Source organism: Vicia villosa, unplaced genomic scaffold (genome assembly GCF_029867415.1).
Source record: "Vicia villosa cultivar HV-30 ecotype Madison, WI unplaced genomic scaffold, Vvil1.0 ctg.000077F_1_1, whole genome shotgun sequence".
Taxonomy (NCBI): Eukaryota; Viridiplantae; Streptophyta; class Magnoliopsida; order Fabales; family Fabaceae; genus Vicia; species Vicia villosa.
Genome location: NW_026705001.1, coordinates 495,175 through 567,263, shown reverse-complemented (window position 1 = coordinate 567,263; position 72,089 = coordinate 495,175). Strand labels below are relative to the sequence as shown.

The window sequence follows — 72,089 nt, the reverse complement described above, 5'->3', positions numbered from 1 at the left end:
TTCAACAAGAGAGTATTCCCAAAAACTATTTTTACAACAAGGCAGATGAAAGACAAGAAATTGACAAAGTACTGGAAGATATTTATGCCTTGTTCAATAAAATCAAGCTAAAATGGATTTGGCAGCAACATCATCAATACTTTAAGTTCATGGGATTGCTACCAAACAAAAGAAAGAAAAAAGATGATGTGTTCTTTGTGTCATATATGCCACCCTAACAAGGGGAATGGATCGTCGAGCCATGCGACGTTAAACGAAGCGCTTCGTGGGAGGCAACCCATGCTTTTAACAACTTAGTTTTCTTTTTGTGTTTGCTTGTTTTTTGTTTCAGGAAATAAAAAGGGGGACTTTCTGGTGAATGCTAGGAAGCTGCAGTTAGAGTTGCACTACCCTCTGTGAGTCACCCCTCTCGGGCTTGTTCTGAAACATTGGGGCCAATGTTTAGTTTAAGTTTGGGGGAGGATTTACTCTTGCATTTTTCTTTTTATGTTTTTGTTATGATTTTTAAAACCAAACATTGAGTTCTTCCTAAATTTTGTTGAAGAGTTTTGATCTTAAAGAGCGATCGGGAATAGTATATAGAGATGAAGGGAGGATTGTTTGAGGACATGACGTTCGGAATAATGTGATAAGAAGAGGTTTGTTTAAACACCCTTGGTTCCCTAAAAGAAATACGAGTCTAACGTGTAGATTTGCACCATAGTACTTGTCTCCAGAGAAGTACTCCTCGAGTAGTTTATTGATACAGTCTGACATAATTCAGATTCCCATGCATGATGACTGGTTGATAAAAAAATTGATAAAGTTGGTGTCGCACGCTCGCGAAAAATGAACAGAGTTGCCACCAATATATTTATCCCATAAGGGAAAGGAATATCAGAAAACCTAGCAAAGGAAGGAACAGGGTCTTGCGCCAGAGAATCTAGGTACGGGAGTCGGTTGCGCAAGGGGAAGGTGCTAGCACCCCTCACGCCCATCGTACTCGATGGTATCCACCTATGTTTGTTTCTATCTAAAGGGTGTGTACTATGTCTACCTATATGTGAATGCATGCAAAAAGAAATACGGGGAAAAGAAGGAATTATTTACAAGTGTGCTCGTTCAAGCCCCACGACTTGATGCCTACGTATCCTTTTCAGAAATCAGAGCGCCGTAGTTCGGCTCCATATTTTCTGTTTGTTTTTGTGTTTTTTAGTTGGGCGGCGTTAACGCTCGCGCTCTTGCATAAGGGACAGCCTAGGATGCAATGGAGCGGAGATAACAATGCCCTTAAGAAAGGAGAGAAGAGAGAGAGTTTGAGCGTTTCGAGGAAATCCCTTAAGCAAGGGAAACTCGAGTTACTCTTTGGTTTGTGTTTTTTAGAATGTGGGAACTTACGCCTGAATGGAACCCTTAAGCAAGGGAGCTCCAAGCACTCGAACATCCCTTAAGCAAGGGAAGTTACAAGCTTCCATTCCCTTTTTATTAGTCTAAGTATTTATTAGTCATTTTTTATGAGTTTTCTTGGTATTCTTTATGGGAGTTTATTCAAGTATTTTTAAATGGATTAAAGTTGAAAAGAAAAAGAAACTAGCCTAAGTATGAAGGGAATTTCTATCTAATGTTATCATGGTTTCTACCTAAGGTTAAGATTTAAAAGAAGCATGAAAAATAAAGCGCTAAATAGAATATTGAAAATAGTATAAAAGCATGAAAAAGAACAAGTTAAAATATAGCACCTAAGTGAATTAAAAGTACTATTATTTTTTATTGATTTTTTATGAAAGAAATGATTTCAAAGGATTAATGTCAAAATTAACCTAACATCTACTTATTTTTATATTGATTATAATATGAAAAATATCAATTAAAGTCTAAAAATGATAGGAAGAAAATTAGCATTTATCACCTAAAAGAAATTGGCAAAAGAAATTACTAAAATCTAAAATAAAATGTAAGCAGGGGGTGAGAATTGAATTAGTGGGGTGTCATAAGCAACAAGGCGTAGGCCCAAACAGGGAGGCCCGGAAGAGTTATTTTGTTATTACTCAACCTGCCAAAAACGGTACAGCATGGGCCAAATGGGGGTATAGTATAGCAATCCGGGCCCAGAGGATTGTTTATTGTTACAGAGAAACGGGCCAGTTGGGGGTGTGAACTAGCAGATAGGCCCAAGGTTTTGTGTTGTGATCCCAATTATCATCAATCTAAAATAATAATAATAATAAAATGAATAATAAAAGTAAAAGAGAAAGGAAGCAGAAATTGGAAAGGGAATGTTAGGGTTACCAGTGTGACGTATCAAATCCTCTGAACTTCTTCTCCTCCACTTGCGAGCGGCGGTGGCGCGATCTCCCTCTCACTATCTCCGGTGCGATTTCGTTCGATATCAACTTGATGCAATTCCGAGCGGACGACTAGCTTATGCGATGGAGATGGTGAACGTTGTTGTTGTAGGCGCAGATTCGCGGATGAATTCCATGGAGATTGTTAGATCGTATCTGCGATGAGAACGAAGACGCAGCGAAGGTATGCGATAAAGATGACGATATCGTCGTGACGAACTTCTCCGATTGCACAGGTCCTATCTTGCTAATCCCTTCCTTTCTACTTTCTTCCGCTTCTTCTTCTTCTTTCCGCTTTGTGCCTTTTTCGGATTTCTGATATTTTTGTGTGTTGTTGTTAGGAGTAAATTAATGGTAAATTCATGTGTTAATAGAAGTAATTTAGTCTCCAAATCAATGCAAATTGTGATAAATCCATAGGTTTTTATTAAGAATTGAACTGAACAAGTTTAGTTCGTGCGTAAAGCAAATCGAATCACTTGTGGGTGTTATTGTTGCAGGTTTAGAGCTGAATTGAAGCTTGAGAAAAACATGAGGAGTAAAGAGAGCTGGAAGTCTCAAAGGCAGAAGAAAAAGATGGAAATTGCAAAGGGCGCGCCGCGGAAGTCCTGTGAGGCGGCGCGAAAATATCTCTGTTTGTGAGCGCGCCGCGGGAGTTCTAGCCAGCGCCGCGCCAAAGTTTCTGTTTTGAAGCGCGCCGCGCCAATCCGATGCCGCGCCGCGGCGTTAAAAGCCCAAAACTTCTATTTAAAAGCCCTAGCTTCCAAGAGAAGGAGAACTTGTGTGGAGAGCGAAATTAGGGGAGGAATCTGAAGGGCAGCCACAATCATCAATAGAAGACCAATTCTCTATCAAGCGAAGACATTCCTTTGATGAAGATGAATTCTTCCATTAATCTTTGTGTGTTCTTCATGTCTATGGAGAGCTAAATCCCTCTTGTTGAGTCTAAGGTAGTAGTTAACCTATGAATATACAATACCATTGATTAATTCCTGTGAACAATTATTTGAATTCATTATCAATAAGAAACCTTGTTTTTATTCTTAAATTATCGTTGAATCTTTGATCGAAAGAAAGGATTTAACTTTTGCCCTAGGTTACTATATTGATTCAATTGCAATTTGCAGATATGGAATTGTAATTGGGTTTTCATAATTATCGTTCTTAATTACTATTATCGTTATTGATATTTGGAGAGATCGAATCTCATACCGGTAAAAGTTATCTAATTTGATTTGCAGACATGGAATCTTATTTGAGGATAAGTGAAGATAATGATTCAAAGGATTGTTCCATTGTGAATTAATTAATAATTGTATAGGATTAGGTTGATGAACCCTAAAGGCTCGACATTTTTCTTTAATTGTTAACACAAAGTCCTTTACTTGCTTTTATTTTATTATTTGCTTTTGATATTAGAAGTATAAAACAAACCAAACTCAATTTTCCTAACTCAAAATAAACAACTATAGAACGGCAGTGATATTAACCAATCCCTGTGGATACGATATATTACAGAAAATATTTACCCACAAATACTTTCAACAGTTGTCAAGTGGAAATGATGAAGATGCAGAAGCGTTGAAGATGCGTGTGGAAGTTGCAGGTTGGATGATTGAAGCCTGGTTCGAGGATGAACGTGGTGATGAGTTTGCAGAGAGTTGAAGATTGTGAAGAATGGTGGTTTGAAGGTGAAGAAGAAGAGGGAGGAAGATGAATTTGAAGATGGTGAAGAATGATTTGTGGGGTGAAGTGGCGTGTTTGAACTTTAGACTTAGCACCTCTTCTCTCAAAGTTTGCAAGCGAAACAATGACGAAGATGTGTGATCGTGCTTTCTAGGTCTCCTTCTGCAGGTGAGTGGAGCTGACTTTTTATATGGGCAATGATTGGGTAATGATGATGAATCCTTGAATGTGGGACCTAAAATATGATTGCAATGAGTTTTTTTTTGATTTCTTGAATGTGGGACTTGATTTTATTCTTCTGATTTTCTCTTCTTGCTGTATGGTTTCTTGTGTTTGATGCAGGGTGTTTTGGTTTTTGTTATGAACACTTCGATAGGACTTCACCCTTGTACCACAATTGTTAGTATCATTTGTTTTTCTGTATGTTGATTGCCCGAAACCTTGCTGCAGCGGGTTCGATAACTCTCCGTTTCCTTTTGTGTGCAGTGTGACTGAGATTTTTGCTTGAAGTGAATGCACAGGTTTGGAATTATGGACCTGCTTTGAACTTGCAGAATTATGGTTTGCATCGGTGGCGGCTGAGTTGTGATTCGAACGTGGTCAAAGGAAGGAAGCACTAAGTTCAAGCAAGGGCAGAATTGCATAGGCTGAAGGTTGTCTGAGCAGAACAGGTATGAACACAACGTTGCGGTTTTTCGAAGTAGGATAGATTGATTCAGTGAAACTAGGCTAAGTGTGAGATTGACTAGCTAAAGACTATGTTATGACTGGTTGTTGAATGTTTATTTATTTTTTGGAAATGAATTGACTGGCTATTGGAAATGAAATGAAATGAATCGAGACGGTACTGACAGTTAGTGGATGTTAGGAATGTATGCTTTAGCTAATGTGAGTATATATATAGTGTTCTTTTTCTCCGAATGCATGGCTTGCGGTTTCCTTTTGTGTGCTGATTCGGTATGTTGCAGGTCCTGTTATTCTGGGTTTTTTATGTTCATGCTGGATGTGTGTTTGAATTGATGTCAATGCGGAGCTCGGCACTTTGATTGGTTTAGTAGGTATAAATGCATGTTAATGTGGTTTTGAATGGATAGAAATGTGTAGGTTAATCATATGGCAGTCTTGGTTTGAAACTGTTTCATTGGGTTTTTCTGGATGGAATTACAGGGATGGAGTTTGGTTAATTGTACGGTTTGAGTCAAGTTAGGTAAGTGTATGTATGCTTGAATGGATTTAGTTCTGAATGGTTAGACATGAGGGAATGTTAGGTTTCTTTTTGTTGAGTTTAGAACATGGTTTTGTGATGTATGTGTGATTTTGGATGGTTAGAAGTGTTTGGTGTAGATATATTGAATCAATGGTGACTGGTTTGAGCTCTGGTATGTGCAGGATTGATGAACATTCTTGGAATTGTTTTTATGCAGGTTGATTACAAGACTAAAGCGTTAGCATTATTTGGCCATAAGGGATCAAGGAGCATTAAAGGATGAAAGAATGGCAATCACCAAATGGGGGTCAACATGAGGCTGACCTGGAAAAGGGCAGGTCCAGGAGACTACTGAGTCAGAAGTCGATGGTCAACAGTTGACTAAAAAGTCAACAGCTGACTAAAAAGTCAACTGTTGACAAAAGTCAACTATGGCCTTTTTCTTTTTCTTTTTTTCTCATGTTTTTTTTTTTAATGTGTGAAGAAGGATGATGATGTGAATGTTAAGTGTAAGACTCTATAATGGATTTGGCTATGGAATTTTGTAATAGATATTTGTATTGTATGATTTTTGTAAATGAAATTTGAGTGGGCTTTTGACATTTTGTATTTTGATGGAATGTACATGATTTGCTGACATGGTTTTTGTGAATGATATGGGAAAGACTTGAGGAGATTGTTCCTTGTAGTCTTTGTAATGGGACATGTAATGTAGCAGGATATTTATAATGAAACACTTTTACAAATGGTCTTGAAATATCTTTGTACTACTGCTAGCATATTAATTCCTTCCACCTGCTAGCTTTTGAATTCAAAGGGAATAGGCTCGAGTACTCAAAACAAATTTTCTTCCCCCAATTGCACATCTCATTTTCTTGATTTTGAAACGGCATTAACGGCATGATGATGGTGTAATGAAACCCGAAGCCATGATACTTTGCTTTGTAAGAAATCTTGATTCAATCTCCTCCCGCCTTTGCAAATTTGAGTAGAACCAACCAAGTGGAATGGCAACCAAAGGTATAGATGGCATTAGTATAGTTAAAAGGTCAATCACCTTGCCAATAATCTCCCCCCCTTTTTGTCGATATATCAATAACATCTCCGATTGAACCACTAAGCATTCTGAATCGTGATGAGACCACCAAATGCGTAGGGAAATAAACCCTAGATCAAAACATTCCCGATGAACAGAATCCCTCTGATCAAGTGCTTTTCAAGGCCTGAACCAATCATAGTCTCAATCATGTACAAGACGTCATCCTTGAGGAGATAAACAACCTTGCCAAGACCTAAGTGAAACCTCAGCTTGCTATATAACCCTTGACCCCGTGCTTTTATATGTTTTATTTAATGAATGCGAAGCTATGCAAATGCCCTAATGGAGGTATGTACATGAGACTATGAAATGCATGAGCCTAAGCCAGATAAAATTGAAAGGGTAGGACAAATTTGGGGTATGACAGCTGCCCCTATTTAATCGTCTTAAACCCGAAGGTGAGATTGACGCTAGTCTTTCGAACCTTCGAGGTAGAAGAAGATTAAATACCAAGACCAGAAATTTGTCCTGAAAAGACGGTGTAAGTGTTATCCTTATTTTTCCATTTTTGTTTTGATATCTGCTGGGGAAAGAAATTTTTTGTTTTTTCTGGTGGAAGAATTTACAATGAGTACTTGGATGAACGGTGATAGCTTGTAACGTGGTAATGGTGCCAATACAAGGTTCTCGATGGAAATGAGTCTGTTGTATGAAACTGTGGTTGGAAAATACGGGTTTGATGGAAAGGTAGGACCTACGATCTGTGACTCGAAACTAGGGTAAGGTCAACGGGCCTACGACCCACAAGAATTGAAAAAGATGAGGATAAGGTTGACAGACCTACGATCCACAAGGATTGAAAAAGACGAGGATAAGGTTGACAGACCTACGATCCACAAGAAATGAAAAAGACGAGGATAAGGTTGACAGACCTACGATCCACAAGAAATGAAAAAGACGAGGATAAGGTTGACAGACCTACGATCCACCAGAAATGAAAAAGATGAGGATAAGGTCAACGGACCTAGGATCCACAAGAATGCAAAGGATGAGGATAAGGTCAACGGACCTAGGATCCACAAGAATTGAAAAAGATGAGGATAAGGTCAACGGACCTAGGATCCACAAGAATGCACAGGATGAGGATAAGGTCAACGGACCTAGGATCCACAAGAATGCAAAGGATGAGGATAAGGTCAACGGACCTAGGATCCACAAGAATTGAAAAAGACGAGGATAAGGTCAACGGACCTAGGATCCACAAGAATTGAAAAAGACGAGGATAAGGTCAACGGACCTAGGATCCACAAGAATGCAAAGGATGAGGATAAGGTCAACGGACCTAGGATCCACAAGAATGCAAAGGATGAGGATAAGGTCAACGGACCTAGGATCCACAAGAATGCAAAGGATGAGGATAAGGTCAACGGACCTAGGATCCACAAGAATGCAAAGGATGAGGATAAGGTCAACGGACCTAGGATCCACAAGAATGCAAAGGATGAGGATAAGGTCAACGGACCTAGGATCCACAAGAATGCAAAGGATGAGGATAAGGTCAACGGACCTAGGATCCACAAGAATGCAAAGGATGAGGATAAGGTCAACGGACCTAGGATCCACAAGAATGCAAAGGATGAGGATAAGGTCAACTGACCTAGGATCCACAAGAATGAAAAGAATGGGGATAAGGTCAACTGACCTAGGATCCACAAGAATGAAAAGAATGGGGATAAAGGACGAGGCCGTAGCACGAGAAGATTATTGAAAACACTTAGGCTGGGGATTGAGAAAACCCAGTATCGGCACCGTGGGTGGAGGAGATTTGTGATGTAGTAGCAGATATCAATCGGAGTTGGTAAGGACAATTTTTTGTGTGGAGATATCATTGTCTTGATTGAATGTTGACTTGTATTATCTGGCTTATGCTTTGTATGCATGTTTGAATTTTTCTATGGCGTAATGCTCCATCTTGATGGATATGCTACGCTTTTGAGGATGTAATGTTATATGCAATGAGTACTATATGCAGAATGCCAAATAAAGGCATTAGTGATGTAAACCCCAGGGAGAATCCCCTTAGTGTTAAGGACCATGTGGAGGTGCCAATAGATATTGGAATTTGATTTGAAAGATGCACTTTTCTTTGACTTGAAGAATGATTTCTGACTTCTCACCATGTGCCACTGCCTGAAGGATTTTCAGCTTGAGGAGATCCCCTCGATTCACCATGTTGGGAATGAGAAATCCAGATAAGGAGCCTTGATTAGGGAAGTAGGACAACTTCTAGGAGAAATAAACTCCTATGCTTGAGGAATGGAACAAACTCTCGGGAGAAATAAACTCCATGCTTGGGGAGAGAGACCAAGGTTCCAGGAGAAATAAACTCCTATGATTAGGGAGAGGACAACAAAACTCAGAAGATCTTGCCCCAAGTTTCACGACCCATGAAGGAATTTTCCCTAAAGGATTCTTGGAGAGATTTGTCGAATCTTGACGTAACTGCCCCAGATTGGTTGAAACCAAGAGAGGTTCCTCGACATGATTGCCCCAGATTGATCAAAGCTTGAAGAGATTCATCGACATGATTTCTCCATATATGCTGAATTTGAGAGGTCAAACCTCGATTCAATTGCCCCTGATTAGGTACATATTGCCAGAATCCTCAAGCTTTCATTGTTTTGAAGTTAAACAAGCATGGGAACAACTTTACCACACTCAACGGAGTCTTCAAATTCTTTCCCTCAAAGTAATCAAAGAAAGCATTAACTGTTCGTGCCCGACGGACTTCTTTAGAGAACCTGCCCCTCGATAGTCAACATTTGAAATGATTAGCTTTTACTCCTCAGAGTTCTCAAGTCTCTTGTATTTTGACATGATCAAGTTATTTACTGATTCTCACCATGGTAATTTCCTTGATGTTAAGCACATATTTGTATGCAAAAGAATGTTAATTCTAAGAATGATGATTCTAATGCAAAGCCTATGTTAGTCTTGAAGTTTAAAGAAACTTTTTATTGAGATGAGGTTGCGACCTCTTGTGAACAGATCACCAGTTGACACAACCTCAATTTTTGCATATGGAAGATAAAGCAAACGTACGATACCAACATGGATATGAGTCTCGCTTCATTGGGAGTCAGTTAAACACTATCTCTTCGGAGTGCGCTTTCAAAAATAAACCCTACTTCAATTAGGACTTTTAAGGGTTGTAACTTGGCCAGGTTCACGGTTTTGGAAACAAAGGATTTTTAGGCTCAAAATTATTTGTACCCAACCCCTTCGTGATGTTCTCCATTCCTATGTTCAATTTAGCTTGATACAAGTGTTCATCCCTCACAAGGAATTTTGAAATGGTTGAGGAATCAATGAGGTTCTCTTGGTGTCATACCCCAAAATTTGCCCACAATATTCAAATATTCAAATTATTTTAAAATTGGATTTTTTTTATAAAATTTTGAGGTCATTCACATTGACGTCTTGAATTTTATAAATATTCAATTTAAAGTCTATTTTAAAATATAATAATTTACTCTTAAATTATTTATATTTTAATAAATAGAAAAATGCTTTCTCATGCTTCATACACTTCCAATTGACTTTTATTTCAAACAAATAATATAACATAGTTGGTAAGGAGGTAAGGCTTGCAAGTACAAAGTCTCGGGTTCAAATCCCACTTCTAACACTTTTTTTCTTTTTTTTCTAACTATAGTTTTAATTTTATTTTTATTAAAAAAATCACAAAAAATCATTTTTTTTATCATTTTATTTTTAATTTTCGCACTATTTAAATATGCATTTTTTAAAATAGTCAAATTTTCACTTTTATGTATTTTCTAGTCAAAAATCATCAAAAATCATAAAATATTCAAAAAAATCCAAAAAAAAAGTTTTTAATCTTATTTGTCCTATTTTTAGCACTTTTTATAACTTAGAGAACAAGTCAATCTTATTAAATTAGTTTGATTTAATTTTTTATTAAAATTAAAACAAATTGATTTTTGGGCTTTGATTTGGTCCATAGTTTTACTATAATTATTTTTTCTAACCTAATTCATGATATATAAATAAAACTAACAATTACAAATTTCTCAATTTACTCTCTCACAACTAAACCCTTATTTTTTTTAACACCTTCAACCTTATTCTTCATTCCTAATTCCTACCTACAAAACAATTCACCAAGTTTCTTCAATATCTTTTGTTCTTCTTTTGCTTAGTTCTTGGCCAATGATTTCGTATGAGGCCTCATCTTCTTCTTTTTTAAAGAAAAAATCTTTTTCTAAATCTTTTTATCAAAACTAAAAATAAACCTTTTGTTTTCAAAACCTTTTGGCCAATGATTATCATATGAGGCCCTTGATGTATGTTTTTATACTAACTTTAGTTTTTGGCTAATGATGATACTTGAGGCCACCTTTTATCAAAATTCTTATGTTTTTGACATCCTCTTTATGTTTCGAAACATTTTCTTTCAACTCTTTTTTTTAAAAAAACCTTTTTCAAATACTTTATCTAGAATTACAATTTTTTTGGCCAATGATGATACATGAGGCTTGTTTTTTTTTTTAATCATTGTTTTGGTCATTGTTGCTACATTTTAGTTTAAATTTATGTTTTTACAATCATAATTATTTTTTTTTTACTTTTGAGAATTTTTGCCCTTTTAGCCATAATCTAACTTTCTGAACCTTTCTTTATTTTTTGGGAAAATTTAGATTATATGAGGTCAAACCTATTTTATAATATTTTTTATTTTATTATTGTAACTATTATCATTACTAACCCTTATTATTATTATTATTATTATTATTATTCTTATTATTATTATCATTATTATTAACATTATTACTATCCTTGTTTGCAGGTACTTCCTTTGGCCATTAACCTTGTTTTGGCCAAACAATTTTGCTGGCCACTTTCTCACCATGTACTCTCAAGAGCGCACAACACCCAATCTGAGCTAAGTTTCTTTTTTTGTTTTTATTTTAATTGCATGAAATTTTTTATATATATTCCTTTCTTTTTTTATTATTAGTATAATTTTTTTTCTTTTATTTATTTTTATTTATTTAACCAAATTAGTTTTTATATATAATAATTTCATAGTTATTTATTTTAATCGAAAACTCGTTTTTTAATTTTATCAATAATTATTTTTAAAACAATAAAAAATTTTATTTTTGTATATATTTTTAATTAATTAATTAATTGAAAATTAATAATTAAAGTTTTTGTTAACCTTGATTCATTTATAAACCTTAAAATCTTCAGGCAGGTGTTCTCCACTAACGCATTGTTAGGCCTTATAAACCTTTTGGGTCACAATAAGTTTTCTTAAATAACCCTTTAGGGTTCGTAAACTTTTTAGGGTTTATAATCAATTAACGTTTAAATCAGTTAATGCACTAACATTTCTCTTCTTCATGTCAATTCTTTTCAGGGTTACCATCAGGGTTCGTCCGCCTACGCGCCACGCCAGATCAAAAGCTAAGTCCCTAATTTGATTATTATTTTAAATATTATTTTTGTCCTATAAAATAAATTATGATTTACTTTTAAATATCAATGAGTCAGCCATACACTCACTGCATCCTTTTTCTTTATGCCCATCTTTTAGGATTCATCACAATCTGGTCAGTGTCAATGCTTCATGCCTCAAGGCTAGCCTCTGCCCATCAACCTTCATCCATCAAAGATAAAAGTTTGTCAGACTGCCAAAGCTACGTTGGTAACCCTAAACTCTGTCTTTATTATTACTTATGTCAAACCCTATTAAGGGATCCGCTGGTTTCATTGTTCCCTTCCCCGTATTATTATGTAACTGTTCCCTGGTTGTATTGTTTGGCCTTGAAGGCACTTAAAACTGTTATATTATATTTACTGCGTGGTTAGTAATTTAGGGAGTGCAAACCATGAACTGAACATAGATCACCTAATTACAAGATAAATGTAATCGAAGTTAACCACGTGATTGCTGCACACACTCACCTTTAGGGTAACCTCTTCTGTTGCCTGTTGCCTTGCTGCCTCTAAGTGTACTAAATAGTCAAGTCCCTCGATTCCGAGGATACCTAAAGCAAAACAAATGTTGCCCTAAGTTCATTATCATCATCAAGTTTGTCCCTCGATGTTGCCTTATATGATGATTGTCCCAATTGCTAAGGTATCCTCGCATGATGCCTAAAAAGATTAATGACTATTATATCCTTCCCTTAGACTACCTGCCCTCTTTATGGCATGGGACAGTCTTATGGCGAACGATTACTCGATGACCCTTAAACATCCAATTGAAAGGCTTCCTGCCCTCTTATGGCATGGATAGATCCTTTCGCCTCGAAAAGCTAAAAGAACAAATTTTTAAACTTAGGGTAAGTTGCTAGTAATTGCTTGCTCCATTCAAATTCAAAATTCAAAATCAAACTATTTTCCCATTAATTTTCAAATACTTTTCAAAAAGACTACGCTTATTTACAAGCTAAAGTTCTTCTTCAAAGTTTACTTTTCACACCTCCTATTTCAAAATAATTTCAAACAAGGCTACGCTTATTTATAAGCTAAAGTCCTTAACGAAACCTTTTACTATTCGCACACCGCTTTTCAAACAAATCAAACAAACAAAGTGAGCTAAGCAATTAAGAGCCCATGGATAACCATGGATGCAAAGGGTGCCTTACACCTTCCCTTTGTATAACTTACCCCCCGAACTCAAAATCTTTCAAAAGGTCTTTCCTGTTCTTTTAGCCTTTCTTTAAATTGGATAAAATAAAAGTCGGTGGCGACTCTTGCTTACCGCGACATTATTAAAAAGTCAGTTCACCGTATTACAGAACTGGCGACTCTGCTGGGGATGCTTTCGAATAAAAGAGGGGTTACCTTAGAGTTTAGGATCACTTTATTGTTTGTTTGTTTGCTTTATTTTCCAAGATTGTTTTGGGTATTGAATGGAAGATAAATCCTATACCCGGATTCGAGTGCACCTTAAGATAGGAGCGGCATAGTCATGGAGACCTCCCTTGTGCATGCTTGGGATTGGTCAAAATGAAGTTCGCGCTTGAGTTAGGCCTCCATTGGTTATTGTGTACCTCTTTTGCATGAGAGAGGTTTACGCATGTATCTTTGGGTGCGTCGGAGCTCAGGGACCTTTAGTCACCTTCAACCCATCTTGGCCTTTAGGAACGTAGTGGGAGGACTACTCTTGATGCATGTTAAGGGCATAGTCGCTACCCGATACTACAACTCAGATAGGTTCTTTCTCAAAGTATCATTGCGTGGTATGCATGTACCATGTTCGAGGGTGCTTTAGAAGGGCTGACAATTCTGGGTCACCTGGTAGAACCCGTTGCTGATATCATCCTTATCCCTAGAAGTACCTTTGGGGGAAGGGTAGTCACCTGGTCATACTTCATGCAAGCCTTTAAACTTAAGGACTCTTGTGTGACTTGCTTGTTATCTAACCTTTTGGTTTCCTTGCAGGATTTGCTTGTAGGACATTTCGTCCTTATTACCATATGCTCTACCTTTCTATTTCCTTGCAAGATTTGCTTGTAGGACATCTCGTCCTCGTTACCTTATGCTCTAACCTTTTATTTCCTCGCAGGGTTTTCCTGTAGGACGTCTCGTCCTTATGACCTTATGCCTTACTTAATGCATTGCATCTGCATGACATCATAACATCATAACATCACCTGTAAACTAACCCTTTCAAGGATCTTAGGGATTCAAAGTGCACAATCTCTTATCAAGGACGGAATTCCTAACTAGGGGCAAGAAGATTTACTTTCCTTTGGCCACGTACCTTCCAATTCAAAGACACCGTACCCATCAAAGGGGCAAGAGGATTTATTTTCCTCTAGCCATGTATCCTGAATCAGAGGCGATGACCCACTCGATATGGTGAGCTTGATTCTCAAAGAAGGATGTTCAAAGACAAAAGTCGTAATTCTTCAAACAAATATGCGACCGAATCACTCTCCAATGCTGCTAACTAAATTCCTTAAAGATCCTTGAAAACATTTCATTTGCATTCATGACATTGCATATTTCTAACTTTGTTTTCAGGTTCCGCCTCGACAATCATTCGTCTCAAATATAATCGAGCTGGAGATTCATTCTGACAAGCCCTTTTACATTCCAAAACTTCGTCGAATAACTCATCGACTCTAACAAGCAAGCATTCTCTATCAGATATGGTCTAATGTACGACCCGTTCCGGTATTCTCTATCAGATATGGTCTAATGTTCGACTCGTTCTGACACCCTTCATCAGACATGGTCTAATGTATGGCTCGTTCTGATGTTCTCTTCAGATGTGGTTTAATGAATAACTCGTTCTGATTTCCAACTTCCAGATATGGTCTAATGTACGACCCGTTCCGGTATTCTCTATCAGATATGGTCTAATGTACGATTCGTTCTGACACCCTCCATCAGATATGGTCTAGTGTATGGCTCGTTCTGATGTTCTCTTCAGATATGGTTTAATGAATAACTCGTTCTGATTTCCTACTTCTAGATATGGTCTAATGTACGACCCGTTCTGGCATTCCTCTTCAGATATGGTTTCATGAATAACTCGTTCTGATGTCCTACACCAGTTCCACAACAACAACGCAAGCCAGATGCACCTAAGCGTCAATTCACCAAGATCAATATATCGTTGGCTCAAGCATTACAACATCTGTTGAAAATCAGATTGATTATTCTGAGGGATGCTCCTAAGAATTCTAACACCTACTATAAACCCAATGCGAGGTGCGCGTGCCATTCCAACAGTCTTGGACATTACATAAACGATTGCTGGACATTAAAGAATAAGATACAAGATCTGATCAATGACGGAGAAATCAAATCCAACCCTCTTGAAACCCCTGTGGTGATCACCGCTCCTATGCCTAGTCATGACAAGATTGATTGACATCTCGACGAACGAACTTTTGGATCATTAGATCTACTTTCATTTGCATGTTTCTTCTCTGTTTGTTTAAACATTCGAATTATGATAGACATTATCTGTTTTAATAATCATCATCAGTGCATTGCATATATTTGTCTTGAATAAATTATTTCGTTATCGCTCATTTTAAATTACGTCTTTACTTTGCATATGTTTTATGATACTCAACTCTGGCTAAAGCTGTATACCTTTTGAGGGAGGATGACGAAAACGATACCGCAACCTCATACAGTATGCTTTTGAGCGGACTATGCTGACGATGTACAGGCATTGTTTCAATTCCTAAACAGTGGAGATATAAGGATGTTAATCCCTCGTCAACCCCTTTGAGCCTAAGAAGTAGAAGTTTATTTCTTGTACTAATTAAAACCCTTGATCATAACCTGGGGCATGGTAGTTCTCAGTTAATTTGGCTGTGCATTCTAGTTTAAGAGAATCATTCAGTACACCTTTCAACAAAGGCTTCAATCACAAACGGTCATCCGCACACATCAAAGAAGTGTTGGAGATGTCAATCAAAAGACAATGATGGTTCGTCAATCATCAAACAAGACAGTCAATATCTTCAAAAGAAAAAATGAAAAATATATATACAAAGAAAAGCCTGCTAAGTCAAAAATCAAAAGACGACTTAGGCAAAATCAAGGCATCCCGCTGACTGTAAGCTCCGAAATAAACAGTTCAGGCAAAAGTTAGGGATATCAAAAAGATGAAAAAAGAGAAGTCAATATACAACACAATGTTGTGACTACCAAAGGAAGAAGCGACTGCCATCTCAAAAGCTTTCCTTGCTTGTGAACCATCATCATTATCAAAGGTGCAAATCCAAAAGTCTCTTGGAACCTGAATGCATAAGTTGAATTAACTGAGCTTAGGATCGAAGATCATCACGAAGAGGGGTGGGTACAATCAAATTTTGAGCCTTTATCCTTCGTTTCTTAAACCGTGAACCAAGCCACGTTACAACCCTTAAAAGTCCTAACTGAAGCATGGTTAGTTCGAAAGCATACTGTCACAAAAAAGGTATCCTGACTCCTTAAGGTTTACCACAAATGCTGAGTTGACACTTCGTTTTTTACAAACATCACGTTTTTATAAACATCATGCTTTTACATATCCAGTTTTAATGTTTTTCAACAAACTCAAGACAGACATATGCATTGCATCTCATGAATTCATTATTAAGCATATTCTGCTATATAATTTCAAATGTTAGCATCAGAAAGAACTTGCACAGGGTACAACTAATGACTGAAAGTTATCCCGACAGACAATATTACTCCAAGAAGCAATGTCTCTTACGTATACAAGGGGCATGATACGTTTTTTCCAATCAATCTGGGGCAATCAAGTCAAGATTCCAAGAATATCTCAAAAGCCAAACAATCAAAGGCATACACCTCAAGTGGGTTTCAAGCTATGTTCTTGATCAAACTGAGGCAATCAAGTCAAGATTCTGAGAATCTCTCAGGATGCCAAAATAATCAGGGGCATCATCCTGAGTTTACGATTACTAAGGGCATGTCGCCCGTAGCGCACATCTCATAAAGTCCTCGTGAGGCGAATCTTTCCAAAGCTCTTACTAGCGGGGGCAAACCTATGCAAGTCCAGTTTGACATCTTGATCAACATTCAGTGACATGTCCTAAATCCAGGAATAGCAGGTACTATAATGCTAGGGGCAACTTTCACCCATGTCTCCCCACAAAGCCGGGCTCACAAGATCATATCCCCACAGAGTAATCATTAAGAAGATATCTTCAAACGCTCCCGATAAAGACATGGCTGCCCAACAGAGTTTACATCTTCAACACTGTCGCTCTCCTCCAACATGATTTATCAATATCTTTATCACCAATCAGGGAACATCAAGTCACTGATCATCTCCAATCATAAATTCCCAGCTGAGCATCTTCAAGACAAGATCAGACAGTACAATTACAAGGACATAAAGATCTACTTTCTTAATCAAAGACAACATAAATCATATTCACATATCATATGTCATAAACATATTCATACACTGCATACATTACCTCATACATAACATGCAAAAGCTCTCATTTATTTTGAGGGATTCATTACATAACTCATGCATCATGACATTGCATAAAGATTAACCTTACCTTTTTCAGAATACAGGTACCGACAAATGAACGAAATCTCCAACTTTCCAAGATCTAATTCAGCTACTACGAATGGTACTGACACGATCAACGCTCGAAGATCTAATTCATTTACCACGAACGGTAATGACACGATCACTTTCAAAGTCTAATTCAGCTACTACGAACAGTACTGACACGACAAAAGATCTAATTCGGTTACTACGAACGGTACTGACACGGTCAACGCTCAGAGATCTAATTCTATCATCACGAACGGTGTAGACACGATCAATGACCAACTAAGTCTAATTCAGTTACTACGAACGGTGCTGACACGACAAGAGAATCTAATTCTACCATCACGAACGATGTAGACGCGATTATCTCCTCAAGATCTAATTCCATCATCACAAACGGTGTGGACACGATCAACTGCTTCTAAGATCTAATTCGGTTACTACGAACGGTACTGACACGATCAACTCTCAGAGATCTAATTCTATCATCACGAACGGTGTAGACACGATCACTGACTTTCCCAGTCTAATTCAGCTACTACGAACGGTACTGACACGACAAAATATCTAATTCGGTTACTACGAACAGTACCGACACGATCAACCTTTAAAGAGATCTAATTCCATCATCACGAACGATGTGGACACGATCAAATATTTCCTAAGTCTAATTCAGTTACTACGAACGGTGCTGACACGATCAAACTCTCAAAGATCTAATTCATCTACTACGAACGGTAATGACACGATCAAAACACAAACAACACTTCTCAAACACTTCAAACACCTGGATGGCATCTTCAAGCCCATCTCCGACAAAAGTCCCTACTTCAGCTAGGGCAAATTTCTTGGTATTCTAGTGTTCAATCATCTTCCACTTTCAGATACCGACTGGCACACAAACCACTCTATATCTTCAGGTTTAAGAAGATTGAACAGGGGCAGCTGTCATACCCCAAAATTTGCCCACAATATTCAAATATTCAAATTATTTTAAAATTGGATTTTTTTTATAAAATTTTGAGGTCATTCACATTGACGTCTTGAATTTTATAAATATTCAATTTAAAGTCTATTTTAAAATATAATAATTTACTCTTAAATTATTTATATTTTAATAAATAGAAAAATGCTTTCTCATGCTTCATACACTTCCAATTGACTTTTATTTCAAACAAATAATATAACATAGTTGGTAAGGAGGTAAGGCTTGCAAGTACAAAGTCTCGGGTTCAAATCCCACTTCTAACACTTTTTTTTCTTTTTTTTCTAACTATAGTTTTAATTTTATTTTTATTAAAAAAATCACAAAAAATCATTTTTTTTATCATTTTATTTTTAATTTTCGCACTATTTAAATATGCATTTTTTAAAATAGTCAAATTTTCACTTTTATGTATTTTCTAGTCAAAAATCATCAAAAATCATAAAATATTCAAAAAAATCCAAAAAAAAAGTTTTTAATCTTATTTGTCCTATTTTTAGCACTTTTTATAACTTAGAGAACAAGTCAATCTTATTAAATTAGTTTGATTTAATTTTTTATTAAAATTAAAACAAATTGATTTTTGGGCTTTGATTTGGTCCATAGTTTTACTATAATTATTTTTTCTAACCTAATTCATGATATATAAATAAAACTAACAATTACAAATTTCTCAATTTACTCTCTCACAACTAAACCCTTATTTTTTTTAACACCTTCAACCTTATTCTTCATTCCTAATTCCTACCTACAAAACAATTCACCAAGTTTCTTCAATATCTTTTGTTCTTCTTTTGCTTAGTTCTTGGCCAATGATTTCGTATGAGGCCTCATCTTCTTCTTTTTTAAAGAAAAAATCTTTTTCTAAATCTTTTTATCAAAACTAAAAATAAACCTTTTGTTTTCAAAACCTTTTGGCCAATGATTATCATATGAGGCCCTTGATGTATGTTTTTATACTAACTTTAGTTTTTGGCTAATGATGATACTTGAGGCCACCTTTTATCAAAATTCTTATGTTTTTGACATCCTCTTTATGTTTCGAAACATTTTCTTTCAACTCTTTTTTTTAAAAAAACCTTTTTCAAATACTTTATCTAGAATTACAATTTTTTTGGCCAATGATGATACATGAGGCTTGTTTTTTTTTTTAATCATTGTTTTGGTCATTGTTGCTACATTTTAGTTTAAATTTATGTTTTTACAATCATAATTATTTTTTTTTTACTTTTGAGAATTTTTGCCCTTTTAGCCATAATCTAACTTTCTGAACCTTTCTTTATTTTTTGGGAAAATTTAGATTATATGAGGTCAAACCTATTTTATAATATTTTTTATTTTATTATTGTAACTATTATCATTACTAACCCTTATTATTATTATTATTATTATTATTCTTATTATTATTATCATTATTATTAACATTATTACTATCCTTGTTTGCAGGTACTTCCTTTGGCCATTAACCTTGTTTTGGCCAAACAATTTTGCTGGCCACTTTCTCACCATGTACTCTCAAGAGCGCACAACACCCAATCTGAGCTAAGTTTCTTTTTTTGTTTTTATTTTAATTGCATGAAATTTTTTATATATATTCCTTTCTTTTTTTATTATTAGTATAATTTTTTTTCTTTTATTTATTTTTATTTATTTAACCAAATTAGTTTTTATATATAATAATTTCATAGTTATTTATTTTAATCGAAAACTCGTTTTTTAATTTTATCAATAATTATTTTTAAAACAATAAAAAATTTTATTTTTGTATATATTTTTAATTAATTAATTAATTGAAAATTAATAATTAAAGTTTTTGTTAACCTTGATTCATTTATAAACCTTAAAATCTTCAGGCAGGTGTTCTCCACTAACGCATTGTTAGGCCTTATAAACCTTTTGGGTCACAATAAGTTTTCTTAAATAACCCTTTAGGGTTCGTAAACTTTTTAGGGTTTATAATCAATTAACGTTTAAATCAGTTAATGCACTAACATTTCTCTTCTTCATGTCAATTCTTTTCAGGGTTACCATCAGGGTTCGTCCGCCTACGCGCCACGCCAGATCAAAAGCTAAGTCCCTAATTTGATTATTATTTTAAATATTATTTTTGTCCTATAAAATAAATTATGATTTACTTTTAAATATCAATGAGTCAGCCATACACTCACTGCATCCTTTTTCTTTATGCCCATCTTTTAGGATTCATCACAATCTGGTCAGTGTCAATGCTTCATGCCTCAAGGCTAGCCTCTGCCCATCAACCTTCATCCATCAAAGATAAAAGTTTGTCAGACTGCCAAAGCTACGTTGGTAACCCTAAACTCTGTCTTTATTATTACTTATGTCAAACCCTATTAAGGGATCCGCTGGTTTCATTGTTCCCTTCCCCGTATTATTATGTAACTGTTCCCTGGTTGTATTGTTTGGCCTTGAAGGCACTTAAAACTGTTATATTATATTTACTGCGTGGTTAGTAATTTAGGGAGTGCAAACCATGAACTGAACATAGATCACCTAATTACAAGATAAATGTAATCGAAGTTAACCACGTGATTGCTGCACACACTCACCTTTAGGGTAACCTCTTCTGTTGCCTGTTGCCTTGCTGCCTCTAAGTGTACTAAATAGTCAAGTCCCTCGATTCCGAGGATACCTAAAGCAAAACAAATGTTGCCCTAAGTTCATTATCATCATCAAGTTTGTCCCTCGATGTTGCCTTATATGATGATTGTCCCAATTGCTAAGGTATCCTCGCATGATGCCTAAAAAGATTAATGACTATTATATCCTTCCCTTAGACTACCTGCCCTCTTTATGGCATGTGACAGTCTTATGGCGAACGATTACTCGATGACCCTTAAACATCCAATTGAAAGGCTTCCTGCCCTCTTATGGCATGGATAGATCCTTTCGCCTCGAAAAGCTAAAAGAACAAATTTTTAAACTTAGGGTAAGTTGCTAGTAATTGCTTGCTCCATTCAAATTCAAAATTCAAAATCAAACTATTTTCCCATTAATTTTCAAATACTTTTCAAAAAGACTACGCTTATTTACAAGCTAAAGTTCTTCTTCAAAGTTTACTTTTCACACCTCCTATTTCAAAATAATTTCAAACAAGGCTACGCTTATTTATAAGCTAAAGTCCTTAACGAAACCTTTTACTATTCGCACACCGCTTTTCAAACAAATCAAACAAACAAAGTGAGCTAAGCAATTAAGAGCCCATGGATAACCATGGATGCAAAGGGTGCCTTACACCTTCCCTTTGTATAACTTACCCCCCGAACTCAAAATCTTTCAAAAGGTCTTTCCTGTTCTTTTAGCCTTTCTTTAAATTGGATAAAATAAAAGTCGGTGGCGACTCTTGCTTACCGCGACATTATTAAAAAGTCAGTTCACCGTATTACACTTGGACATGGCAGTCACTCACTTTCTTCTTTGGCGTCTGATCACACGACTTTGTTCTTTTGAGGAGGATCTTTGTTTTATAATCCTCGTTTTTCGTTTCTGCTTGGCATTTCCTCTCTTTTTTTTTTTTTTTTGTTTCCCTAACTTTTGCCTGGACAAATTCTTTTGAATTTTATTTTGGAGTCCAGCGGGATGCCCTAATTTTTGCCTAAGTCACTTGTTTTCAAGTTATTGACTTAGCGGGCTCTTCTTCTTTTCTTTTTCTTTTACTTTATTTTTTTGAACAAGTCGTGTGATCCTGAATCTCTGATTTGTTGGAGGTAATTGTGACTGCTTCATTCTTTGATTGATGAGGGATTACCATCGTGGTATTGACTTTCCTCAATCTTTTGAAAGATAACCTTTGTTGTATCCTTAGATGCACACTCCTTTTGGTGAGTTTTGAACACTCAATCAAGTTAAATGAACGCTACCCCGCCCCAAGGTTAAAATAAGGGTTTTTATGATTAGAAAAGAAACTCCTACTTCAAGGCTCAAAGGGGTTAACGAGGGTCTATCTCCCTTATATCTCCGGTGTTTGGGGGTTTTAAATAATGCCTGTACATCCTCAGTAGGGTTTTATTCACAAACACACAATTGGAGATTTTGCATTTTTATCTTTCGTCATTCTCCCTCCGCTCTTTGCCTAAGCAAGCGATTAGTAAAGTTGGTATCGTAATGCCACAAACATTTTATGAGTGAAAACGAATGGATTGCTTCAAGACGAACATAAACAATGTATTTTTATTTTCATTCAGAAATTAACAAGTTTTTACATGCTATCAATGCTTAAACAAACAAAGGGAAAATTGCAAATGAGAATGCAGTAAAGAAACTAAATGGCTGCCATTGTTGAGGAGACTCGTCTCCGTCTGGACTTGCTGATCTCGGATACTTTCTTCATTTCCTTCCAACCACTTCAGATTACTTTAAAAGAGAACTCCAACGAAGTCATCCATGAGTTGTAAACTTTTGCCTTACTTTAGGGATTCGAGCAATGCGAGTGATGCAATGCTCAAGATAAGAGTACGTCTTGCTTATCCCTCGTGCGGGAGCCCCAAGCATAGATGTTGTAGAAGTATTCATTATCAAAATTGGAGGAACCTTGCATGGTCATCAAACTGAGAACTTGTGGTGACGAAGACCTTGAGAATGAGGAGCATTGTGTAGAATACTCTTGATTACCACATGGAAGAAGATTCTGACAAGGTCACCCAAGAATTTGTAATGCTTTAGGGATTCGAGCAATGCAAATGATGCAATGCTCAAGATAAGAGTGCGTCTTGCTTATCCCTCGTGCGGGAGCCCCAAGCATATTCATTGAAGAATTATTTGCCGTCAAACATGGAGGAACTTTGCGTGATCACCAAACTTAGAGAAGTTACTTGTTGCAAGGAGAGTTCAAACACCAACTGAAACACCAACCTCCACGGATACAACTGAGCATAAGAACCTTGAGAATGAGAGATGCTTCTACAAAACATTCTTGATTACTTTTTGAAAAAGATTCTGACAGAGTTGCTCGAGAATTTGTGGTGCTTTCATTATTATCATACCGACGAATTCAAACAAGGAGGTAGCCTTCTACAAAACAGGGAGTACTGAAATGAGAATACGGAAATGCAATGATGATTGCCAATGTTGAGGAGCCTTGACTCCATTTGGGCTTATTCTTTTTTTTGTGATACTTTCTGGAATACGGACATTCACTTATGCGTGAACTCTTCGTTTTATGCGCAGGCCATTTGGAGTGAATGATATTACTTCGGAGTCAATGAGATCTTGGACTTTGTGTTTCAAAATATTACAATCCTCAGTTGAATGTCCAGATGTCCCAGAATGGTACTCACACCTTGCATTTACGTCATATCCTTGAGGAATTGGTGTTGGAGGGGGCTTAAACTCCCTTAGTTGGACCAAAGAATCCTTGAGCAAATGAGAAAGCAGCTGACTATAGGTCATAGAAATCGGGTCAATTCTTCTTGGTGGTCTCCTTGGCATTTGTGGACCCTGCTGATGGCAATGATTCCAGTACCCATTCTGTTCAGGTGTCTTCCTCTGTTGACCTGGCTGTGAAACAAATGGAGACTGATGAGGTGGGAAACCCGGAACCCAAGATGGTGCATTATGCTTCTGATTTGAAGTAGATCTGACATAGAAGTATGAATCAACCTTTTCTTCCACCGCAGTTGGAACCCCATTTCCTTGAACAAACATACCCTCGGGGGTGAACAAAATCACTTTTGAATCAATGAGATCTTGAACTTGATGTTTCAGCGCCCTACAATGCTCAACATCATGACCAGGTGCCCCAGAATGGAACTCACATCGAGCATTGGCATCAAAGTTGGGGGGAAGCTTTTCAGGCGTAGCCAATTATCGTAGCTCAACCAACTGAAGCTCCAACAAACGAGGAAGTAACTGAGCATAAGGCATCGGGATAGGATTGATAACTCTATGAGGTATCTTAGGCTTTTTTCCACACATTTGGCCTCCTTGAAGAACAGATTGGCATGGAGGTAATGTCACATGGAGTTGAGAAGGAACTTCCTGAGGTATTCCATGAGTGGGAAGGGATCCTACTGAAGAGAAGGGATCAACAACTTCTGTTGCAGCAGTAGGAACAACATCCCCTTCCTTCCTTAATACCGTCTTCAGAACTTCCATGACCAAGCTCAATTGAGTCTTCAACTGACTATTCTCTTCTTTTAGTGCATCCTGATTATGGACCAAGTCTTGCATCTCCAACATAAGATGACCCATTTGTTCCCTCATCTCATCCATTTCCTCACGGAGTTGTTCCATAGTTGATTTTGGAGTCGTGGCAGTGTGAAGTCAAATTTGTTGTTGATCTGGAAATCTGAAGAGAAAGGGTCCCATAAGTATCTGAGAGAACCATGAAATGCATGATAGTATGAATGCATGTTTCGTTTATGAGAGATCCTAAAGTCTTTTCACACTTTTTTGTTCTCTTTTGGAATCAAAGCTTTTTTGTTTTCTGTTTTTTTTGTATAGAATATCTTTTTCTTTTCTTTTCTTTTTTTTTTGCTTTTCTATTTCGTTTTTTTCTTTTCATTCCTTTTTTGGAAATAGACTTTAGGATCCCTCACAAATGAAGTGGATGAAACAATGATGGTATGCAATGCAAAGGCATGGGATCAAGGTCCATATAATCTTAGTAACCACTGTACAATCCTCTGAATAACTGATATGAAACCTCTGTACAGGCCAAATGTCACAGGATCAAAGGTTCGACGCCTTTTTGGAATACCAGAATATCAAGAGCCATGAGAACAGACCAAATAAAGGTCCGACCTCAGATATGATGAGCCAAAGGTATGTAGGAGTCAAGGTTTCCTGTCCCACCCCAATCTTACGGGTATGAAGTCTAGACACGGACAGGTGGTCCCTAATGGTCATTAGGGTCAACAGTTCCCCTGGGGTACAAAGTGTTTGAGGCAACAAGCGTGCCAGACACAGTGTTCCATGAAAGAACCTCGCCCAACTATGGTACCCCATATTGAACTCATCCATAGCAAGCGCTACGGTAGTCAACATGAGCATCCACGCTAATCCTATGTGTCACTTGGCCTGGGTAGTGGGCCTTTTACCTCATACAAACCCCCACCTGCAAAACAGAACAGAAGACCCCAGGGAACACAAAATATAATCCATATGCATGATGTGCAAACAGAAATAAACATGATATGCAAGCAGAAAATAAACATGCAAACATATATACAAGATATAGACATAAAAAAAACAAATAAACACCCAATAAAATAAAACAAACAAAGGCTAGGATCGACTTGCTTAGGTAATCCCCAGCAGAGTCGCCAGCTGTCGCACGCTCGCGAAAAATGAACAGAGTCGCCACCAATATATTTATCCCATAAGGGAAAGGAATATCAGAAAACCTAGCAAAGGAAGGAACAGGGTCTTGCGACCAGAGAATCTAGGTACGGGAGTCGGTTGCGCAAGGGGAAGGTGCTAGCACCCCTCACGCCCATCGTACTCGATGGTATCCACCTACGTTTGTTTCTATCTAAAGGGTGTGTACTATGTCTACCTATATGTGAATGCATGCAAAAAGAAATACGGGGAAAAGAAGGAATTATTTACAAGTGTGCTCGTTCAAGCCCCGCGACTTGATGCCTACATATCCTTTTCAGGAATCAGAGCGCCGTAGTTCGGCTCCATATTTTCTGTTTGTTTTTGTGTTTTTTAGTTGGGCGGCGTTAACGCTCGCGCTCTTGCATAAGGGACAGCCTAGGATGCAATGGAGCGGAGATAACAATGCCCTTAAGAAAGGAGAGAAGAGAGAGAGTTTGAGCGTTTCGAGGAAATCCCTTAAGCAAGGGAAACTCGAGTTACTCTTTGGTTTGTGTTTTTTAGAATGTGGGAACTTACGCCTGAATGGAACCCTTAAGCAAGGGAGCTCCAAGCACTCGAACATCCCTTAAGCAAGGGAAGTTACAAGCTTCCATTCCCTTTTTATTAGTCTAAGTATTTATTAGTCATTTTTTATGAGTTTTCTTGGTATTCTTTATGGGAGTTTATTCAAGTATTTTTAAATGGATTAAAGTTGAAAAGAAAAAGAAACTAGCCTAAGTATGAAGGGAATTTCTATCTAATGTTATCATGGTTTCTACCTAAGGTTAAGATTTAAAAGAAGCATGAAAAATAAAGCGCTAAATAGAATATTGAAAATAGTATAAAAGCATGAAAAAGAACAAGTTAAAATATAGCACCTAAGTGAATTAAAAGTACTATTATTTTTTATGGATTTTTTATGAAAGAAATGATTTCAAAGGATTAATGTCAAAATTAACCTAACATCTACTTATTTTTATATTGATTATAATATGAAAAATATCAATTAAAGTCTAAAAATGATAGGAAGAAAATTAGCATTTATCACCTAAAAGAAATTGGCAAAAGAAATTACTAAAATCTAAAATAAAATGTAAGCAGGGGGTGAGAATTGAATTAGTGGGGTGTCATAAGCAACAAGGCGTAGGCCCAAACAGGGAGGCCCGGAAGAGTTATTTTGTTATTACTCAGCCTGCCAAAAACGGTACAGCATGGGCCAAATGGGGGATTAGTATAGCAATTCGGGCCCAGAGGATTGTTTATTGTTACAGAGAAACGGGCCAGTTGGGGGTGTGAACTAGCAGATAGGCCCAAGGTTTTGTGTTGTGATCCCAATTATTATCAATCTAAAATAATAATAATAAAATGAATAATAAAAGTAAAAGAGAAAGGAAGCAGAAATTGGAAAGGGAATGTTAGGGTTATGACCGGTAAAATAGCAAGTGTACTACTTTTACCGATGTAGTAATAAGTGGATTAATTTTCCCAAGTATCGAACTCGCGGACTGCGTAGGAATTATACGTTTAAGAATAGTGCAATGGAATAAAAAGTCATTGGGGTGTTTGAATTTGGTTATTTAATTGAAACAACAGCTTAAATAGAATAAAGTGCTTAAATGTTTTGACTAATGAAAGAGTATGAAACTAGTTAGGATGGATGTATGAATTGCTCTGTAATGAAATAACTACCGATTAACAGATTTACTTTAGAAATTCTCAACTATCGACACCGAACATTGATTTCCCTAATTCCTTAGTGAAAACCTCTTGAGACAAAAACCCTCTCTTAATTCCTTAACAAGATAATTATATCTCAAGATTCTAAAAGACATAATCCGGATAATTTGATCGCTACGCATCAAACCCTTATTCCTAAGTGATTCTTAATTATAGCGTTATGATTAAAAATGCCTTGAGGTAGTTTTCCGACAAAACCCCAACCGTAAATCAACACATATATTTTCCAATATATTGAAGCAATAAGAACTTTTAATCATAAACTGAATTTCATAAAGATAATCCGAAAATTAACGGTAAATAATATTCATTACATCACATGATTCAGGGACATCAATCCTAACAAGTAAAGAGCTTAGCTACTCATGGCAATTATCAAGATAACAATGATTAAAGATGAAGACATTACAATTGGTTGAATCGGAATTGATCTTCAATCGCGGATGCTCTTGAGGATTTCTTCGCTCCAAGCCCTAGTGCTCTCAATCTCTATTTTCACGTTCTCCGACCGTCAAAAAGTGCTTTTCTTCTTTCCAAACAGTGACTAAATACCTCACAACAAATATTCTCATACGAAAAGTCCATCATACCCTTACTTAAGTGACAGATTTCATAAGTTAAAAATCAGAATTTTTCTGCGCACATGTCTGACACGGCCGTGTCATGGGACACGGGTGGCCGTGTCAGACCCCTGACTTCTTGGTTCCAAGATTTCTCAACTTTTTCTCTTCAGCATGTCTGACACGGCCGTGTCCCATGACACGGGTGGCAGTGTCACAACTCTGTCTTCTTGGTTTTCATATTTTCAAGTTCTTCTCTTCAGCAAGTCTGACACGGCCGTGTCCCATGACACGGGTGGCCGTGTCACAGCTCTGTCTCACCAAAATTCACTTTTTCTTGTCTCGAATCATGCCCTGTATCTGCATAACTTAAAACACTACCAACACAAGATCAAAAGCAATGGAAAAACAACAAAAACTAGAAAAAGTAACACACCAAATTCAAATACAAAGGTAAACAAAACTAATTAAGAACTAGACTAAAACGACTTAAAATACCACCGAATGAAGTGCTTTCCCATTGATTCGAACATAGGAACAAGGTGAAATTGGTGGCCGATCACAACCCCAAACTTAGCTCATTACTTGTCCTCAAGTGATGGACGAGAAAAACAAGTGGGCACCTATGAATCTTTCTTATTCTCCACAACACAACTGATGCTTCCACACTTGATAATTGCTTCGTGTCAAAGTGTTCGATCCCCCTCCCCGAACTTTTCCGTTGTACTTCAATTTTGACTCATTCTTTTACCTGCAAGCTCAATCACACTCTCACAACTTCTCTCGGGGTTAAGTGTTTCACTCGCTCATCAAAGCATACATATCTACTCTTTGTTTTGTAAACATTCTAACATAATTCCACAATATCAACAACACACACGTTTAGAGGGCTTAAGGGGTGTAACGGGGCTTAGGGTAGGTAGGATAAACAAAGAAAAAGGGTACTATGGTTTATGGATCGGTATTAACTAATTAGTCCGATATCATTTTGCACATTACATCGTGTTTGGGGTGTTTAGCGATTTTTCCGCTTTCCGGACTCTTAACTTCTTTACATGATGGCAAGTGTGTATCGAAATCATTTTTTTCTCTTTTTTTTTTCACAACACATCTCTTTTCATGTGTTCTTTTTTTTTTCTTTTCTTTTTCACACTTGCCTCATTATGTTGTCACCGGACTTGGTTACCCCAAACTTAACTTTTTCTATCGGACTTGGACTTATAGTTAACACCAAAAATAAAGGAAACAAAAGGGATTGTGAATACGAAAAAGAAAACATGGATGATGGTTTAAGATGGTTACAAAGGATGATAAAAAACAAGGTTGGGTGTGAAAGGCTCAGGGTTAAAGAGAAAAAAAAATAAATGCCTCAGTGTGTGTGATCGATGTGTGTACTATATGAAGAACAAATGCAAAATTAGAGTGATTATGCCATACCCGATGCTCTCTCATGATGAATTGAAGTGTTTGGCTTTATATATCCTCACAGGTTTGGCATTGCATACAGGTTCAAAAATGGTCTCCATTTTGTACAACTTCATGTCCGGTTCGGGTTGCTCTAAACTCATTCACTTGGCACCATCAAGTTGCGTCTAGCATTTTTCTCCAGTTGTGCCAACTTTCACAGGTGTCCCGGATGCCAATTTAAGATGCGTCTTTTCCCTTTTTCACCTAAATTCCCATGATACTTTCCTCTGGAATCACATTCATCCTGGTGCACAGAAAACTCAAAACACACATAAAATAAGGAAATAACAAAAACGGAAATAACATAAAATAACTTAAAACGAAAGAACCTCCCCCACACTTGGACTTAGCATTGTCCTCAATGTATAAGCAAGCATAAAGGAGACTTACAGTGCTCACTGAGGCGGATGTGGAGGGTTGATAGGGGACCCACCACAACGAAAACGAAATTTCACCAAAAATCAGCGCCCCTGCCTGACACGGCCGTGTCACGTGACACGGGTGGTCGTGTCAGGACTCTGCCTTCCTTCCAAAAATGAGTTTCAAAAATAAAATCCTCCAGGGTTTGTGACACGGCCATGTCACAGGACACGGGTGCCCGTGTCAGACCCCTGAATTCCTCCAAATTGAATTGTTTTCTCAACTCGCTTCTCGTTTCGCAAGAGACACACTGTTTGTACCTACATAATAAAATGCAAAAACACATAAAACTTATTAAAAAGAAATCCCGTGGGTTGCCTCCCACGAAGCGCTTCGTTTAACGTCGCATGGCTCGACGGTCCATTATCCTTTATTAGGGAGGGTACTTCCTCCTCCAAACCTGGTTGCTTGTCACCTCCGCAACCACGAACTCTGGAAGACGAAAAGCATGGACCACTTTTCTCTTCAAATCATTACCCACCTTCATCTCCTCACCTTGACTTTCCTCTTTCTTCTTCTTCTTAACTTTTTGAATGAACTTAGGAATTATGACAGATGCATGCGATAAAGTCACCTCACAGACTGTGCTTGAGACTTTTTCTAGGAGAGGTTTTGGACCTTTGCTCTCTCCTTCAGTTTTAATTGTGCCAACCGAAAGTTTATTATTTCCATCTGCACTATGCTTATTGACTTCCAACACCTTCAATGTTACCTCTTCATCAAATGACTTTACCGTCAGTGTTCCTTTCTCAATATCAAAATTGCAGCGACTAGTAAGCAAAAATGGTCGACCGAGAAGGATAGGAGTTTCTTCATCTTCGAGAATGTCCATGATGTGGAAATCAACTGGAAAGATAAACTTACCGATCTCTACTAATACATCTTCAGCTATACCATATGACTGCTTAATGGTGTGATCAGCAAATTTCAATTTTGTCTCACTCTCGCTTATCTTTCCAATGTCAAGCTTTTTGAAAATAGACAATGGCATTAAACTTACACTAGAACCAGAATCAATTAGCACCTTCTTGAACGTTCTATCATTGATAGTGCAAGGAATTGCCATTGCTCCAGGGTCTTTCTTCTTGGTTGGAATCCTCCTTTCTGGCGAGACTCTACCACACTTTTCGATTCTAACTTTCAGCTCATCTCCCACTTGTTTCTTCTTAGAAATTACCTCTTTCATAAATTTCTTGTACAAAGGCATATTCTCAAGTGCTTCAAAGAAAGGTAAGTTAATCTCTAACTTCTTGAAAATTGCAGCAAACTTCTCAAAATCCTTCTCTTTCGAATCCTTCTTGGCCACTCTAGAAGGGAATGGTAATTTTACCACCGGTTTAGTTTCTTTCTTATTTTTCTCTTCCAACGGCTTAACTGGTGATATCACTACTTCAGGCTCTTTCGGATTTTCTCTCACTTCTAGATCTACCTCTATGACTAAGTTGTCATCTATTTCCTCTTCTTCTTCAGGCTCTGGCGCTTTCTGAGTTCTTGTTGTAACAACATTAATTTTTTCTTGGTTTTTCGGATTTGCCACAGTTGAGCTTGGAAGAGTACCTTGTGCCTGTAGAGTGAGATGTTGTGCTATCTGACCCACTTGAACTTCCAGATTTTTGATTGAAGCTGTTGTGTTCCTATGGTTGTTTCTTGTTTCTTCTTGAAACTGAGAACATTGTCCGGCTAGTCTCTCAATAGCTACTTCCCATTCTGCCTTCTGAGGAACTTGTTGTTGATCTTTCCATGAGAAGTTTGGGTGATTCTTCCATCCCGGATTATAGGTATTAGAATAAGGACTGTTCTGCTTCAAGAACTTGATTTCTTCAATTTGTTGAGGAGTTGCAAAACAATACACAGTTTGATGAGGGCCATTACAAATCTCACAACTGACCGTTTGAGCCGGTTGAACTTGAGCCACAGTTTGAGTCTCAACAGTCATCTTTTTCAATCTTCGCTCAACTTCCGCAGCTACCTGATCTTCTATTTTCACAACTTGCATTGACAATTTCATATCCACTAATCCTTCAGGTTGGATAACACTACGGTCATATAACTCCAAGTGTTCATTGGCCGCAATAGCTTCTATGATTTTTTTAACACCAGTGGCTGTTGAAAAGTTAGATGAGCCACCAGCAGCTGTGTCAATCAATTGCTTAGTCTTCATTTTAAGACCATTCAGAAAATTCTGCATTTGTTCAGTGACATCCATGTTGTGAGTTGGGCATGCCACCAACAACCTCTTGAATCTCTTATAAGCATCTCCAAGTGATTCTCCTTCCTTCTGTTTAAAATTAACAATATCATACCTCTTACGAATATAAACAGCAGCGGGAAAATACTCATTCAGAAAGGTTGAATCCATTTGTTGCCATGTGGTAATACTCCCAGCAGGTAATGAGTAGAACCACTCTTCAGCGTCATCCGCTAACGTGAATGGAAACATAACCAACTTCTTGGCTTCTTCAGAGTGTCCCTCTATCTTCAGAGATGTTGTCATAGTAAGAAACCTTTGTAAATGCTTATTAGCATCTTCATTTATTCTTCCCGAAAATGGTTTCTTCTCCAGCTGTCGAATTGTTGCTTGGTGTAGCTGAAAGTGAGCAACATCGACCGGTTGATTTACAATTGTCATCCGGCCAGCTGGTGCATTTGCTCCACCATAATCACCTAATAGCCTTTCTACGGGAGCTGCCATCGTTTCAGCCTCCGAATCTGAATGCTCAGAATGAATAGAGAGAATTTCCTCGTTATCAGATTCCGAAGCTGTCAGAATGTCTTCTAACGCTTCCAGTTGTTCTTGCTTTGCTTTTCGAAGCCTAGCTCGCAATGATCGTTCTGGCTCTGCGTCAAAAATAAATTCTGCTGAGGCCTTACCTCGCATACAAAGGTTAGACGATTGTTAGTAATAAGCAAATGAATGACAGAAAAATAAAATAACAGAAAAATAATTTTAGTTGCAAAGCAACAAAAATTCAATTGATCTATTCTTCAACTTATAATTTGGCAGTCCCCGGCAACGGCGCCAAAAACTTGATCGGTAAAATAGCAAGTGTACTATTTTTACCGATGTAGTAATAAGTGGATTAATTTTCCCAAGTATCGAACTCGCGGACTGCGTAGGAATTATACGTTTAAGAATAGTGCAATGGAATAAAAAGTCATTGGGGTGTTTGAATTTGGTTATTTAATTGAAACAACAACTTAAATAGAATAAAGTGCTTAAATGTTTTGACTAATGAAAGAGTATGAAACTAGTTAGGATGGATGTATGAATTGCTCTGTAATGAAATAACTACCGATTAACAGATTTACTTTAGAAATTCTCAACTATCGACACCGAACATTGATTTCCCTAATTCCTTAGTGAAAACCTCTTGAGACAAAAACCCTCTCTTAATTCCTTAACAAGATAATTATATCTCAAGATTCTAAAAGACATAATCCGGATAATTTGATCGCTACGCATCAAACCCTTATTCCTAAGTGATTCTTAATTATAGCGTTATGATTAAAAATGCCTTGAGGTAGTTTTCCGACAAAACCCCAACCGTAAATCAACACATATATTTTCCAATATATTGAAGCAATAAGAACTTTTAATCATAAACTGAATTTCATAAAGATAATCCGAAAATTAACGGTAAATAATATTCATTACATCACATGATTCAGGGACATCAATCCTAACAAGTAAAGAGCTTAGCTACTCATGGCAATTATCAAGATAACAATGATTAAAGATGAAGACATTACAATTGGTTGAATCGGAATTGATCTTCAATCGCGGATGCTTTTGAGGATTTCTTCGCTCCAAGCCCTAGTGCTCTCAATCTCTATTTTCACGTTCTCCGACCGTCAAAAAGTGCTTTTCTTCTTTCCAAACAGTGACTAAATACCTCACAACAAATATTCTCATACGAAAAGTCCATCATACCCTTACTTAAGTGACAGATTTCATAAGTTAAAAATCAGAATTTTTCTGCGCACATGTCTGACACGGCCGTGTCATGGGACACGGGTGGCCGTGTCAGACCCCTGACTTCTTGGTTCCAAGATTTCTCAACTTTTTCTCTTCAGCATGTCTGACACGGCCGTGTCCCATGACACGGGTGGCAGTGTCACAACTCTGTCTTCTTGGTTTTCATATTTTCAAGTTCTTCTCTTCAGCAAGTCTGACATGGCCGTGTCCCATGACACGGGTGGCTGTGTCACAGCTCTGTCTCACCAAAATTCACTTTTTCTTGTCTCGAATCATGCCCTGTATCTGCATAACTTAAAACACTACCAACACAAGATCAAAAGCAATGGAAAAACAACAAAAACTAGAAAAAGTAACACACCAAATTCAAATACAAAGGTAAACAAAACTAATTAAGAACTAGACTAAAACGACTTAAAATACCACCGAATGAAGTGCTTTCCCATTGATTCGAACATAGGAACAAGGTGAAATTGGTGGCCGATCAGGTTACCAGTGTGACGTATCAAATCCTCTGAACTTCTTCTCCTCCACTTGCGAGCGGCGGTTGCGCGATCTCCCTCTCACTATCTCCGGTGCGATTTCGTTCGATATCAACTTGATGCAATTCCGAGCGGACGACTAGCTTATGCGATGGAGATGGTGAACGTTGTTGTTGTAGGCGCAGATTCGCGGATGAATTCCATGGAGATTGTTAGATCGTATCTGCGATGAGAACGAAGACGCGGCGAAGGTATGCGATAAAGATGACGATATCGTCGTGACGAACTTCTCCGATTGCACAGGTCCTATCTTGCTAATCCCTTCCTTTATACTTTCTTCCGCTTCTTCTTCTTCTTTCCGCTTTGTGCCTTTTTCGGATTTCTGATATTTTTGTGTGTTGTCAAGTGGAAATGATGAAGATGCAGAAGCGTTGAAGATGCGTGTGGAAGTTGCAGGTTGGATGATTGAAGCCTGGTTCGAGGATGAACGTGGTGATGAGTTTGCAGAGAGTTGAAGATTGTGAAGAATGGTGGTTTGAAGGTGAAGAAGAAGAGGGAGGAAGATGAATTTGAAGATGGTGAAGAATGATTTGTGGGGTGAAGTGGCGTGTTTGAACTTTAGACTTAGCACCTCTTCTCTCAAAGTTTGCAAGCGAAACAATGACGAAGATGTGTGATCGTGCTTTCTAGGTCTCCTTCTGCAGGTGAGTGGAGCTGACTTTTCATATGGGCAATGATTGGGTAATGATGATGAATCCTTGAATGTGAGACCTAAAATATGATTGCAATGAGTTTTTTTTGATTTCTTGAATGTGGGACTTGATTTTATTCTTCTGATTTTCTCTTCTTGCTGTATGGTTTCTTGTGTTTGATGCAGGGTGTTTTGGTTTTTGTTATGAACACTCCGATAGGACTTCACCCTTGTACCACAATTGTTAGTATCATTTGTTTTTCTGTATGTTGATTGCCCGAAACCTTGCTGCAGCGGGTTCGATAACTCTCCGTTTCCTTTTGTGTGCAGTGTGACTGAGATTTTTGCTTGAAGTGAATGCACAGGTTTGGAATTATGGACCTGCTTTGAACTTGCAGAATTATGGTTTGCATCGGTGGCGGCTGAGTTGTGATTCGAACGTGGTCAAAGGAAGGAAGCACTAAGTTCAAGCAAGGGCAGAATTGCATAGGCTGAAGGTTGTCTGAGCAGAACAGGTATGAACACAACGCTGCGGTTTTTCGAAGTAGGATAGATTGATTCAGTGAAACTAGGCTAAGTGTGAGATTGACTAGCTAAAGACTATGTTATGACTGGTCGTTGAATGTTTATTTATTTTTTGGAAATGAATTGACTGGCTATTGGAAATGAAATGAAATGAATCGAGACGGTACTGACAGTTAGTGGATGTTAGGAATGTATGCTTCAGCTAATGTGAGTATATATATAGTGTTCTTTTTCTCCGAATGCATGGCTTGCGGTTTCTTTTTGTGTGCTGATTCGGTATGTTGCAGGTCCTGTTATTCTGGGTTTTTTATGTTCATGCTGGATGTGTGTTTGAATTGATGTCAATGCGGAGCTCGGCACTTTGATTGGTTTAGTAGGTATAAATGCATGTTAATGTGGTTTTGAATGGATAGAAATGTGTAGGTTAATCATATGGCAGTCTTGGTTTGAAACTGTTTCATTGGGTTTTTCTGGATGGAATTACAGGGATGGAGTTTGGTTAACTGTACGGTTTGAGTCAAGTTAGGTAAGTGTATGTATGCTTGAATGGATTTAGTTCTGAATGGTTAGACATGAGGGAATGTTAGGTTTCTTTTTGTTGAGTTTAGAACATGGTTTTGTGATGTATGTGTGATTTTGGATGGTTAGAAGTGTTTGGTGTAGATATATTGAATCAATGGTGACTGGTTTGAGCTCTGGTATGTGCAGGATTGATGAACATTCTTGGAATTGTTTTTATGCAGGTTGATTACAAGACTAAAGCAGTAGCATTATTTGGCCATAAGGGATCAGGGAGCATTAAAGGATGAAAGAATGGCAATCACCAAATGGGGGTCAACATGAGGCTGACCTGGAAAAGGGCAGGTCCAGGAGACTACTGAGTCAGAAGTCGATGGTCAACAGTTGACTAAAAAGTCAACAGCTGACTAAAAAGTCAACTGTTGACAAAAGTCAACTATGGCCTTTTTCTTTTTCTTTTTTTCTCATGTTTTTGTTTTTTTTTAATGTGTGAAGAAGGATGATGATGTGAATGTTAAGTGTAAGACTCTATAATGGATTTGGCTATGGAATTTTGTAGTAGATATTTGTATTGTATGATTTTTGTAAATGAAATTTGAGTGGGCTTTTGACATTTTGTATTTTGATGGAATGTACATGATTTGCTGACATGGTTTTTGTGAATGATATGGGAAAGACTTGAGGAGATTGTTCCTTGTAGTCTTTGTAATGGGACATGTAATGTAGCAGGATATTTATAATGAAACACTTTTACAAATGGTCTTGAAATATCTTTGTACTACTGCTAGCATATTAATTCCTTCCACCTGCTAGCTTTTGAATTCAAAGGGAATAGGCTCGAGTACTCAAAACAAATTTTCTTCCCCCAATTGCACATCTCATTTTCTTGATTTTGAAACGGCATTAACGGCATGATGATGGTGTAATGAAACCCGAAGCCATGATACTTTGACTTTGTAAGAAATCTTGATTCAATCTTCTCCCGCCTTTGCAAATTTGAGTAGAACCAACCAAGTGGAATGGCAACCAAAGGTATAGATGGCATTAGTATAGTTAAAAGGTCAATCACCTTGCCAATAATCTCCCCCCCTTTTTGTCGATATATCAATAACATCTCCGATTGAACCACTAAGCATTCTGAATCGTGATGAGACCACCAAATGCGTAGGGAAATAAACCCTAGATCAAAACATTCCCGATGAACAGAATCCCTCTGATCAAGTGCTTTTCAAGGCCTGAACCAATCATAGTCTCAATCATGTACAAGACGTCATCCTTGAGGAGATAAACAACCTTGCCAAGACCTAAGTGAAACCTCAGCTTGCTATATAACCCTTGACCCCGTGCTTTTATATGTTTTATTTAATGAATGCGAAGCTATGCAAATGCCCTAATGGAGGTATGTACATGAGACTATGAAATGCATGAGCCTAAGCCAGATAAAATTGAAAGGGTAGGACAAATTTGGGGTATGACAGTTGGCACCAGATGATGAAAAGGCGGTAAAAGGCAACCGACTCGCTAAGTTGGGTAATCCTCACCCGGTTATTCAGCCCAAAGGAGGTTGATCCCCAAACGTCGTCCAAAAAGGACAATATATAACTGCAAAGTTTGAAATTTTCCACGGTAATTAAAAGTAGCAAATGTTGCTTGTTTGGTCCCAGAAAAAGAAAATAAAAAGCCTTGATTCGTCTCATGCATGTGATGATCATTATAAGAAATGCAGTGAAAGAGACTTAAGTGCAAAGCATAGTTGGAGAGGTATCCGAAAGGGGAGCTTAAGGTTTAATGTTCTAGCAGAAACTCGTTGCGTCATGTGAATACCGGACCAACTGTTTCTTGATCAATACAAACAGATATCTCACGTATGAACACCGGTATGCCTGGAAGGTCATTTTCTCTTGTAATTGTCGCTTGAGGTCAAGCAACAGTTTAAGTTTGGGGGAGTTTGATCAGTGGTTCTTACACGTTTATTTACCGTTGAATTTAGTTGTCTTTGCTTTATATTGTCAAGTGTTTTACTTCATTCTTCTACATTTTATGCTTTGGTTGTGTATTTTACTGTTTGCAGGCTCAAAGGAATAAATCGAGACAAATCAATGCGAAAAAGTACAAAAACGGGAGTTTCGAAGGAAGTGAAAAATCAAGCTACATGAGGTCTGACACGACCACCTGTGTCACCTGAAATTGGCCATGTTAGGATGAAGCGTGGCCAAGAAAATGCAAAAGAGATGAAAGTTACGGGGCTGACACGGCTCGTGTTAGCAAGTGTGAGATCTGGAAATTTTCAGCATGTTTCTCATCGTGACAGGCGTGTATTATTTTGATCATAACTAGAGCTTCGTAACTCGGAATGACACGGTTCCGATGGCAAAATTTCGCTAACAAAAAGGGCTACAACTTTACTGAAGAACTCAAAGCCAAATTCTGAAGTTAAGGGCTGACACGGCCCGTGTTACCTAACACAGGTACCCGTGTCAGCAGTGCTGGGAGTGATTTCGAGAATTTAAGTTCAGAGGGCCAACACGGCCACCCGTGTTGCCTGACACGGGCAGTGTTGGCTAAAACGTTGAATTTGCTGATTTTTGTGATTTTTTATTAAGTGTTGACCCAAGGAGCATTTTGGGTACTTCCAACCAACCTAAGTGAGTCTTTACTATTTAGAAGAGTTTTAACGATGAATTAGAGGACTTTTTGGCCAAGAGAAGACACTATTGAAGATTGGAGAAAGCAAGGGCTTGGGAGAGAAGAAGGTTTTCATGAACGGAAGCGATTGAAGATCAACTTTCATCTCAATTCTTGTAATGTATCTATTTTATATTTTGTTTTCTTTGAACAATATGAGTAACTAAACCCTAATGCTAGGGGGTGTCCCTGATTGGATCATGTAATGACTTTGAATTCCCAATTTCCTCAATTGCATGTTTTATTATTCAATTTGATTGTACCATGTTTTTATGCTTTCTTTGTCGGACAAACAAGGATTGATTTACGGTTAACGATTTGCTAGACCGCGGTTGTTAAGGTTTTTGTACGATTAGATTATAGTAGATATCACCTAGGACTAGGGATACCCTATAGTTACCGGTTAACTCTTGATAAAACAATTGCTTGATTTCATAATAAATCTCTAAGGAATTAGGATTTAGGTTGAATGTTCAAAGGTTTTCCCGCTAAGGAATTAGGGGAAAATATCCTAAAGGGCTGGTAATTGAATAATATGAACTTGTTGAGGAGATCTAAAATCCAAGATTATTATAGGGACAGTCACACACTTTACCCTAGCATAATAATCATATTTGTCAAAAAGCCAATTTACTTTTCTACTTATTTTAATTATTGTTTAGTGACAATTTGCAAACAAAACCCCAACATTAATTTTTGTTTAATTGAACTACAATTTGAACTCGATATTACTACGCAGTCCTTGAGATCGACATTCGGGGAATTTCTCCGTTATTACTACAGAGGCATAATAGTACACTTGCTATTTTACCGATCATCCCCAAACGACACATTGTTGGAGTATTCCAGGGCTAGGTGAAGTTATTGGCACTATAATTGCGCATGAGAGTGATGTGAAGTCGATACTTCATGACATTTGTCGGATGGAGGATATGAGGGTTACAGGTAGAGTGGCGGTTATTGTATGGGTGTTGTGGAATGATAGGAATAATTGGATATGGAATAATGAGAATAAAAATCCAATCCAGTTGGACATGCAGGGGTACCATGTTTGGAAGAACTGGGACAAGGCTCCGAATATCTAGGAGTCAAGCACTATGGAAGATTACCATCATATCACCTGGAAGCCTCCCCGTTTTGGGAAGGTCAAATGCAATGTGGATGCAGGTTTTAATAATCAGTCAGACACTACTAATAGATGGTGGTGCTTCAGAGACTGTTTTGGTCGTTTTATTTTGGCAGGTACTTCGTGGGACTTTGGCAACCATACGGTTGCGGAAGCGGAAGCGTTGACACTTAAGGAAGCAATTCAAGGAGCTATTCATATGCACTTGGAGCGTATTATCTTTGAAAGTGATTCTCAAACGGTGGTACAAGTTGTTAACAATAATTCCTTTGGTCACTCTGAATTTTGTGTTATTATTTCTAGTATTAAGCAACTTTTAGTTTTACATCCCGATTTCAAGGTAAAATTTATTAAATGCCAAGCGAATTCGGTTGCTCACTTATTAGCAAGGGCGGCTAATTCTTGATCTAGACGTATGTCTCTTTATTCGATTCCTTTTAGTATTGAACAATAATTATGTTATGAAATGATATGGGTTTGTTACGGTAAAAAAAAAAAAACTCCCACTCTTACTACTCAATTTTAAAATTTAAAATTTAATAATCAAATTTCAAACTTCTCCTATATACTTCTTATAACACTCATTTTCTTTATAAAAGCAAAGTCTCTCTCTTGATTTATTTCCAAATTCTTTTCTCTTGATTTCTTCCTGTCACTTTTTTTATGCATAATTTTTCTTTCTTTCTCTTTTCTCTCATTTTCATATTTCACTCTACATTCTCTAATAATTATATTCATTTACAAAAAAAAGTTAAAAATTATTCTTCATTTTCTCCTATAACATAAAATTTTCCCACTATTTTTATGATATGGTTGATAATAATAATCAAAGTTGATTTTTCCACTTCATATCATCTCTAAAGAACTATCATATATTTTGTTAATTTAAAATTTCAAAAAAAAAAAAAAAAAACCATTTTTGTATTTCAATATTTTTTCCCTTTAGCTCAGCTATAACAAATATTTTGAGTGAATCTTTATTTTTGATAAATGTTAAAAAATATTAAATAAATTTATTTTATTAATTATTAAATAAGTTATAAAAAATCTTAAATTAATTTATAAAAATACATAATTTTTTTCTTATATTAATGGTAAATAATATAAATAATTATAAGTCTATGTTATTCTTATATTACCTTAAGGAATTTGAAGTTTATATTCACGTGTTAATGCATTTTTCATTATTCTCGAGTCAGACGAATCCTTCCCATCCCGCGAGCACATAAATGAACTTTAAATCAAAAGTACATGCTGTTAAAATATTTTACGTCAGGTAGTTTTTCCTACCTCAGTATCTAGGAGCACCTTTTGCAGATACTTTGACACGTATATGTGTTCCATCTATTGCATCGATACAATCCTAACCCCATATTATATTTCTTTATCAATAAAATCTATGACTACTAGAAATTTTAGTATTTTTGTGCAGGGAATATAATTGATTAATAATATATTTTACCTTAAAATACGGATCGAATCTATAACTATTAGAAATTTAAGGAGGGCCTGTTGAGCCATCAGGTTGGACAAGAAAATTTTCTTCTAATTCAAGAATAACTCTTAAAATTTGATGAAGATGATGACTAATAGTCTCGCCAAAACGACATAATTATCAAGTAGTTTTGTAATCCCCCTTATCTTTCTAACATGGGGTGAATTACAAGCTGTGGGATGTGTAACATGGGGTGGCATGGAAAGTTGTGGGATGTTGGCTGTTTGTTATGAAAAGGGACCAAAGAAGTGTGAGTAAGAAGGAAAGATAGGAAGCTATTGATAGGGGAAAATTTAGGGTAGTGATACGGGGTGGGTTAGTGTGAGGTGAGGGTGATTGGTTGATAAGGTTTGGGGTCAGCTGGGCAGGCGCGTTGAGAAGGTACAATGCAACTAGGGGTGATAAAACGGGTTCGACCTTTCTGACATGTCTATTTTTCCTGCATTTTTTATAGGGAGAGTCAAGGTTTTAGTTCCTCACCCTTTAATATGCACTCTATCCATTATAGTGGGCTTTTACGGATGTAGACATTAACAATAATTTTTTCTCCAATTTTTAGCCTTTAGAGGTGCAAGGCTCGCATTCCCACCCCGCCATGCCTTCATTTTTATGGGACAAACCAACATCGTAGGCGCGCACCCTCACTTATACTCGCTCTGTCCTACTGCATTTCTTGTGAGTTTTCATAGGACGTGTCTAAGCAGGGTGGACATGCGCGTTTGCCACTTCTAGGTGCAATATATGGGTTGGAGAGATAAACAGGTATAATATTTTGAATTAAATAATATACTTTTAGAATTGGTGTTGATAAGGAAAGAGAAAAGTGGACCAATTTTGATTTTTGGAAAATCGTGGGAAACCCACATGTATCACGAGGACGATTGGAATGTATGGTGTGACGTCGCATGGGATTAACGATGAAGGGTTGAGACTTGTATTTGATAGAAGTAGGTGAGGTCTGTGGTTGTGATGGAATGTTCGGAGTTTAAAAATGATCTCTACTTGTTTGTTAAAAAAGATGGGGTATGTCTTGTTGTTTGTCAATTTAGTATTTTGTTGATTTGTTAAAATTGAGTCTTCTCACATAGTTGCACATTCCATAGTTAAGTGCTTAATCAATTTTATGCATGCATAAATCAAACCATTTAGTTATAGTCAACACAATATGTTTTTATTCAAATAGTTGAAAGCTTCAATCAAGAATCACATAATAGCATGGTTCAAGTCACAACAAGTTTCAATTTAGAATAACACTTCACTTTTGATAAAATTTGAAAAATATTAAAGTGTGATTCAAATAAAAAATTTGGCTTACTCAAGCCAAACTAATTGTGAAAAATTAGGATTTTGATTTTGTCCACTTGATCCGGATCACAAGGTCCCTGATTCGAATCACAAAAAAGGGTTGACTCGAATCAAACCATGGCTGAAATTCTAGATTTTGATTCTATCAATGTGATTCGAATCACAAAATTGTGTCTCAAATCACATGACTCGAATCATAACAATCCTAATTTGAATCAACCAGATCAACTTCATGGGTTTTTAAGTCTTGATTCAAATCATCACTCTCTTGACTCAAGTCATAACCTTTACTGGTGACTCGAATCAAAGTAGGCGTTTTCTCTCATTCTTGTGTCTTATCTCTAACACATATATAAATTGTTTTTAAAAAATTCCTCTTATAACACTTCCATAAAATTATTTGATTTATAACTCACAATACCCATATTATCCCAAACTTTAAAAAGGGTTTTGTATATTGTTTTAAGCTTTTCAGCATAATTTTTTTCATCTTCATCCTCTTACACGTTCCATTCTCGTTGGGATTAAGTTCTCATATTAGGGTGTAATATTCATGTTAGAAGGATCATTCTTGTGTGTGGATGTGATGCAACACAATGTTGTGTGTCATGCAGAGTTCCCAGGTATTGATTTCATACAACATATTTAGGCGTTTACTGGGTGGAAAGATTTGGTTAACGTCTACCGAGCAATTCCCCTCACAAGTTAGCTCTAAGGGTTTTGGATAAAACAATTCCTAGAGTCACTGACCTCGTTTGACAATAGTATCAATGTAGCAAATACTTGCCGACCAATAATACCGTCAAGGAGTTCTACTTCAGGTGAGGTCTTTGTGCCAACCAAGCGAGACATACATCCAGAAGCTTAACACTACACAACCATCGACCCTGGTTTATACAGAGGAGGTCATAACAACAATTTAAGGGTTCTAATCACCAGGTCCATAGAGTCATTGACCCATAATGAAAATGTTATCGACACAACAAATACTTGTAAGCCAATAGCACTTCCAAATGATCTACTCTAGGTGGGGATTTTATGCCAACCAAACAAGACATGCGTTTAGAAGGTCGAACACTACACAACCACCATCTTAACTTATGTATTTTCTCAGACTCGGGTATGAAGCCTCTCTCAAAGTATCACTGAATCACCCAGAAAAAATTCCCAGCACAGCATAATATACCAACAGTAGGAATATGATAGGAAAGAAAACATTTGACAAATAAGAGATAAAAACACAAAGAAGAAAGCAAATAAACAATCAAAATACTCAGCAGTAAGATAACTAAACTAGGGTGGACTCGCTTAGGAGGTACATTCCGTAGCAGAGTCTTCAGATGTCGCGACGCAAAAAATACCCGAGCATAAGGAACACTCGAAATACAACATAGTCGCCACCGAAATTTATTTATTCCAAAAGGAAAAGGAAAATATCGATAAAACCCATGAAAGAAAAGAAAATAGTCGTCACAAAAAAAAGAGAGTTCGAGAGTTAGTTATGCAAGGGGAAAGTATTAACATCCCTCACATCCGTTGTACTCTCGATTCTATGGGTAGAATGATGGCGATATGCGTCACCTGCCGACCATAATTTTTTCTGTACGAACTGGACTTATTGCCGTTTACCAATCTGCCGTATATGGTATTCAATGTATGGCGTGTTGCACTCTGTCCCTATTCTCCCTGTACACTCCGAGCCCTCTTGGTTGAAGGGGTTCTTCCTTGGAATTCCTTCTATGGAGATCTTTTTCTCTCTGCGTCTCGACCTCCCTTTTGTATGTATTTCTGCAGGTGATCTATCTAGATCAATTTCATAATCTCCTGTTTCAATTGGTGAAATTTGTCAGTATGGTGATCCCACAATCTATGGTATTCAAACCATTTGTCAATATTCATCTCCATTATATTGTCCTTGTGCGGGTTTGGCTCGGGAAGGATCTTTGCATGGAAGAGCTCTTGCAAAATTCTCTTCCGCTTTGTATTCAGCTGGGTGAAATATTTATATGGCTTTTGATTGGGTTTGAGCGTTGCTTTATCCTTCACATCCATTGTCCTTTTTTCTGCATTACTCTCCTTCCCTTTAATATAACACTTTGCTCGTGCCATTATCTCTTTCATCGTCATCGTCGACATCTGGGCTAAGGTCTCATTGCAATGCCTAGCTTTAAGGTTGTTGTGGAAAGACCCTACGAACACCTCTTGATTAGGAAGGGTGACTTTGATTGTCTCTTTGTTAACACAAACCAGGTATTCTCACAGCCACTCGGTGTGCCCTTAGCAGACATTGAAGAGACTTGTGGTCTACACCTTTTTGCGCTTTCTGGCAGAAAAATGATGCATCATTTTCCTAGACAAATCTTGATAACGGGTTATGGAGAACATTGAGAGGCTCATGTACCAGCATAAGGCAACATCCTTCAATGTGCCCGCCATCAACTTGCATTTCAATGAGTCAGTAGCACAAATGATGGCCATCTGACTGTTGAATGTAATGATATGCATATGAGGGTCATTATCCTAGACAAATCATGATAATTGGCTATGGAGAACATTGAGAGACTCATGTACCATAATAAGGAAACATCCTTCAATGTGCCCGCCATCAACTTGCATTTCAACGAGTCTGTACCACCAATAGTTCGTTCTGATGACACAGGTGTTTCACGAGATTAGAATCATTAGATTGGGTCTGGCCGTCTGACTATATGCCATTAAATTATGGAAGACAGAAACTTTGAGAAAATGAACGGGGATTGGGAAAATTCTAAGACAGAAATTAAAAGAAGATATGAGTGTGATATGGTTCTCGGTTTAAATAAGAGAGTCACTACGCCGTACAAGGGCTTTCACAGCGCTTTTTTTGGCCTTTAACAGCGCTTTAAAGCGCTGCCAAAGCCAGCGCTGGCGTAGGCTACGAAAGCGCTTTTAAAAGCGCTCTGGTAGACCCCCCCTTTAAGAGCGCTTTCCTGGAAAAAGCGCTCTGGTAGGACCCCCTATAAGAGCGCTTTCCTGGAAAAAGCGCTCTGGTAGACCCCCCTTTAAGAGCGCTTCTTAGTAAAAGCGCTGGCAAAGACCAGTAAAAAAGCAAAAAAAATTAAAAAATTACGCAGCATACAAAAGCGCTTTTGGAAAAGCGCTCTGGTAGGCCCCCCTATGAGAGCGCTTTTTCCAGACAAAGCGCTCTCATAGGGGGGCCTACCAGAGCGCTTTTCCCAAAGCGCTTTTGTATGCTGCGTAATTTTTTAGTTTTTTTTGCTTTTTTACTGGTCTTTGCCAGCGCTTTTACTAAGAAGCGCTCTAGTATGTGGACCTTTAAGAGCGCTTTTTAGAAGCGCTGTAGTTGCTAAATGAGGTATTTTTATGTGCAGCCTATAATTTAATCCTCCCAGTCGACCTGTAATGTTTTCGACCTGTAATATTTTCGACCTGTAATATATTTTCGACCTGTAATATATTTTCGACTATATTATTTCAGCCATCAGTAAGACAATATATATACTAATATATACCATTATAATATCCAAAATTATATATATACATCATTACAAAATTATATATATACATCATTACAAAATCAACAATATTATAGTTCAAATCTGCATGAAAAATTGCTTAATATAAAATTGACACAATTCCTCTTTGATTTCTTCTAACTTTAGCTTCGAGTACCCAGCAGCACGGAATTCGTCAAGGTACTATAAAACAAAAACATAATATGAATAATATATTTAGGTAAATGTAATAAATTATATGAAATTATCTTAAGTTATAACTTTATACCGTGGGAGGAATCTCTAATTGATTCGCCTGAATGATTTCTTTCATAAACCTCAATACAAAGTATCCGCAGTCTGAACTGTTACGCTGTATCGGACACTACATAGAAAAACAAATAAGATTCTATATAAGTTGTCTTGTTTTACCAAGTAGCATAAATATTATAAGCAAATTTGTGAAAAGTAATGTACCTGCACTTCGATCCAGGTGATGTTGTTTGATTTAGTCCGGGATACCTGTGCGTCCCGTTGACTACGGAATACTTGTATTGATCTAATTAACAAATATATAAAAGCATATGTTTAGATCAATCCCACAAATAAGTAAATATATAAATATACACGAATATATATTTAGAACGATCCCACTTACAAATCAACGATTTCCTTCATGGCCGGATAATTGGTCCATTCACCCTTTACCGAATTCAGATAATACACGACTTCCCTTATCGGGTTGATAGCAAGCAGCAACCAGTGTGCTCTATAAATTAAAACAATAGGTTATATGAAAATATTGCTATACACTAAAGAAACAGAGATTAGATGAATAAAGAATGAGAAACTAACCCTACTGGTCGGGTATTATACGCCCAAAGATGCAGACATTCTGTATTGCCGGTGGACATGAATCTATCGACTAAGCGCTGTCTAACAGATTCCGGATCCGAAACAATTTCCATTCCGCTGCAATGGGCGGAAGACACGAACCGGAATCTGTTAGACAATGCAGTCCCGCGCAACACTCTGTCATACAACAACCTTAAATAAAAACATAATAAACATTAGATTCTTTTTATTGAAAAGTGTAAATAAATTATATTGTGGGACTAATTAAATAATATATCGGATGAGTGAATATTACCGGATGTATGCGAGATAACATCATGTACTTACGCTTCATACATAGCCACGGAGGTAAGTTATAAATCATAAGAATCACAGGCCATGTGCTATGCGAGATACTTTGAATACCATGCGGGTTCATTCCATCAGTAGACAATGACAACCGAAGGTTTCTTGCTTCTTTTCCAAATTCAGGATATTCAGTATCAACTTTACTCCATTGTGGTGAGTCTGCCGGATGTCGCAACTTTCCATCAATAATTCTTTCATCTGCATGCCAAGTCAAGTATCTTGAATCGGTCTCACTACGATACATGCGTCTAAATCTCGGAATTATAGGAAAATACCATAAGACTTTAGCAGGAGACAACTTTTTCTTATATCGAGGGGCACCACATTTAGGACACTCATTCAACGCTGCATACTCGTTTCGAAACAAAACGCAATCGTTTGGACATGCGTGTATCTTATCATAGCTCATTCCAATAGAAGACAACATCTTTTTGGCTTCATACGTTCGATTGGGAAGAACATTATCCTCTGGTAGCATATCTTTCATAAGGGCTAATAACTCTGTGAAACTTTTATCCGACCATCCATTGTCCGCCTTTAAGTTGTACAACTTTAACACCGCAGACAATCTTGTGAATTTTGAACAACCATCATACAACGGTTTCTCTGCATCGCTTACCAACCTCTCAAACATTTTGGGACAATCCGCTAGATCTTCTTCCAGCGCTTCTGCAATCTCTTCGACACGATCACAATCGTATGTGTCTGTGCAATCGTCGTTTGAAGCATACTTCCTATTACACCTCGACCCAGCATTCCCGGTACTTTTCTCACCATGCATTGTCCAACATGTATAACTTCTATCAATTCCAAACCGTAGTAAATGAGATCCCAACTGATTCCCGTTAACCTTACCCCCGGCATAACAGCAACCCAAGCAAGGACACGGCATTCGAAGCGGGTCTTTGGAGTTCGCAACCGCAAACTCAACAAATTCCCATACCCCTTTCTCGTACTCTTTCGACAATCGGTTTGAATTCATCCATGTCTTATCCATGTCTTAATTAAGCTAAACAACAACGGTCAAACTTCCACTCTTCACAAGTAACCCCTATGGCGAATTCAATTCACAAAGTTAGTAAGTACCTCCTATATTAACTCTCTAAACACATAAAACTAATGTGTTTCTGTCAAAACGCAAAGTATAAACGGAATGAATCCGAAGCAATAAAACGTAACATATATAATCACACAATTTCAGACAAATTCATCATAATACCAGTAATTTGAGAAAGAAATTTACCTCGGATGTTACCGAACTCAAGAAAACGCCAAACGTCGAACTAGGCTGGGAAACGATCAAACTTTCACTATACACAAGTTACCCCTATAGCAAATTCACAAAGTTAGTAACCACCAAGACAAAATCGATTGAACAAAGGAAATCAACAATAGTTTGATGTGTGTACATACTCCTAAATATGTAGTACCAGAGTCAATGATACGAGCTCCAAAGAGATCCAAAGTTATCAATCCAGTCAGACCTATACAAGAAATTCAATTCAATGTATGATTATAATAAGAATGGGTGAATAGCTCATGATGCAGTTAAATAAAAGTATATAATATATATTTTATCAAATTCCAAAATCTATATAGCTATGTATGTACTAGCTAGGGTTATTGTTGTTGTTATTATATATAAATAAAAGTATATAATATATAATATATATTATATATTATATAGTTTATATATATGCATAATACTGTTTGGTGCAGTATTGTCCATCTCAAACTTCCAGATATGTATTCATCAAATAGTTCGTAGTAACAGTTAGAAACTGCGCTATTTCTTAGAAACTTCGTAGTAACTACCTTTTCACTAAATTAAGAAATATTGTAGGATAACTTCATGTGAATTCTAATGAATGAAAAACTGTCTGTAATGTGAGTTTTATGGCATATGGAGGGAATGGTATGATTTTAGTGCTGGTCTCTGTTTCATGAGATGTTTCATTTTTAATTATGTTCATACTGATACTATTATATATTCATTTTTATATCATTTAATTTATATTCAGTTTTATGCCCAAATATATGATGGGCATCGGTTATGCCACTAGCTAGTTATATAACTTTACACGTATGTATATACCGACATGCCTCAAAATCCACTACATATATCATCATTGGTAGAGAAATATTGCACCTCCTCCACTATCTTATACAACAGTCAAGAAACTTTACTCACAATTTCAATTCTACTAAGATAATAAGAGACTCACAATTTCAATTGTACTAAGATAAGAAGAGGCTAAGGACATAAATGGAGACCACAAATTAAGAATAAGAGCCTCTCTATGGAACAGAACTCAAAAGATAAGAAGAGGTTAAATTTATATTTTGTGAAAACCATACAAGCAGACCCCAAACAATCCAACAGCCACCATTTCACAGTTCAACAGAACTCAAAACCCTATCACTTAGAAGTTTCTGGAACAAACCCTATCACCTAAAATCACACGTTTCTGGAACTAGGCAATTGCTAACAGAAATATTATGTATATATATATATATCAAAGGCCTTAAGAAAAGAGCATTCCATCAAATTCAGAATCACAAGGATACATTGATACATCTAGGGTTTTGTTAAAAGCTATGAGAAGTGTGATACCTGGGTGGCGCAAAGCAAGTTGCTACCAGAGGAGAAGAGACGGAGACGAAACGATGGTGGTGGACGGAGGAGAAGAAGTTCGCGCGATGGTGGTGGACGGAGGACCGATAAGGTTGACGGAGGACCGATAAGGTTGACGGAGGACCGACGACGGTGAGGGGTGGGGTTTCTGGTTCGCGTGCAGAGAGAAAAAGAAAGAGAGAAAGTGAGAAACAGTAGAAGCGTGTTTTTGGTTTTAATTTTAGTAATAAGGCTACTAAAGCGCTTCTGGAAAGCGCTCTCATAGCCTGGGCTATACCAGCGCTTTTGACAAAAAGCGCTCTCATTAAACACCCCTACCAGAGCGCTTTTGAAAAGCGCTTTCGTTCCCCCCACGTTCCCCCCACCTACCAGAGCGCTTTTGTAAAGCGCTTTCGTACCCCCCCCTACCAGAGCGCTTTTGAAAAGCGCTCTCATAACCCCCCCCTACCAGAGCGCTTCTTAAAAGCGCTTTCATACCCCCCACTATTAGAGCGCTTTTTTAGCGTGTTTTTTAATTTTGTCTTTAGCGAAGCCTATGCCAGCGCTTTTCCTAAAAGCGCTTTCGTAGGGGTGCTGCTAAAAGCCAAATTTGGCGTAGTGAGTGTGACATTTTCTAAGAGAGAGTTCATGTCCATGTAAGTGGGGAGTTTACATAAAAAAGATAAAAAGACATATCCATGTAAGTCGTGAAATCACATTTAATGCAGAAAAATACAGCTTTTATTCTTGTCCGCAATGTGGTCGATAGAATGCTTTAATCAATTTTTCACTTCTTTTCGTTTCAATTCTTTCACTTCATGATGTTGAATTATTGTTGTTGTTGATGGTTGTTATTGTTGAAGGTTGTGGTTTATGAATCAGTATCGAATTGTTGTCAATGTGAATTTACGGTCTTAAAATTTTTGCATCAAATTGTTGTCGATGTGAATTTATGATCTTAAAATTTTTGCCCAGGCTTCATAATTTTTATGGCTCCTGGCCCGACCTGGTTGTATCTATTACTTGGCCCGACTTTATTTTTCCATGATGTACAATACATAAGACGGAAGATAATATCGAGAGAGTACATTTAACAAAACAATTAAGAGAACAATTGATTCACTATTACTCAAACAATAAATATCTTGTGCCTATGTGACGATATACAATCGACTGACCCATATGCACTCTTTAGCAAGAACAATTGAGCACATCCATATAATATAACATCCTATGTATACACTGGTTTATTTTAATGATATGTTTCAAAAATCAAATTGATAATAAAAAATAAAATTCATAAAGAACTTGGTGTCAAATGGGGAATCAACGTAGGTGTCCATGAAACATTAGAACAAAAAAAAAAAAACAACAAAAATAAGCATATATAACACATTACACTTTGACTTCAGTATTCATAATGAGCTTCATGCATATTTGGATGTCCACCTTGCTTCATGCATCTCTAGTCATTATTTCATTTTCCTTTTAACCACTACCCCTTCTACTTTTCCCTTCTTTGCCGGGACAGTCATTGAGATCTCGTGCACTGCAACAAACCTCACTCCCTTACAATTACTTCACTAATCACGCTAATAATCACTGCAAAACACAACTCAACCACCAATTAACAACAACAAAAAAAGCCTAATTATATATTACCGTTTTAATTTTCTTAAAAAAAAACATAAAAGAAGAAAAATGATGAAAAGGGAAAAGAAACCGAACCATGATGATAATTAACACACCACGTGCAATTTACTTTATTTTCACCTTGTTCTTTCTTCAGCGTCGTAACCGTTATAACCTTTATTACAATTTACACCATTCACCTAAACTAGCTTTGAGAAAAGTAAAAGAAAACAATGAAGAGACAAAGCAGCACCGTGTCTCCGTCGTCGTCACGGCGAGAAAACACGCCGGAGAAAATCCACGTCAAGACTATCGGCTGCATGTCCGGCATTCTCCACCTCATTTCCAATTCTAATTCCCGTCATCATCGCCGATTTCTCACATTCGGTTAGTTATTTTTGTTTCACATTATCAGTGAATTTGTTTAATTAATTGCATAATATTTAATATTCTTTTTTCTTCTTCTCAGGAAAGAAACAGTCTAAGAATCACGGTGGTTCCATTTCTGCCGCCACGGTCAATCCTCAACCAGAAAAAACAAAGGAGAAGAAGAGCAATGAAGTATCCACCGTTGGAAATCTGAAATCATCGTGCGAGGTTCCGAGGAGTCCGACTTTACCGGCGGAGATTCGCCGGAAGTCTGTGGAGAATAATCGGGAGGGACCGGCGTTAGTGGCGAGGCTGATGGGATTAGAGGCGCTTCCGTCATCGCCGGAATCAGTGGTGGAGAAGAGACAGAAGCTGTTGGGAGCGTTGCAGAGATGTGACGACGATCTGAAAGCGCTGAAGAAAATCATCGATGCAGTTCAGACTCCTGACGCGGCACCGTCACCGAAGGCGGTAGTGGTTAAGCGGACGGTTTGTGAGGTGAAGTGTTCGGTGGTTAACGGTGAGCAGCAGCAGCCGAGTCCTGTGTCTGTTCTAGACGAGTTCACTCGTTCGCCACTCAGTTCTAACTGCCACTCGGGACGACATTCATTTGGTTAGTCTTCAATCTTCGTAATTTTGGTTGTTGCTATTTTGCTTTCTGATTAAGTTTTAAATGCTAATTAATTGAATTCAATACACTGATTCCGTATAATGAGTACTAACTCCTATTTAATTTGATTTCATACAAAAATCAATGCAGTGTGTAAGTGTAGTATTAAACTATTAATAGTGATCATGCACACTGTGTGCTGTGACAAATTAAGTCCTTTATTTGACTGCTGATATAGAATAAACGAATGTAGTACACCCTGGTCATATAAAAACACAATTGCTAACTTTTTTTTCAAGATAAAATCTAAGAATAGGTTTTATAGTTTTTTATAAACCATATTTTGAAAATGTCAAAATCAATCCTCTTAAATACTACATTCATTATTGTAGGAGATTCAATATTACTATCCATAAGTCTTTACACTCCATTGTTTTTGATGGAATAAAACTAAAAATATCAACTCTATATGGTATAAAAGCATTTTGTTGATTGTTGAAACAAATTTTACGTGAAGCGGCTTTGAAAGTTGCTTGACCCAAATCTATAGTCCTCACTGTGGTGAATCTCAGTCAAGTCTACATATGTATGTTTCCCTTATTTCCACTGATATACCAGAACATTTGCTGACCTAAGAGTCGATCTCCCCGCCTGTGGGTCAGTAAAAAAATTCACATGCCTCTCTTTCATCACCCATATCCCTTGTGCCCTTAAATATATCAAATCGGACACCCCTAACAAAATCATTTCGATATTTGAATTCTAGAAGAGTCTTGCGATGAATAGCGTGTTTCTCAAATGTATTCAAGCACGCGTTGCGGCAAATTAGACAAACTTCTTCAACTAAAAATTAAGAAAACCTTAAGTTGATATTTAAGAATGGTACGATACTCTACCAATAATATATGTTGGTATAGACTTATCAATAGAAATAGTAAGAGGAAACTCTTAAGCACGTGATGCTTGTAAACAACCAAAAACTACTTTCCAAATGTTTTATGTAGTACTTAAGACTAATTTGTTGTTAGAAAATATTCCTTTTATAAGTTTCGTACCACGTGTTATAAATTAAAGATAAATAACATAATTGCCATTCTTATATAAAAATGTTTACCATCCATAAACTAAAGGATGCATGTAATAGACACAATGATTTTGGATCAAAAAGCAAAGTACATGCCTCTGCTATGATTTTAGAATTTCATATATAAAATCACTCTAACTTCTTCTATTTCATTCCATCATGACCATCATATATAGTGGCAGACAAATAAATTTCATTCTGGCCCTGCAGTCATCTAACACCTAATTAATTAACAGTGATTAATCTAAAGATAATTGATAATGGTTCTTACTTTCCTTTTCACCTTGCAATTATTCTGTACCTAATTTAACAGTGATTAGTTTCCTCTTCGAAACTATTATTTGCCTCTCTATCAAACCAAATTAAAGAGAAGTCAAGTGCCAGTTATGTTCTGGCCCAATAAATTAAACTAATAAATCATGGTACTTTAGTGGATGGATCATGGACCACTATTTTGTACTCTAAGGACAATCTATACCTCATGCCATAATAAGAGACAGTCAAAAGATATTTCAAAAGATAAAGGAGGGAAGAGAAAGAAAACAATACTCCACCCACCACACTTTGGATGACTTTACCTGCCACAGCTCATGCAGAAAAGCACTTTTTCAGGGAATTGTTAATTTTTCACCACAATACCACTCCCTCCCTACAAACAAGAGCCTTGTTGCTTGGTACTGCAGTTCTGCAGGAATATTCATGCGTGTGCCTGATGAAAACATTGTCAGAAAAGCACTTATCATTGAGGCCAACTCCAATTATAACACAGTACATAGAATTTGGAAATGTCCATTAATTGCTAACTTAACCATAAAAAATACCAACATGTGTCTTCAAGTAATAGTACTAACAAATATTAGTATTGATTGTTTGATTATGACGAGTTTATTTTATGCACAGCACGAATACAACAAACGAAGCAGCAGTTACTGAAGAAGCCAGGAGAAGAAGAAATCAGCAGCACATTATATATGCACGAGAGAATACCATACGAGTTGGTAATTAATAAGAAAGTGAATGAGGAAGATCGATCAATAATGTGTAGTAGTAAAGGCATGATCAGAACTGTAGAGGAGGTATGTAGAGACGTTGCTTGGGGAGAAAATAGAGAGGTTGGAAGAATAGGATTGGCTTTGCAAGACTGTATCTGCAGAGATTTGGTTGATGAGATTGTTAGAGAATTAGGATGCTTGTATACTTTGCCATTTGAGGCATGTAAGAGAAGACTCTGCTTCTAAACTATATATGATCAACATTATTCTGTTATTTTTTTGGTTATGTTGATTTTGTGATTGTTTGTTTGGTTTTTTAATCGTATATGTTAGTATGTGATTTCCTTAAACTTATATCTGTCTTGATTTAGCATGTTATTCGTTCCATATAATCTACAATCAATTTATTTATTAACCTTGCTAGAAATTTCATTAATGGTAATTTGTACGTATTCTTTTATAGTCACGGTGTTATAAACTTTGGAAAAAAATTTACGAGCAGAAGAAAAAAAATTTGTTTTCGAATTTTAATGATCTTGCAAATAGAAGAATTAAATCATATTTCATTACTTTGTCACACAATTTTCTTAAGATTAAGTAAATTGGGTTATAAACTTTTAGTATTCAAAACAACTCAAAGTAGGACTAGGATGATAGCTCTTATCAACAGTACAAGAATCGACAATTTTACTCTTGTTGTCACCATAAGAAATAAATTCTCCTTTTTTAGGAGTAAAAGAAGAAAATATAAGTTAAGTGTTGTCCCCTCAGCCTGGTGAGAAGTTGTTGTATTGGAGTATTTCGTGGTGTCATTCATTGTCTCCTCAGCTTATAGCCATATGGGTCTTGAATCGAGTGAGCCACGTCTCCATAGAATATAGAAACCTTCAAAGGAATGAGTGGTTAATACCAATAAATAGAGGAGAGGTAGTTAAGCCAGGTATCGGCTGTTGACCCAATATGAACTCCATGCATAATCACGCGTTATGGACAAAAAAGCAACAACGAAATGAAGAGTTTTGCGGAATTCATTGAAAAAATTTCTTTTGTGGATATTCCTTGTAAAGGAAAAAAGTTCTCGTGGTATAGTGGAGATGAGAAGTCGATGAGTAGAGTTGATCGATTTTTTTGTCCGATAATGTTGTGACTAAATGGGGAGTGATTGGTCAACTTATCGGTTTAAGGGATATCTCTGACCATTGTCCAATTTGGTTGGTGTTGGACAATAAAAATTGGGGTCCTAAATATTTCAAATTTAACAATGAATCGTTTACCTTTGACTCATTCCTTCCTTTTGTGGCGAAGGAATGGAAAGATAAAGGAGTAGTTAAAAAGTCATTTTGCGAACAAATTTATTGAAATGAATGAGGATAGGCTGAAGTTGGAAGGGATTCCGTTCAAAAGCCTAAGTGTGGAGGGCTATTTGGGGGTGCGGTGGTTATACAAGTTTGGGTCCGGATGAATTGTCTTTTCTCTTTATTAAAAAGTGTAGCTCTTTCCTTAAAGATGATTTTGTTTGTTTCTTCAATTATTTTCATGATGGAGGTGTTATTTCAAAGGCGGTAACCTCTTATTTCTTGGCTTTTGTTCCCAAGTCTCCTAACCCTTTAAGTTTGGATGATTATAGACCCATTTATTTGGTGAGGTGTATGTACAAAGAGATTGCTAAACTTTTAGCAGGAAGGTTAAAACACGTATTAAGCACTTTTAATTATTTCGCCTTGTCAAAGTGTCTTTGTACTGGGCAGACAATTACTTGATGGAGTTTTGGTGAAAAATGAAGTGAATTGAAACTATTTTTGTTACATGCTAAAGAGAGTGGGGTTTGGATAAAAATGGAGAAATTGGATGGAGTTATTGGTTTATAAAAGCAATATGTCGGTGTTAGTTAACAGGAGCCCAACTAAGAATTTTGTTGTCAAGAGAGGCTTGAGGCAAGGTGATCCGCTCTCGCCTTTTCTCTATGTTATGGTCGCGGAAGGTCTAACAGGCTTAGTTAGGAAATCTATGGATATTGCGAAATTTGGTAGAATTACTATCAAAGGATTTCGCTTCGTAGATATTCTCTAATTTGCGGATGATACGTTATTGGTAGGAGAATAGACATGGAAACATATTTGTGCGATAAAGACGGTTTTGCGGGCTATAATACGGTGGGAGAACAGACATTTTTGTTTTGTTTTTTTGCAAAACATGTTGCGGTAAGCAAGAGTTGCCCCGACTTTTATTTTATCCAATTTTAGGAAAGGTATAAAAGAACAGAAAAGACCTTTAAAAAGATTTTGAGTTCGGGGGGTAAGTTATACAAAGGGAGGGTGTTAGAACCCTTTGTATCCATGGTTATCCATGGGCTCTCATTTGCTTAGCTCACTTCATTTTGTTTGATTTGTGTGTGTGTGTTTTAAAAAAGGAGGTGTCAATAGTAAGGAAAATCTTTGCAATGATTCTTGTATCAGTCCTCAAGAATGTATGCAAAGTGTTTTGAAATCTTTGTTTGAAAATAGGTGGTGTGAAAAGTATTTTTCTTTTAAGCAAGCAATTAAGGGTTACTTACCCTAATTGTTTGGGTGTTTCCTATAATTATTTCTTTCTTTAGGGATAGTACTATCCATACCACTTGAGGGTAGGTAGTTCTATCCATTGGAGGTGAAGGGACGAGCGAAGGGTCATCTATGGTCATAGAAGGCAACATGGTAGAGATAACTTAGCAATTTGGAGGGACTATCATCATTTTTCCGAAGGGACTCTGAGGGACAAGATCATTTCTTCGTAGGCGATTCGTAGGGACATCGAGGGACTATGATCTTTATTTGAAGGGACTATAATGATGTATTTAGGGTCATCTTTTGCTAAGGTGTCTCTACGTTCGAGGGACATGACCATTATCTCGAGAAGGAAACAAAGAGAGGCTACCCTAAAGGTGTAAGTGTGCAGGTGTGTTGTATTCAGTTATTTTTTATCTTGAATTTAAAGGTGATCTAACGATTAATTTTATCTTACCATACATTCCTAAGGCATACATCTAATAGGTATATAAAAGGTGCAGAAAGTAAAATCAGATATATAGTCCTAATTACTATTACGAGGCCTTGGGATAGATACATAATCATAAACCCATAGAAAAAAATAAGTGCGAAAAATAAATAGACCTAAACTATCACATCCCTTAACAGTTACACTATTTAGAAAAGAATAGATGAGAGAAAAATAAATCTATAATATTACATGGCCTTTGTGTGTCCTATATAATTTTTCTAAGAATTAAATGGCAGACGAAATATAATCAGGGGAAAATTAAAGATAAAGAAGTTATTTTTAGGATTAATAGAAAATAATTTAATATAATTAAACAATACCCTTATTAATAATTAATTAAAAGTATATGTTAGTTATCTACAAATTAATTCCTTTAATTAGGAAAAATAAATAGAAAAGGGATTAATCTAATTACTAAAAAAAATCCGTTTTTGATTTTTATTTGATTTTGTGAGATTTTTATCAATTAGAATTAAATGACAGTTATTTATAAATTAAATCCATTAATTATTTAAAAAAATTAAATTGTGTTATGGAATTTATTTTTTGGTTGATTTTAATTAAATGGTGATTAAAACAAGAGTTAGTAAAAAATTAAAAGAAATAAAATCAAAGAGAAATAATAAAAGAAACTAAAGGGGCTTGGGGGTGTAAACTGGTCGAAAAGGGGATATGTGGCCCAGAAATTGGACTAAGCCCAATACTGGAAACTGAGTCCAGGGCGTGAGATCTGGTGTGGTTGAACTCTAACTTTCCATGGTAGGCGCGCGTTCTGATCCTTATGATCTGGCTTCAGTGGAGATCCATTGGCCAGGATTGAGAGCGCACCACAGGCATGCATGCGATGAAGGCACTGGATATGTGAACAACCAAATAGATTCAATTGTTAAAAAATAGAGTGTCAAGGGTAGGGTTCGAACCTAGGCCCTTACACTCAATGTCAAAACGCACACGTACCAACTGGGCCTGCTGCAGTTGGTGACATACATTTGCAATGGTTTTAATATATTGCATGCCTCGCCATGAAATGTTTTTTAGTTCCGACCATCTTCATATTCTTCGGCGAGGGAAGGTTTTTTGAAACCTGCAAAAATCAACATAAAACAATACGAAAACAACCCAAATTAACTAACTTGCATGGTTCAAATCCAATGGTAGTATTAGTTTGGTCTAAAACGGCTTGTAACCATGGATACAGTGCCTTACAACCTTAAAACCCTAACAATGGCAGAATACGATTTAGAGCTTAAAGCTCATATGTGATGTACTGGACCTGCTCTAATTAACCCCAGGAACACGTTAGTATAGTTAGTTCATGTTAAAACACAACAATAATAAAAATACAAAAAATATCAACATGGATGAAGATGGTGATCATTGTATGTTCATCCTGAATGTTTCAAATCGTGTCTTTTAATCAGTACTTACTCTTTGATACCTCAGGAAGAGATTAGGATGATTAGTTTGGATTGAAAGTGGTTGTATTGAGAAAAAATTCTTGCCCTAGTTTTCTTGATTTTTGAGAGAATGGTTATGGTGGCTGGAGCTAGGGTTTCGTGGTGCTCTTGGTCTGATGAGCTTGTGTACTTATAAGGGAAGGAATGAGGGTAGCAAGTTTGGGAAGAAATTATTTGTTTGATTGAAAAAATTTGATTTGATTTCTTGCACAAAAACTTTCTTTTTAAGTTCCAATGTATTTCCATGCTTTCTTCCATGTTTTTATGACTCTTTTGATTACTTTTGATTGATAAAATATTTGGAACATTTATCTCATAATCGTTTTCCATTCAAATTGTGATTTTATTTGATTTATTTTGATTTAAAATGAATAAATTCAAATATAAATGAAATAAAATCAAGAAATAAGTAATAATTGGTTCATGGGCTTATTATAAGCTTGTATCCACGTGGGTAACTCAAAATTATAGGCCCAATACACAAAAGATCAAAATTCACCAATTAGGGTTCCATGCCTTTCTTGAATTTTTCCCAACTTCTATCAACCATAACTCACTCAATTTTTATCATATGGAGATGATATTTTACTTTTTGGAAAACTCAAGATGTATACTACAACCCCCTTTGGAACATTTTTTTGCATTTGGAGAATTTATTTTGGTGATATTGGCTCTGACAAAAATGGCTTTTTGTTGACTTCTAGAAGGACCTGTAATGTTTTGGCTCCTATATTTTAATTGAAGCATATCTTGAACTTGGGCCTAACATCGAAGTTGTAGAGGATTGAATTTCCTTGAGAATGAGCCTTTGGTTGGGAAAAAATTGATGAATAATGGGAAAGTTATGCTTGGTCAAAGTTCAGTTGAATTCTCCTTAAGAAAAACCCTAATTTAGTAACTTTGACTTTTGATGAATTTTGAGATTTTCTTGGTGAATCATGATCAACCCTTGATCAAATGATGGATATGATTGCAAATGATTTATGTTGATCAAAAATCTTGAAGTTTGACTGTATATTGACCATAGTTGACTTTTGACCTAATACAATCGTCTGTTGACCATTTGAGCAATTTACTGCATTGTGAGGCTTAAAACTTGGCATGTAGATACTTTGAGACATATGGGATACTATGAAGTACAATTGAGGTCTTATAAGTCCTATCTTCTTGAAGAAATCAAAACCCTAGTCTGAGTTCTATTGCCTAGAAGGATTGTAGGTATGCCTAATCCTTGTACAATCTTGAGCAATTGGAAATCCTATGAGCTTGAGGAGACTTCTTGAACTAAATTGTCTTGAGTATGTGAGGGAAAATTTGAGGGTACAACACGGGCCTTTGAATTAGTTTCAGGTAAGTTGACGGGAATCAATTCTAGCAACTCTTTCTTGAAAGCCGCTTCTGTTTTTCTAACTTGCTAGGTGGAAGATAATAATTTCTATTTTCTAGGTATTCCCATTGGGTTTAATACAAAGAAGGAGTAGACTTGGAAACCTCTTTTGAATAAGATGAAGAATCGGTTGGCGGGTAGGAAGAACTGTTTCCTCAACTTGGGTGGTAGAATTACTCTCTTAAAGTTGATTTTAAGTTCTCTAACAATATTCACTATGTATTTCTACAAAATATTGGTGAAGGTTGTTAAGGAGTTTACTAGGATCCAAAGTAACTTCTTATGGGGAGGAGCGGAGGAAAAGAGGAAGATTCATTAGGTGAATTGGAAGGAGGTTAATTTACCATTTGAGAAAGGGGGTTAGGAGTAAAAAACTTAGTGGAGTTTAACTTAGCCCTTTTAAATAAATGGAGATGGAGAATTCTACAAGATTATGACTCCCTTTGGTATAACATTTTGAAATCTTGCTACGGAGATTTATCTATTCAAGTCATCAATGGAGGAGTAGCCAACAAAGTTTCTTCCTCTTCTTGCTCATCTTGGTGGATATTATTAGGATTGGAATTTTTTTAATCAGAACCCTATTGTTGCAAAAAGTAGGATTATCATTCACAATGACTTCAATACTCCTTTTTGGAAAGCTAAATGGATTGAGGAAATTATTTTGAAGGAGGTTTATTCGGATTCGTTCTTGGCCTATTCTTTTAAAGGTGTTTCGGTTGCGGGAATGAGGGGTTGGAATGAAGGGGAATGAAGGGGAGTGGAGTTGGGGAGATTTTGGATTATGCACGGTAGTGTCTAATAATTCAGATCTCTTGCCCAATATTTTTATCTTTTAGGGATCGGTTAGAGGAGTTTGGAAGATTGACAGAAGGTAAAGATTTGGTTGAGTGGTCCTTTAACTCAGAGGATGGGTTTTCAGTAGCTTCGTGTTATGCTTAATATGCTAGTTTTCGTCTTCCTTTTGGACCTCCTAATAGGTTTGACGATGCTTTAGGACTAGTTTGAAAAGCAGATGTGCCTTTCAAGATAAAGGCTTTTAGTTGGAGACTTCTTATTAATAGACTTCCAGCAAAGGACCTTTTGGTGTATAGAGATATTTCTTTTCTTTTAAATACCTTAAAGTGTGATTTTTGTAATATAGATATGGAAAACCGGGATCATTCTTTCTTTAATTGTAAAGTGACTAAAGAAAGTTTGTGGGGAGATAGCTAATTGGGTTGGTAAACCGGATACGGAGGAGGAAGAGTGCATTTCAAATTTTATGGCTTGGCACTCGTTTTGTCGTGTTTAAAAGATTAAAGAGAGAAAGTTAGGAGTGCTTTGGCTTACCATATCATGGATCATTTGGTTGTTAAGGAATGTGATTTATTTTCGAAATGAAGATTGGAATATTAACAACATCGTGTGGAATTAAAACTTTAGTTTGGAAATAGTCTTTTTGTAGGGAAATTACACACTCTAATTGTAACTTTAACGAGTTTAGCAAAGACCATTTGTTACACCTTTCGTAATTCGAAATAGTTTGTAATTTCTTTTTTTTCCAAATTAATTTGTTTCTCAGTGTAAACAGATTGAAAAACCCTTAATTCTCTCATATTTATATTCTTGCTTAAAATAAACACTTAATCTAGCTTTTATATTGAATTTTGTTCAATTTTCGAATACATGATTTGGTGAGACTTCTACAATCCTTTATAGAACAATATTTCATAGAAGTTGAGTACTATTTTCCACTTACTTTAAACGTGTTTTTTTATAAGGATTGGAGTAATCTTTTGTACTTCCATTAATAAAATCATTATGTTTATAAAAAAACTTTTAAATTTTTCTAACTATTCTTTTATATAGGAAAATTTATAGGTTTAAAGATGACTCCTATCTCTTAAATGTGTTGTTTTTAGTTGTATCAATTTTTTTCTTAACTATTCTTTTTCATATTAAAATTTAAATATGAATAGAAACAGAAATGTATATGGATGGTAAAGAAAAATACTCTATCAATAGAAATAAAAACATATATTTCTTCCATTAATTGATTCTATGCAACATTTTATCATTCTTCCAACAGCAACAAAAAAAAACATTCCACTATATTGTTCTAAATTAATAAATCAAGTGATGTAACTGAATAAGGAGGAAGTCCAACAGTCATGTCATTGCTCGCATTATAAAGTGGAGTTCTTTTAGGCACAACCTGCCCATATACAACATGAAACAAAATCATATATTGCAATTATTTAAAAAAAATAGTTTCTTATTTGAAAAAAATAAAAACATATTTTGTTTAAAAATAGAGTATACCTTTGTAGGTTCTGCGAAAGAATTCTCATCGGTTCTATTGGAGGATGTAAGCACCGTCATTGAAGAACCATATTGTTGCACTTTTGATTCTAAGCCATTAATTAAAATATTGAAATTCTGTGTCACATTTTCAAAATTCACTGCCTGCAAAAGTTAATAATTCCAATATTAATAAATTTCTAATTAAGTAAAAACATTAGTATTTATATTTATTTTAATTAAGTTGTTTTTACCTTCACTTTTAAATAATTCTTCCCATCTCGAGAACTATTATACTGAATAGCAGATGCAACAATTGAGCTAGTAGAATTTTGAAGAACTGAATTAAGAAAGGTTGCTCCACTAGAATCAATAAAAAAATGTTGGAGCCAATAACTTGGAGTTCCATAACTCTCATAAGAGTTAAATACAATTGCATCTGGTATCCAACTGTTTAATATATAGAAAAGAAATTAAATATATAGTATATATAAAATAAATAAAAATAAAAAGTAAGAAAAAAATAAATTGTGAGATATCAGAAAATTACTATCTGTCATTTGTGTTTACAAGGAGGGGTGCATAGGCAACCATACTGACGAGATCACTGTAAAAAAATTGAAAAATAATTGAAAACTTAACTCAAAATAACACAATTTTATAATTTAAATTTAATAAAATATCATATTATTGCAGAAAAATTCGACTATAAAAAATTGATGGAATAGTATATAATATAACCTAACCTATTTTTTTCAAGTCCAATAAGAAATGCAGCCTCTCCCACAGCTCCATAAAGGCTTCCATTGCCTGCATCTTCTTTCCAAACAGCATACTCACTAACAAATGCCTATAACATGTAATTAATAAAACATGAGCAAAGTTCTCTATCAATAAACAATTATTTCTATAAATAAATCAAAAAAAAAAAAATCAAACCTTTGGTCCGGATCGTGATGCATTATCAAACCTGGTAGATTGGTTAAACATGTCCGATGAATTTGTATAAATCTAATAATTGAACAAAATTGTATAACATGTAAGTCACTTAATAATAAGAAATAATACTTTTTAAAACTGAAAAATAAATAAATAAATAAATAAAATAATATTATTACATGAAAATCATAAAGATCTGCGGAATGATTAAGTGGTTGTTGAGAGCCGTCGCAATTTGAGATAATTTGAATATCTGGATAATTTTGTTTTATAGCTTTGTAAAACATAAGATAATTTTCTTGATAATTATATTTACCACAATCTTCATTTCCAACAGCAACATATCTTAAATCAAATGGGTTTGGATGTCCCATGGAAGCTCTAAGAGAACCCCATTTTGATTGAGGGGAACCTCTAGCAAACTCAATACCATCTAGAGCTTCCTATTAACAATAAAATAATTAATTAATAAAATTATAAATACAAATTAAATACTAAAAATTATTATTAAGAAAATTATACCTGCACAAATGGGGAAATTGCAGATGTATTAACTTCATCATGATGACTAATACCATTATTAAACACCCATATTGGAAATGCACCGAGATCTTCTGATAACTGTTTTGTAAACAAAATGATTAATATTTTTTTAATTTGGAAAGAAAAATATAATATTTTAAAAAAGTAAAAAATAATACTTGAAGCCCCTCAAAATAACCAAATCCATCATCAGTCCAATACTTCCACACATCACCATAGTGGCCAGGTCTCTCTTCCCATGCTCCAACTGTTTCTTTCCACCTAAAAGCATTTCTCAAATAATCTCCTTCAACAAAACATCCGCCTATAACAAATAATCAAAATTTAGGGATACATTTTTTTATTAATTAAAATAATATTAATGATTATTTTACTATATCAATTTCTACATAATTTAAAGTTACAAAAATTTAGCTATTATTATTTTATCATACCTGGAAATCTAAAAAATTTTGGCTTCAAATTCACCAACATTTCAAACAGATCTCTTCGAAAACCGTGACCCTATTCCAAATATTAATAAAATAATTTTGTTTTAAAAAATAATTATTAATATAAATATTATTTTTAATATATATATATATATATATATATATATATATATATATATATATATATATATATATATATATAGATATAAAGTTTTATGTATATTACCTTATATGTATCTAAAGGCATGACTGAGACTTGATCTAACCATATTGATCCTTTATTGGTTGTTGTTATTTGAAGATTTGATTTGTGATTAGTACTATTGGCTTCAAGAATTGTCTCCATTCTATTCCACTTTGTAACATTAACTCCAGAAGCTCTGATATTCATTCAGAAATAACTCATTAATTAGTTTAATTTAGTTTGATAATAATAATAAAGAATAGTAACGTACAAGATGTTGTTCGAAAAATAACTAGAAATAGAATTATCATCACCTTATATTGGTTGATGCTAATTTGACACCATCATCAGATCCAACAAATGAAACTTGTAAATCAATTGGACCAAGTAATCTAACATAGAACACTATTTTATATTTCTTTCCTTCCTCAATATTCTGTTTTTGAAATAAACATTATAGAAAATTATTACAAAATAGTTAAATTTTTTTAATAGGATAAATAAAACATTGTATTAATTAATACTGACCATTCCCCAAAAACCTGGATTGGAGATACCAACACCATCAGATGGACAAGATTGTCCATCACAATAAACATCCATACGTAAAGCAACTTTATTACGCTCAAAACAAGAAGAAAGCTCAGTTGATACATTAATGGATAATTGATTTTCTCCAATAACCGACCAAGGAAAAATATTTGAAGGTACATTTGAACCTCCTGCTTCAAAACCTGAAACATTAAATTCAAGAACAAATATTAAATGAAGATTAAATCATTAACATAAAAATTTTAAATTTATGAAATTTCAACACCGCCGTTTTAAAGATGTGCAAGACAAACCATTGCATATGGCTAAAAATCTAACACTGTGAATAATCAACGCAAGGTTTCTAAAAACTTAAGACGATCCCAAATCTCATACCTCTATTATCCACAAGTTCTGCCCAAATTCCTCCAGCTGCAGCATGATTAATCTCCTGAAAAATACGTATTAAATAAATTAAAGTATTATATGATTTCATTTCACTAATACAATACATTGTATGTAATCTTAATAGTAAAACTGTAGTTTACTTCAAACATTGCTCCAAAGAATGTGTGTGGAATAGGTCTTCTAAAACTAGCATCAATAACTAGTTTTGTTGTATTCTGACTATCATTAGCATCAGCGTGACATTCAGAAATGATCAAACACAAAATTAGAAAGAAAAGAAAACAAGTGAAAGAATGTGGGAAAGTCATTTTGTTAATGTATTTTGTGTAATCATTTTCACTCATATTTATAGAGCAACAACAAGACTATTGAAGATGATGATGATGATAAGGATGTGATGAGTTGTCAACAACATAAGCTATAGTTATGTTGTTTGTATTTTTTAATTAAATTATGAATATATTTCTAAATTTAGTTTTGATTTTAATTCATAACCTGAATTATCTTATTCCTTTATGAAACTAAGTTGATGTTTATTATTAATGTCATTAAGAAAAGATGCTTATTATTATTATTATTATTTATTTGATTGCATGGTTATTATTATTATTAATATTATTATTATTATTATTATAAATAAAAATGGAGAAGAAACTAATAATCAAATAGGAAAATTTGAGAGAATAGTAACTTAAAATCAAATCATTTTAGTAGTATTGATTTTTTATCAATACATTTATAATCCAAACATCTGAGAGATTACTTTAATAAATGTCTCTTTAAAAAATAGAATTAATGACCCAAATTAATTTTTTTGTAAAAAAAATCTTATGTAGTGACATGTAAAATGTATGAATGATATCTTTGACATTGATGTTGTATCAAAATATATCAAGAACTATTGGTACAAATCGATAATTGTACAATTTTGTGAGGACATAATTAATATATACTTTTAAAGTTGGATTAAATGGACTCAAATAAAAACTCACTTCAGATTAATTGTTAAATATATCCAATCATATCTCACATTAATGTGTTACTAAAAAATAAAATCCTTCCTTAATTTAATTTAATTCAGATCCAAATTTACAACTAATTCGTTGTTATTTATTTATTTATGAACAAACACTCGACCATGTTTAGTTGTCGAAGTGAGTGTTTCGTAGGTTAAAGGTTGTACTAAAACTAGAAAGGACAGTAATCTCATTATGGTGTTGGTGGATATATTATTTTTAATTTCAAATTTTATCCAAATACTTGATCTTTTTTTTAATAAGCAATAAATATATTAAACTAGAGAACCCAGGGTCTCAAAACAAGATTAAAAAAAGCACAGATTGAGTACCGAAATACTTGATATTATATTTGTTTATGAAACAATTTGTTTTGAATTAACTTTCTGGTTTTATTTTTTACTATTTTTTATGGGTTAAATATATAACCCCTGTAATGTTAGCGATTTTCCATTTTAGACTCTGGTAATATTTTTTTTAATCGCCCCCTTAAGTTTTGTAGATTCCCTCACTGGACTCCCCTGTTGGCCAGATGTCATGGAATCTTTTGCCACACTTGCCACAAAATCATTTTAATACACACGTGTATTTCTTTTTTATTTAATGTTTGATTAGTGGGTATATTACATTTTTGTTTCTCTCAAATACCCCCTTATCACATTTAGGGTTTTCATCACTGAGAGAACAATGGCGAAGAAGAGCAAGAAAAATCACAGTCCGAGCAATGTTCAGGAAGAAGCTCACACGAAATCTCAGGAAGAAGCTCAAGCGAAATCTCAGGAATCAGAGCATTTCAATGTGACGTTTCACCATGGTGGGGAGTTCGCGAGGGTTGCTCACGAAGAAATCATCTACAGAGGAGGTGTTGATACAACCATTACAGGTATGCACATAGCTAGCTGGGGATGGGATAATATTGTAAAATTAGTTACTAGGTTGGGGTATAACGAGTGTAGTTTTAGGGTTTGGGCAAAGATATTAGATATCCAAGAAGGGTTTATCTTGATTAGAAAGGACGATGATGCAGTAGATTTTGCCATGTATTTTAGCTCACTGAACATCACAGGAGATTTGTATGTGGAACACACTAAGGGTATGGAATTTGATCGTAGTGATAGGGAACCAAAATGTGTGAATGAGGAAAAGGAGGTGGATGAGTTGGAAGATGAAAATGTTGAGGGACTGGATGATAGTGAAGATGAGAGAGCAACCGGTCTTGCCGATGGTTTTGATGAAAAATAGATGTTACTGTGCCTTTAAATGTAGATGACAGTCTTTGTGGGCTTTTAGTTCAGCCCAATAAGAGCATGGATGAGGATGACCAGTATCAAAGTGATGAATTGAATAGTGACGATCCAGATGACTCTTGTGATGAAGATAAGCCCAAGTATGACAAGTTTATCAAAGAGCACTTAAACAAAGACTTTAAGTTCAAGTGGGGCATGGAATTTAATTTCCTCAATGATTTTCGAGAGGCTATTAGGGAGTGGTCAGTGCTTAATGAGAGAGAGATAACTTTTGTAAAAAATGGGGCCCACAAGGTAAGGGTAATTTGTAAGTCCAAGTGTGGTTTTTTAGTCTTATGTTCCAAGGTTGGCCACCAACAGACTTTTGCTATTAAACACTTGTAGACAAACATACATGTGCTAGGGGTTTGAACAAAAAGTCTGCAAGTTCTAGGTGGGTGGCTAAGCATGTGGTAAAGAGGATGCAAAGCTGTGAATCTATCAGAATTAGAGATATTATGCAAGATATTAGGCAGAACTTTTCAGTTGGTATCACTGTAGCAAGAGCATGGATGGCCAAGTTAATTGCTAAGAGGATTATTGAAGGAGATGTTGATAATCAGTATGCCTCTATATGGAGGTATGCAGCTGAATTAACTAGAGTGAATATAGGGAATACAGCTAAAATCAATTTTGTCAGACCTTGTCCTACCATTCAACCTAGGTTTGGGTCATTCTATTTCTGTTTTGATGGATGTAAGAAAGGTTTTACAAATGGATGCAGACCATTTGTGGGGGTGGATGGATGTCATTTGAAAACAAAATATGGGGGACAGTTACTTATTGTTGTGGGAAGAGATGCAAATGATCAATACTTTCCACTAGCCTTTGGACTTGTTGAAAATGAAACCAAGGAAAGTTGGAGATGGTTCATCCAACTGCTGCTGGAAGACATTGGACAAGAAAGGAGATATGTATTTATCTCTGATCAGCAAAAGTTATGAATACTTTCCTTATCATGTTTATCACATTTTAATCAAAAGTTTTTGTTATTGTAATTAATCATATGCTACAATTGTTAGGGACTTGTGGCTGTGTTTGATGAGTTATCAAACAGGATTGAGCATAGATTGTGTCTTAGACACTTGTATGCCAATTTCAAAAAAAGATTTGGAGGTGGAGCCCTAATTATGGATTTGATGATGGGGGCAGCCAAAGCCACATATTACCAGGCTTGGGTCTTAAAAATGAATGAGCTCAAATGTGTGGATCCTAATGCTTGGAGTTGGATCATTGCAGTTCCACCAAAGAGTTGGTGTAAGCATGCCTTTACCATTTTTCCAAAATGTAATGTGTTAATGAATAACATATTCGAGTCATTTAATGCTACCATTTTAGTTGCTAGGTATAAGCCTATTTTAACTATGTGTGAATGGATAAGAAAGTATTTGATGAATAGGATAGAAACTTCTGTAGCTAAGTTAGAAAAATGGCCACATCAAGTTATGCCTATCCCTAGAAAGAGGCTTGATAATGAAGTTTTTCACAGTGGCCATTGGTTGCCTACATGGTCTATGGCGGGAACTTTCCAGGTTACACATACCTACAACAACCATGAGTTTATTGTTGACATCTCTAAAAGGTCCCGTAGTTGCATTTTTTGGGAATTAGTGGGAATTTCTTGTAGGCATGTTGTGGCAGCCTTGAGCTATAGAAAACAGGACCCATGTGAATTTGTAGATGAATGCTACTCAAGAGACAAGTATGCAGAATGCTATGGCTATGTTGTAAGTCCAATCAATGGACAGGAAATGTGGCATGAGGTATACATTGACCCCCCCTCTGCCTCCTGCATACAAGAATGCTCCTGGAAGACCTAGGAAAATAAGGATCAGAGAAAGTGGATAAGAAGGTGCAAGGAAGAGAAGGGCAGGGGTAGCATACAAGTGCACAAAGTGTGATAAATTTGGTCATAATTCTTTGACATGTAAGGAAAAGACACAAGATCCTAATGCTCTTAAGAGAAAGGTAACCTATTTTTCACATCTTTACATTTGTTTACATTTGATTTGTTATCTCATCTTTACATTTGTTTACTTAATAAGCAGACGAAAGCCAAAGTAGCATCTAAGTGTGGACCAAGTGGTGTCCATTCCGATGATCACACTGATGGTGGAAATGATGGCCAAAATCAAGAAGGTGTTATTTCTGGAGAAACTGCTACCCCAACTGGTGATGCACAAACTAACTTGAATGCTGCAACTGAACTTGGAACTGAAACTGGTGATGCATAAACTGACTTGAATGCCGCAACTGAACTTAGAACTGAAACTGGTGATGACAAAGGTGATAGACTTGATGCTGAAACTATCCCAACTGCAGTTAGTCAATCTGGGTCATGTGTGGTTGATTCATATAAGGAGGAAAATCCAACCAAACCACCTATCAAAAGGAGGAAAAGTGAGAGAATCAAACTTTTTTGGTTCAAAAAACCCATCACAGGGCAAGGTTCAGAAGACCAACCAATAGTGCTGCCAGAAATTGAAGAAAAAGTTTTACCCAAGGACTCAAAACTTGGAGTTTCAACTAGGAACATGAAGACATGGAAGACAAGGAAGATGAGAGATTAAATGAATGTTATGTATCTCCTTATGCACCATAGTGTGCTTCTTTTGTAATGAATGTTATGTATTAGCATCTGAATGTATCTGAATGTTATGCACCATAGTGTGCTTGTTATCTTCATTTAACTGTTATAAGCTCCATATGTACTTGTAAAAGTAAATCAAATATCAGAACTTAACTTATAACAATCATATTTCCATATTGAAAGCCATTACAATATTCAAAGAACATGCCAATTATAAACTAACACCACTAGAATTGCATCACACTGTAAGCAATTGGATACAACCTTTGGATTACATATGATAAACCAACTCTATACCTATACTAACTTAATTAAAGCGGAAAACATAATCCAAGACAGGCCAATTATAACCATCAACCAGAAATTTTTCCTCTCATTCGCAATCTTTCTCTTTTGTTTTTCCATTTTCTTGTGCATTCTAGCTCTGCATTCCATCTCGTCCACGATCTCATTAGCCAATTCTCTCAAGTATTTCTTCTCTCCATCACACTGCAAGCATCTGGATGGATTAGGGTCTTTTCCTTTGATCAAATCATCCCACAAGAACAAACCACACTTATCCTGCATCCCAATCGTATCATCCATTAACACATATAACACATAACACAAACAAATTATTCGAAAATCAACTAACCATCATGTTCTTGCATTTCCAGAATTTCTTTCCTGGATTATCAATTGACTTGGACACCCACATCTTCATTGGCATATTGCACCCACATTTTGGTAAACCAACTCCGTAATCATTCGTGGAAGAGGACTTGCTACCACCCATTCGTTGCAGCTTATCACCTGATGTATGGAACGATATGGAAGAGGGTTGAAGAAGACGAAGGTGAAGTTGAAGGTTGAAGAAGAAGGAAATGAAGAAGAAGGTTGTAGGTTGAGCAAGAAGTTGGAGGTTGAAGAAGAAGGCAACGAAGAAGGAAACGCGATTGGGGAGGAAATCTGGAAGGATTGGGGCTCATATAACCCTAATTATGCCATGCTGGAAATTCAATAACATAACAATTTAATGAAAATACCATGCGTGCAATTACAACTAAAGATTCCATGCCACATGACCAGAAGGGGGCAACAATGAGAGAATCAACATAAGTTAAGGGTGCGATTAATTTTTTTATAGGGGGCTATATGGAAACTCGCTAACATTACAGAGAGAGTTTTATATATTTAACCATATTTTTTAATAGGATACAACATAAATTCTTATAAATTGGATTAAATTTAATTAAAATAATGTAATACACTATGGATTTCAATTATAATCAAACCTATTCAATTCCAAAATGGGTGACAATTTAGTAAAAAAAATGTTGTTTAATTTTTTTTAATATAACATTAATTTTATTTATTTATTTGTACTTC

At 36.0% G+C, this 72,089-nt stretch overlaps 4 protein-coding genes across 4 annotated transcripts; 1 reads left to right on the top strand and 3 right to left on the bottom strand.

The window, feature by feature from the left end:
• Positions 1-46,150: 46,150 nt before the first annotated feature.
• LOC131623651 (uncharacterized) lies at positions 46,151-47,135 on the bottom strand. The gene is made up of 5 exons (XM_058894657.1): positions 46,982-47,135; positions 46,785-46,895; positions 46,604-46,685; positions 46,416-46,511; positions 46,151-46,330 (listed from the first exon to the last, which is right to left on the bottom strand). The coding sequence occupies exons 1-5, from the start codon at positions 47,092-47,094 to the stop codon at positions 46,226-46,228; spliced, it is 507 nt and encodes a 168-aa protein (XP_058750640.1). The 5' UTR covers positions 47,095-47,135; the 3' UTR covers positions 46,151-46,225.
• Positions 47,136-51,423: 4,288 nt separating this feature from the next.
• On the top strand, positions 51,424-55,118 carry LOC131623650 (uncharacterized). Its single transcript, XM_058894656.1, has 3 exons — positions 51,424-51,962; positions 52,045-52,557; positions 54,539-55,118. The coding sequence occupies exons 1-3, from the start codon at positions 51,809-51,811 to the stop codon at positions 54,874-54,876; spliced, it is 1,005 nt and encodes a 334-aa protein (XP_058750639.1). The 5' UTR covers positions 51,424-51,808; the 3' UTR covers positions 54,877-55,118.
• Positions 55,119-62,611: 7,493 nt separating this feature from the next.
• On the bottom strand, positions 62,612-66,137 carry LOC131623649 (alpha-L-arabinofuranosidase 2-like). Its single transcript, XM_058894655.1, has 15 exons — positions 65,970-66,137; positions 65,818-65,872; positions 65,419-65,624; positions 65,205-65,326; positions 64,933-65,086; positions 64,710-64,779; positions 64,434-64,579; positions 64,255-64,353; positions 63,912-64,175; positions 63,733-63,804; positions 63,540-63,643; positions 63,344-63,400; positions 63,048-63,243; positions 62,815-62,958; positions 62,612-62,707 (listed from the first exon to the last, which is right to left on the bottom strand). Exons 1-15 carry the CDS (start codon positions 66,135-66,137, stop codon positions 62,612-62,614), a joined length of 1,953 nt encoding a protein of 650 aa, XP_058750638.1.
• Positions 66,138-71,018: 4,881 nt separating this feature from the next.
• On the bottom strand, positions 71,019-71,496 carry LOC131623743 (uncharacterized). Its single transcript, XM_058894766.1, has 2 exons — positions 71,356-71,496; positions 71,019-71,282 (listed from the first exon to the last, which is right to left on the bottom strand). The coding sequence occupies exons 1-2, from the start codon at positions 71,494-71,496 to the stop codon at positions 71,019-71,021; spliced, it is 405 nt and encodes a 134-aa protein (XP_058750749.1).
• Positions 71,497-72,089: the final 593 nt, after the last annotated feature.

Excerpts from the sequence above, each read along its gene's own strand:
- LOC131623651 (XM_058894657.1), bottom strand. The coding sequence starts at position 47,094 with ATGGAAATTGTTTCGGATCCGGAATCTGTTAGACAGCGCTTAGTCGAT. Across the intron at positions 46,896-46,981 it reads TATAATACCCGACCAGTAGG|AGCACACTGGTTGCTGCTTG; the intron begins GTTAGTTTCTCA and ends TTTAATTTATAG. Across the intron at positions 46,331-46,415 it reads AATTAGAGATTCCTCCCACG|TACCTTGACGAATTCCGTGC; the intron begins GTATAAAGTTAT and ends TTTGTTTTATAG.
- LOC131623650 (XM_058894656.1), top strand. The coding sequence starts at position 51,809 with ATGAAGAGACAAAGCAGCACCGTGTCTCCGTCGTCGTCACGGCGAGAA. Across the intron at positions 51,963-52,044 it reads TCGCCGATTTCTCACATTCG|GAAAGAAACAGTCTAAGAAT; the intron begins GTTAGTTATTTT and ends TCTTCTTCTCAG. Across the intron at positions 52,558-54,538 it reads CTCGGGACGACATTCATTTG|CACGAATACAACAAACGAAG; the intron begins GTTAGTCTTCAA and ends TTTTATGCACAG.
- LOC131623649 (XM_058894655.1), bottom strand. The coding sequence starts at position 66,137 with ATGACTTTCCCACATTCTTTCACTTGTTTTCTTTTCTTTCTAATTTTG. Across the intron at positions 63,805-63,911 it reads CAGATCTTTATGATTTTCAT|ATTTATACAAATTCATCGGA; the intron begins GTAATAATATTA and ends TTCAATTATTAG. Across the intron at positions 62,959-63,047 it reads AGAATTATTTAAAAGTGAAG|GCAGTGAATTTTGAAAATGT; the intron begins GTAAAAACAACT and ends TAACTTTTGCAG.
- LOC131623743 (XM_058894766.1), bottom strand. The coding sequence starts at position 71,496 with ATGGGTGGTAGCAAGTCCTCTTCCACGAATGATTACGGAGTTGGTTTA. Across the intron at positions 71,283-71,355 it reads GGAAATGCAAGAACATGATG|GATAAGTGTGGTTTGTTCTT; the intron begins GTTAGTTGATTT and ends ATTGGGATGCAG.